This window comes from Magnolia sinica, chromosome 7 (assembly GCF_029962835.1).
Source record: "Magnolia sinica isolate HGM2019 chromosome 7, MsV1, whole genome shotgun sequence".
Classification (NCBI taxonomy): domain Eukaryota; kingdom Viridiplantae; phylum Streptophyta; class Magnoliopsida; order Magnoliales; family Magnoliaceae; genus Magnolia; species Magnolia sinica.
Window position 1 is genome coordinate 89,033,820 of NC_080579.1, and position 55,659 is coordinate 89,089,478.

General features: G+C 40.7%; 3 protein-coding genes and 1 non-coding gene across 11 annotated transcripts in view; 3 read left to right on the forward strand and 1 right to left on the reverse strand.

The window, feature by feature from the left end:
• The window catches only part of LOC131251649 (ribosome biogenesis protein BOP1 homolog), a 17,512-nt gene extending 10,018 nt beyond the window's left edge, over positions 1-7,494 (forward strand). For all 3 annotated transcript variants that reach the window (XM_058252502.1, XM_058252503.1, XM_058252504.1), the window contains 14 exons: positions 347-464; positions 602-703; positions 962-1,118; positions 1,448-1,556; positions 1,669-1,771; positions 2,171-2,321; positions 2,475-2,607; positions 2,701-2,807; positions 3,270-3,337; positions 3,472-3,537; positions 3,885-4,107; positions 4,224-4,308; positions 6,128-6,306; positions 6,981-7,494. In XM_058252502.1, coding sequence (XP_058108485.1) covers positions 347-464; positions 602-703; positions 962-1,118; positions 1,448-1,556; positions 1,669-1,771; positions 2,171-2,321; positions 2,475-2,607; positions 2,701-2,807; positions 3,270-3,337; positions 3,472-3,537; positions 3,885-4,107; positions 4,224-4,308; positions 6,128-6,306; positions 6,981-7,066 — 1,687 coding nt within the window. In that variant the 3' untranslated portion in view covers positions 7,067-7,494. The remainder of the gene's footprint in view (positions 1-346; positions 465-601; positions 704-961; positions 1,119-1,447; positions 1,557-1,668; positions 1,772-2,170; positions 2,322-2,474; positions 2,608-2,700; positions 2,808-3,269; positions 3,338-3,471; positions 3,538-3,884; positions 4,108-4,223; positions 4,309-6,127; positions 6,307-6,980) is intronic.
• Positions 7,495-9,294: 1,800 nt separating this feature from the next.
• On the forward strand, positions 9,295-22,307 carry LOC131251650 (uncharacterized). 3 transcript variants are annotated; one of them, XM_058252505.1, is made up of 6 exons: positions 9,295-9,480; positions 19,241-19,310; positions 19,424-19,559; positions 19,724-20,051; positions 21,164-21,304; positions 21,426-22,307. In XM_058252505.1, exons 1-6 carry the CDS (start codon positions 9,387-9,389, stop codon positions 22,070-22,072), a joined length of 1,416 nt encoding a protein of 471 aa, XP_058108488.1. In that variant the 5' UTR covers positions 9,295-9,386; the 3' UTR covers positions 22,073-22,307. The 3 variants fall into 3 exon arrangements, with proteins under 3 accessions (XP_058108488.1, XP_058108490.1, XP_058108489.1); XM_058252507.1 differs by lacking the exon at positions 19,241-19,310 and having other exon boundaries at positions 9,356-9,480; XM_058252506.1 differs by lacking the exon at positions 9,295-9,480 and having other exon boundaries at positions 19,235-19,318.
• An 11,140-nt stretch (positions 22,308-33,447) lies between these two features.
• On the reverse strand, positions 33,448-33,529 carry TRNAS-GCU (transfer RNA serine (anticodon GCU)). Its single transcript has one exon. It is a non-coding gene; the product is annotated as a tRNA-Ser (tRNA).
• A 1,879-nt stretch (positions 33,530-35,408) lies between these two features.
• Positions 35,409-46,087, forward strand: LOC131251651 (probable protein kinase At2g41970). Of its 4 annotated transcripts, none has more exons than XM_058252511.1 (8): positions 35,409-35,977; positions 38,196-38,517; positions 38,615-38,868; positions 40,099-40,225; positions 42,616-42,889; positions 43,808-43,940; positions 44,473-44,559; positions 45,511-46,087. In XM_058252511.1, the coding sequence occupies exons 2-8, from the start codon at positions 38,469-38,471 to the stop codon at positions 45,634-45,636; spliced, it is 1,050 nt and encodes a 349-aa protein (XP_058108494.1). In that variant the 5' UTR covers positions 35,409-35,977; positions 38,196-38,468; the 3' UTR covers positions 45,637-46,087. The 4 variants fall into 4 exon arrangements, with proteins under 4 accessions (XP_058108494.1, XP_058108493.1, XP_058108491.1 ...); XM_058252509.1 differs by lacking the exon at positions 38,196-38,517 and having other exon boundaries at positions 35,418-35,633; positions 35,797-35,977; XM_058252510.1 differs by lacking the exon at positions 38,196-38,517 and having other exon boundaries at positions 35,409-35,974.
• The last annotated feature ends 9,572 nt before the right edge of the window (positions 46,088-55,659 follow it).

The window sequence follows — 55,659 nt, forward strand, 5'->3', positions numbered from 1 at the left end:
CTGCAAATTTGCAATATTCAATCAGTAGCCTTTTCATTGGTGCTTGAGAAAAAAAATTCCTCGTCCAACGGCCAAAGAATGAGTTCAGTTTGTCCAATCTAGGAGTTTTTTCGGGACTCTGGTTTCTCACATCCAGAGTGGCATGCATCAGATCCATGCCATGGATTGCATCTTTGTTTTTAATTTTCTACTGCATATGAATTTGTTATATCTCTAACTTTTAATATTTTACATGGGTATGCTGTTCTTATTTATTTTATCTGTGTGTTCTGTTTTTAGTGCTGCTGTTAGCATTATGATTATTGTTTCTCTTGAAAGCATGTTTCTCCGTGTTTGTAATATTCAGGCGAAAGATTTATGATGAGTACAATGATGAGGAGGTGGAGCTTACAAAACAGGAGACTAAAATGATCCGTAGGTTGCTGAAAGGAAGGACACCTCATGCTGGTGTCGATCCATATCCGGTCTGCAACTGGCCACTCTCTCTTGTTATCTATGATAAATGATGCTATGTGGCTGTGATTCTTGATTATCACCATCATTATCATTTTCCTTCATTCTATGTGTGAAGAAATTTGAAAATTGTATATTTCCCATGCAGCCGTATGTTGATTGGTTTGCGTGGGATGAGAAGAATCACCCGCTGTCAAATGCGCCTGAGCCAAAGAGACGATTTATTCCCTCTAAATGGGAACATAAAAAAGTAAGTCTGCATGCCCCATTTGCAACCTAGAAGAAGCGATGAATATTCTGTATTATATAAGTATAGAAATGTTTTGTTGAGTCCCAATGTATTACCTTTTGAAAGATCTATCCTTGCAAGTATTTCCCATTTTATTGCCTTTTAAACTCTTTGGTGGCAGTCCTTTTTTCAGCTGAATATGGAGAGAGAGATGGCTTCATCTGCCTTTTGGGCTGGTTCTGTGTTTCATGTTGTGCTAACTGCTTCTCATGAATTTAGGTTGTTGAGTATGTCCGAGCAATTCGGAAGGGGTTAATAAAATTCGACAAACCAAAGGAGGAGCCAAGCTTTTATCTATTGTGGGGAGATGATTCCAGCTCAACTGATAAATCACATGGATTGAGCTATATTCCTGCTCCAAAACCAAAATTGGCAGGTATTTACTTCTTAATGCACTTTCCCTTTTTCAAAGCATGTAAAGCTTCTGAATACAATTGGTTTTGCTTTTAATTTTCAGAATTTCCTACCTGTCAACTCCTTTCTTGGTTTCCTTCAGGTTGCAGTCCACATTTGCATAAATGCATATGTATTGTAATCGCCATTCTATCCATAAAAAAATATATAGTCACCATTCTTGGGAGCCCTACTTTTGTTTTTCTGAGATTTTTCCCCCTAGGCTCTCTTATCTTAAATTATGTGCAAAGAGTCTGGAGATCTGAATTTAGAATCTGGAGACTTGAATTTTAATCTAGTTTATATTCACAGGCCATGAAGAGTCATACAACCCTTCCATAGAATATATTCCTACACAGGAGGAGATCAATTCTTATCAGTTGATGTATGAGGAAGATCGCCCAAAGTTTATTCCAAAAAGGTATTGGTATTGTGGGCTTCTGCTCAACTTATGCTTTCTTTGGCTTTTTTTGTTTTTGTTTTTCATTTTATGCATGGAATTTCTTAATCGTTTTCACCTGTGTACTCAACAGGTTTGAGTCTCTTCGAGGTGTTCCGGCATATGAGAATGCTCTAAAGGAAGGTTTTGATCGATGTTTGGATTTGTATTTATGCCCCAGAACTCGGAAGAAACGTGTAAGTATTTAAATCCACATGCGAAGAAGTGATATCTGTGCTCTATCAGTTGTTCTTTGGATTGTTCCTCCATAGTTCTACACACCTTGCCTCTGAACTAGCCTGAATGCTGCATTGAGATGCATGCCATATTGTGTGTTGGGTGTATGTTTGATGTTTCATCGAAATGGATAACCATTCATTCAGTGTATGATTTGAGTGGCTTGAAAGCTTGTGCGGGCTCTCGAGCTGATAGTGTTGACAACTTGATTTACACTCCAATCTCAGATTGCATGAAAAATGGCTACAACCCATTTTTATGCACTCGCATTCTCAGCGGAAGCTTCTGCGCAGATACCATGAAAACATCAAAGATGTCTTACTGAAATTTCCTCTTCTATTCACTATTCACTTTCTCAGATTAACATAGATCCTGAGTCCCTGAAGCCCAAGCTACCGAGTCGGAAAGATCTAAAGCCCTACCCATTGACTTGTTATCTTGAGTATAGAGGTCACAGTGGTGCTGTTCTGTCAATTTCAGTTGAATCCTCAGGTCAATGGATTGCTTCTGGTATGGGATACTATTCCTAGATTTAACTTTTTTTTTTTTTTTGTTAAACCTTCAATTTACCCTTTTGAATATTCATGAATGAATATTCTTTAACCTGCATGTATTATTCACATAAGATAACGTAACTCTCGAGTATGAATTTCTGTTCCAAAGGTTCGATGGATGGAACTGTTCGAATTTGGGAGGTTGAAACTGGCCGATGCCTTAGAGTCTGGGAGGTCAATGAAGCTGTCCAGCATGTAGCATGGAATCCTTTGCCCGAGCTTCCTATATTGGCTGTTTGTGTGTAAGCCCTATTGCATTGTTTCTTGTAGTGGTTAATGTTGTCTGGGAAACCCTTTATTCTCTCCAAATCTGACTGTCCTATACTTTGATGAAGTGGGCAAGATATGCTTCTTTTGAACACAGGACTTGGAAGTGCAGAAGAACAGCAAAAAATTAAAGAACTGCTGCATGTTGAGGCTTCTCCAGTACCAGATGACTCTGGTCAGTTAATATAACTACCTTCCAGTTTTTCAAGGAATTATGCTGCCATGATATCTTTTTCCATGAATGTGGGGCCCATGGTTTGGTGATTTTGACATGATTTGTTGGGCTCCACTGTGAATGGGGCATGCCCAAAAATTCCCATATTAGCAGGTTGTAAGCCTTAAATGATGCCTACAAATAGATGGTTAAGAAAAGAAAACACATCTGTTGTCCACATTTGATGGAAAACACATCTGTTGTCCGGGCTAAAAATTTAAGGGCTAGAATATTCTGACCTGAAAGATTTTTGAGCATCTCCCATCCATGGCGGGGTCCATCAGATCAATGATCTGGATCACTGACTTGTGGCCCCCACATGCATGGAGTTTGGAGTTTCAACAAACTATGCATCTTTTATTGCTCAGTGCCCTGTGATCCTCCCAGATGAATCTGTGTAACCTTAAGTGCCTGTATCTGCAGGTAGCACATTCACTGTGAGTTGGGTTCAACATGACAAGCATGATGGTATCAGGTTGAAGCATCTTAAGGTAATTCATAGTATCTACTCTTGAGCCTGTTACGCTCTTCCATTATCTGTCTTACCTTATTAAGAGCTTTGTATTAACATCAACTTAAATGCTTTATTCGGCTTTCTAATGAAAATCATCATGAGCTCTGGCAGAGTGTGTCCTCAGTTGAGTGGCATCGCAAAGGAGACTACTTCACTACAGTTGTGCCGGGTGATATCCTTGGAAGCTTTTATTCTATTTTATTGGGTTAGTGATATTTTCTGAATGGTGGGTTGGGGATTTTCCAGGCTCATATCTTTGTGCCATTCTTGGAGTATTTCCAATATGATAACTGATCACCTACAGGCGCCTGCACCACTCCTTGTGGTGCAGGGCCTTTTTTTACTGTTGGACGCATTATGTGATCATTATTATTTTTATCTCACCCGTTTAATGCATCCAAAGGCTAAAAATTCCCTGTACCATAAGGAGTGGTGTAGGTGCCTATAGATGATCAGTCCTCTTTTAATATCACATCTACATAGTCTCTACATTTGGCATTCCTTGATCTATTTGTGCACGTGACACAAGAGCAATACTGATACACCAACTCTCAAAGAAGCTCACACAGAATCCTTTCAAGAAATTGCACGGCCTTCCGGTTTCAGCAGTTTTCCATCCATCTCGTTCCGTTTTCTTCATTGCGACGAAGAAAACTGTCCGTGTTTATGATCTGTTGAAACAAAAGCTCATCAAGAAGCTTGAAACGGGAATGCGCGAGGTTTCTTCCATTGCAATTCATCCTGCAGGTAAGTTATTTTCAGATGTTGTTTTATATATTGATCTTTAAAAAAAATATGTAAGTAAAGAGGGGGGTTTCTGTCTTTTTTCAGTGGAAAATATTTTTGAGGTGTCTTCTGTGCAGGTGATAATGTAATAGTAGGGAGCAGAGAAGGGAAACTGTGTTGGTTTGACATGGATCTTTCGTCTCAGCCATATCGGATTTTAAAGTACGTCTCTAAAAGTTAGGCAAAATCTGAAGTCCTTATTTGTTTTAACTTTGTGAAAATGCTTTTGACATCTCAAGTGCCTATTTGGAAGCTCCTCTGATTTGCAATCAGTGTGTGTCTGGTGGAGAAAAGGTTTGTTGTCCTTCTCTTCTAGAAAAGGGTCTTGTTGCCTGAGATAGTGCAGAATACAGAACCTGCTTCATGTGGCTTCTGTTCCCCCACTTCGTCAATCCTAAATCACACATGTGACAAGACCTGTGATTTGGACTGAATGCATCACGTCTTTCCACCCAAAGCCGAAACAATTGGATACACCCTTGACAATTTTACAATACCCCAAGTTCGCCAATCAGTTGGTTCCTTCAATGTCTACTAATGAATGTTACTTTAATGAGGATTTGTTAAAAAATGAGCAAAATGAAGCATATGATAACTGGTATGCTGATCATTCTATATTTCCAATCTTAAATCTTACCTTGAAATTCTTTCAAGATCAACTGGCTTCTCTCTTTGCCATTTTTTTCCCTTTCTTTCATTCTCTGGAATGACTGGCTATCCCAACAGTGTTATCAGTAAAATCAGCAGTAAATTTGGACTTCTTCAGTGAATGGCGGTCGTTTACGCAGATTGGCATCAAGACGGAGTTTGAGCCGAGGCTAATCTGAGTAAAACTTGGTTTGGAGGGGACCTCAATCCTTGTGATTCAATGGGTTGAACCTAGGGTTGTCTTCGACCAGGTCTGGTCCCGTTCAAAAATTTGAGTTTTCAGCCCAAGGCCAATGAACTTGGCCCAAACCGAGTTGACTTGTGGGAAGAACGACACTCCCCAAAGAATAACAAAAAAGAAGCAAGAACGGTATTGGGTTGACCCTCCCATCATCCTGTGCTGCTTGAGATAACAACAAAAAATTAAGTCAGAAACATGCATATTATCAACCAAATCGGAATGAGCACTGCTGGTTCCAGTCCAGGGTGAGTCACACTCCGAAACTGAGTTTTGATTCAATATAAATGAATTTTATCATCTGTCATGGGGCAGATTTGCTTCTGTAGCATCCTGAGAAGATTGTTGCTTCTATACATTTTCCCTCAAGTGTAATCTGTTACAACGGCACTTAGGTTGCATTTTAGTTGCACAATCCTTCTAAGTGCCACTCCCTCTTTGAATCACGCTTCAGACTCGCTCCCACTTCCTCTTTCCTGCCTATTAATACTTGGTTCAATTCTGAAACAGATGCATCCCCGCTCACTCAGCTGAATCTGTTGCCTCTTCACTTCACGCTTCGTGCAACTATAGTTTGGATTTGGCTTGGGCCATGAGAAAAATAATTTGTGATCTATGGAATTTCGAATTCCAAAATTCATTAAATGGTGCTAGTGTGGATATGAAGGAGCTGCTTCTTTGCAATATGACACAGCCCTATTTTGCTATTTTTTGAAATTTCGTTAAGTAGAAATTCCAAAATCACAAATTATTTTCTCCACCTTCGAAATGGCCATGAGCTAAATGCAGGATAGGGTGATGTTTGGGTGTTTCCTTTTCTGATGGTATAGGGGCTGCTCTGCTCAACTTTCTATTTAGATAAGAACATGTACCATGGTGTCTTCTAAAGCAGGAGAGCGGTATCTGCTTAATGCCATTTCCTGTTCTAGTTAGTCCCAAATGAGTGGGCGGGCTCTGTTGAAGTAGCTGAACCATTACTAATCTAGTGGCACTTCTGGATGGGCTGAAATCTGCTCACATTTATTTTGTTTTCGATTGACTGTGATAGTTTTGCATGTTTCGTAAGATTTATGCTCTCTGGTCGAAAATCTACAGGAGTCACCCCAAGGACATTACGAATGTGGCATTCCATCGTTCATACCCCCTCTTCGCCTCATGCTCTGAGGATTGCACGGCATATGTCTTCCATGGCATGGTTTATTCAGATCTTAACCAGAATCCTCTTATCGTTCCATTGGAAATTCTCCGAGGGCACAATAGCACCAATGGCCGAGGTTAGTGTTGTATGGGATCTCTTTCTTGTCTCTCTCTCTCTCTCTCTCTCTCTCATGTTCTGTTGTCTTGCTTGAGTTGTGTCCTGAAGTCAGTTTGGTGCAGAGAAACTATATGTAGTGTTCTCAGGCCCTGGTCCCATGTAACTGCGGCCATGTTTTGGTGATCCAGAACATTGATCTTATGTGACCTGCGGCACCTGCCTTTGTTGAACCCTGCAAATAGATTGGATGGCTAGAAGTTTCCTTTCTAGCAGATTTTTGGGTGGTGGTTCGTCAACTGTGGGGCTCATAAGAGAAATGGTTCAAACCATCTGACCATAGGCCCTGTTGATACAAACACAAGGCCCCAGGACCCTGCAGATTGTCAGGCTGAGAACCATGTTATTCTTCTTTGGTTCAAATCCATTTGATCTATAGCAGTAACTGTGTGGGGTCTGGCTTTGGCACTCCACCAAAGTAGATGGATACTCTGTGGGACCCATCAGGACAGGCCCCTGCTCTGTTGGGGACCATTGCAACTGATGGGATTTTGCGAGGGGGCCCATCATTCCACAAGAAGATTATATCCACAAAGGGGAACCCCCACGGACTTTTAACCCTTTACCCTTAATTTCACGGTCATCAATCCAATAAGAACACCGTTCAGTTGATGGTGTGATTTGTTTTGTTTGCAGGGGTAATGGATTGCAAGTTCCATCCAAGGCAGCCATGGTTATTCACTGCAGGTGCAGATTCAGTGATCAAGCTCTTCTGTCATTAAAATGTCATCATCACCATCATCTAAGCCTTCTCCCAACTATTTGGGGTCGGCTACTTTCACCAGAATGCACCGAGGGATGTCTATTACGAGATCATAGGGTTCAGAAGAATTGGGGGATGGGAAGATCTCTCTCTCAACCCAGAAATTTGTGAACTGGTTATCGGAGATCATCGAATTAATGGCGGTTGATTTTCTTTGAATGGGTTCGAAATGGCAGGGGAGTGTTGTATTGCAAGACGAGCTATGCGGAGAAGGTGCTGGCCACAGGTTTTATGGTGTGCTTGATGCTTGTAGCTTGTATTGGTCTGCACTAGTATATCCATCTCTTAGCCCTGATGCGTTTGCATCGAATTTTTGGATTTTGATCAAATTTGTGCGGTAATTGAGATTTAAATTGAATTAATGAAAAAAAAGAGGTTTTCTTTCAATTTTTATTTTTATTTTATTATGGAAAACACTTGCCTACTTGCTTAGGTACCTAACAAGGTCACTTTCTTTACCATGGGGAAATTGACTTTATGTGTGTATGAAATCCACCTCGAACATCAGCTACATAAGTCCTTGTTTGGCGTTGATCCAAAAAAATACGAATGGTTGAACACATTGGTGGGTCACCTCATAAAACTATACCGAAAAACCTCAAAATTTGTGTGTTATGCTGCCCACTTGAGTTTTGGCATACTGTAATTTTTGGGTAATTCTATCAAGTGGGCATACACACGAATTTTGATGTTTGTGTGGGGTTTTATTTTCATCAAACCACAGTGGAGTGATATCACTAAAATTTGATATTTATGGTGATTTTGGGTGTGCTCCCGACGCACGTGAGTTCGATTCCCTTCTTCTTCGATGTTAACTAATGAAAATGGTTTTTGGGTGATTGCATGCATCTGCAAGAGCAGTTTCGTTTTAAAATAAGGCACGTTAAAAAAAACAAACAACTTATTTTTCATCGGAAAATAGGTATATGGTTTTTTAGCTCGTTAAAATTTATTTTTACTTTTGACTATAATATCTTTAAAATTATTTTAAAATTATAATTTAAGCCGACACTTAAATTAATTTTCAATTCATGCAACGGCACCCAAATATATAAAAATCAGACCAATCTGAAACTAAAGAAAGCCACACTATACATTAGGGACTCGGAGTTGGTATTGTTAGAGTTGTGGGCCCCACAATGATGTATTTGTTTTATCATGCTGTTCTTCTATTTTGGCAGCTCATTTTATGGCATAAGCCAAAAAAAAAAAAAAACACACAGAGGTATTCAAATCTCAGGCAGATCACTATCATAGGAGACAATGGTGATTGAATGCCATAAAAGTTTTGGATCAAGCTGATATTTATGTTTTACTTCATCTAAGTTTGTGTGACCTAATCAACAGGTTGGATGACAAATAAACATTATGGTGGGCCCTAGGAAGTTTTTAATGGTTGGCATTCAATCACCACTGTTTCCTGTGGTGTTGTCCACCCGAGATTTGAATCTGCTTAATTTTTGGGACCAGTTACTAAAACGGGCTGGAAAGACGGATGGAGGGCGTGGATGTACGACAAATCATCAAAGTGGGCCCGACGGTAAGGGCAATATCCGATGAGGTGTTACTCGAGTAACACTCGTATATTACTCGTATATCCCTGTGTCCGGGGTCACAGGCAATCCGCTTCCTGTCACGGAGGGCCTTCGCCTTTTGCAAGTAAAAGGGTGATCGGACGCCTGCCTCACAGGGTTCCCGTGGCAAATCCACTCCGTCCATCAATTCTGCAAGACCACGATAGGGCAGAAATCTAAAAATCAGGCAGATCCAAAACTCATATGGGCCACACCACACAAAACAGCTGTGATTAAACACCACCATTGGAAACTGTGGGGCCCACAATTTTCAAGATGATATTTATGCCTACAGTTTATCTGAGTGGTAATAACCCTATGAACAGTTCGGATATATAAAAATCATGATCATGGTCAACTCCAGGAAGGTTTCAACGGTGAACGTTTCCGTTCCCACTGTTTCACGTGATGTGGCATACATGAGTTTTGGATCTTCCTAATTTTTGGAGTTATATACTATTGTGGTCTTGGACAACTGATGAACGGATTGGATTTATCACGGGAATCTCTGTGGGTCCCGCACAGCTTCCGATTAGACACAGGCAATCCGCGTGTATTTGTCAATTGCAAAATAGAAAAATAAGGCCCCAAGCAGAGATTATTCTGCGAAGTTAACGCCGCAGGCTTCCGACACACACTCTCTCTCTCTCTCTCTCTCTCTCTCGGGTTAAAAAAAACCAAAACCGGCCGATCTAGGTTTTTGAGATGGCTGTTCAACACGATCGATCATCTCTTGAGAGCAGGCCTGGAATCTTCATCGTCGGATCTTCTAACGTCGGAAAGCGAACCCTTCTCTCTAGTAATCTCTCTCTCAGGATACCCGTTCTGTAAATCTGAATTTTGTGTTCTTCATGGAAATTTCGATTCGGAAGTTAAAGCTGCGGAAATTGAATTTGAAAATTTCATATTTTATTTCGTTCTCTTAGGGCACGTTTGGATCCCCGTAAGTTCTTTAAGTTGTAAGTAACTTACTTACAGGTTAAAGTAACTGTAAGTAACTTACTTAAAGATAATCTTGTTTGGATGTAAGCTGCAAGTCTTTTATATGTAAGTTGGTTTTTATGTTTGGGTAACTTGTAAGTTAGTTATAGGTAAGAAGCTGTATATTCATACCAAGCAGAGATTGGAGTAGGGAATCGTTCCAAAATTTGATTGACACGTAAAAAAAGCTTGGAAAAAAGTATGTCATTTTGCTAAGCCTACCTAGATAAATAGTTGAGCTGATTTTTAGGCCAAACCAATCATCTGGTGGGCCATAAAAGTGGGGCCAGGTATTCAAAATACTTGTAATGCGGAACAGTTACTTAAAGGTAAGCAGCAAGGAATTCCTCAAATAGGTGGGCCCTGCAAAATCAAAATTTTCTACATGTGCCATGTCTCTGACAAAGTCCAGCTCATGTAGTATGATTTTGAAGGAATATGAGAAATGAATGCTCACATATTTCCACAATCTCTACTGCTTCTTCTATTACAGATTTGTTATCTATGGAGGAATTATATGTTATTTATAGTATCCTCGCATTTTCAGTTTGTAGAAGTGGTCAGGACTTAGTGATCCGGGCTGTTGATCTGATGGGTCCCACTGTGGATGGACCGTGCCCCTGAACTCAGAGATTTGAGGATCCTAGCCATCCAATCTTTGATGATTGTTTTTTCAGTTGGGTGTTGACAATTGCTGTGTTTCTCTTTAATAACCATCTATTTTATGGCCACAGGTGAAGTAGCCAGATTGTTGCTGGATCTGAACCATCCACTCCGGCCCTCGTGTTTGGCCCCACATTTGTGGGCCCCATGTTTGGCGCCCTTCATTTCCTATTTTGTAGAGACACTATTGATTCAAGTTACCAACTTTAGAGATTCAATTAGGATATGTCATTAGATAATCACAAATTTGATTGGGTTAATTCAAAGTTTAGAGATTCCCCAGTGGCCTAGGAAGTGACCACTATAAGTATGTATTTTTTGTTTTTGTTTTTGTTTTTTTTTTTTAAATTTCTTGTCGTTTTCCAGAATGTATTGAACTAATTTATCAATTCTTGCTTATTCCTATGTGGAATCCTGTGCATTCGATGTCAACATGTAAACCCTGCTGATACTATTGCTAGTTTTCCTTTGCTGGAGTCTTGCCAATTTCCACTGATGTAATTGCCGAATTATGAAGCTTCACTATAGGAGATGCCCGGTGGTGGAGATTGATCCATCCCAACTCAGCATTGGTTCTACACATAAGATAATCACAAAACTAAATCTCCGGATGCCCAAACCTGATGAAATAGTTATGTAATTTAGGGTACTCGAGTACCGTGGAGACAACTCTCCCTTAGCCATGGTGGTTGTTGTGTCCACTTAATTCTTTCCCCATGTACCCACAAGAGAGCTTCCTTAAGGAATCCCTATAACCTGCTACCTATTTAATGCATAAGTTTCACACATAATTAATGATGAAAGACAAAAGTATATTCCATTCGATTAAGTGGTCATCAATAAATAGGATCCATCAACATGTGAACTATTGGCTTTCGAGCGCACACATATCTAGTAGAAGTTGATGATCTTAAGAGTTAATAGGAATGGAGAAAAGAAAAGTGGTGTTGTATTTTAGTCTCTTGACAAATACACACATACATATATTAACTTGAGAGAAACATACAATGCTCTATAGGAGTACAAAATATACATATGCACACAAACACAATTATATGTATTTCCACGCTCTGCCTTAAGCTGGAGCATGGATATTGATCATGCCCAGCTTGAAACACATACGAATATGATGATGACGATCATCATGAGCTGTGCTCCCCTCAAACACAACATGGCAGGATATAAGATCTTCAATTGTTGGTTATCCGTAGAATATCGCTTGAACTTTCTCCGTTCGTTGAATTTTCTTTTACAATCGGAGGCCATAACCAAACTTGACAACCATTGAGTTACCAAACCATCGTTCACATGCAAAATCCTCTCATAAACACGTACATTATTGCACAATAAATGAGTGAACTACACTCACAACTCACAACACTTGAGAGGATACATACACAGTGGCATGTAAGGACACATGGTTGCAACACTATGTGACTGAATTACACCCACAACTAACAATAAAGACCCAATAAAAGGGGGGGGGGGGGATGTACGGAAAAGGAAAGCTCCACTACTTGTAGAAATCCTCTATGTCAAGTTGGGTCAAGTATTATGTCAAACAGTTTGTGTAGTAACAGAACGAAAACACCAACTACGTAATCACCATCTTCAACATAATTCTACACCTCATTTCATAGCTTCATAACATCAGAACATAAGGCACATAAATTCCATAAAAAACCCCAAAAAAGGGCTGACAACACCAATTTCTTATAAAAAAACATCATAGCACACCCAAATCTCAACAAAATTTCATGATTCTTATTTTTGGGTGATTGCACATGATCAACTGCACCTACTCTTTGTGAAAATTTTGCCTAAAAAACCCTTTGAAAAACAACACAACAAGAAAAGCAAAATCTGAACTTTTTTCGACATTTCTCTATTTTCGCTGAAATACCGCAAAAAACTTATCCAAAAATTATAGAAAAATCACTAATATTCTTTTAAAATCATTCTCTTTTAGATCCTATAATTGTCATCTTCAAGGGGCTGCTTGGCCGTACCCTGCTGACATCATCCGCATGTATGAATGATGTCAATAGTGGGCCCGACTATCATAGACTATGATCACGTCCGCAAACCGCTCGGATACCAAGTAGAGGTTGTATGATCTTAGAGAGAGAGAGAGAGAGAGAGAGAGAGAGAGAGAGAGAGAGAGAGAGAGAGTTGTATGTTACTCTCTTGACAAACACACACACATGTATGTATTAACCTGAGAGAAACATAAAATGCTCCATAGGAATACAAAACACACACACAAACACAATTACATATATTTCTACACTTCTAACATATGTGTGGGCCTTCAATTTTGTGGCACTCAGTTGTTAAACCATGAGTTGTATATATGCGGAAGTGAGGAAAACCTCTGATGGGCAATGTGATCATGAAAGGTAAATACGCGATTATTGGGAGCAAGTTTTATGATACCTTTCTAAATGCGTGCCCTCTGCTCCGGCTCGACGTGTGGCCCTCGAAATTGCTGATGAGCGCATCTCAGCCCCCCACGTGGAAAATGATGTCGTTATGCCCAGGCTAACGTCTCTAAATGACTTCGGGGACCCGGGTCCGCTCTCAACCCGTATTACTTTCCCTAACAACAAACGGCTCCCTTTCTCTGTTACTGAACCCATTCCTCATCATCCCCGATATGTCCCTAATTCGGACCAAGCCTCTACTTCATCCCCTCGCCCGCCCCAAATCACCTCATCGCCTATCCATCACCCTTCGCAAAGCCGTCAGCTCTCATCGACGGACAACACTCAGCCTAGCGGGGAATTCTCTGAAAGTTTGATCTTTGAATCTCAAGGTGCCGACTCTTGCCCTTCTTCACCCTTCACTTCTGCATCAAGGGTCAAGATTGGGCTGATATGGGCCCCCTGACTCTCTTTCAGGAAGAGCGGCCTAGTGACATTATCAAAGCTAAACCACTTCAGGTGCGGGCACAACCCGCCCACAAGCAACAATCTCATTCCCTGCCATTACTCACGGAAGGAAAAAGCAGAGAGGAAATTTTTGACAAGATGCAAAACAAGAGGTGGATTAGGGACGCTGTAAATCACGTTGGAAGGTCCTTAGGCTTATCGTTCGGCACCCGCCCAGAAGATTATATAGGTCTTTTTCATTATATCGAAGACAGAGGCCGACCCCTACCTTTGCCGAAGACCCCGATCAAACATCCTCCTCGGGTTGCGTCCAAACGCGAGCTCTTAAGTCTTCAATCAATGCCTATGGCTTCTCTCGCGTTGTCTTCCAGATGTGGAAGGAAGGGTTCTCGAGGAAGAGCAGTGTCCCAATGAAAATCATCTCTTGGAATGTGCGTGGGGTGGGTTCCAGGCAGAAGCGGTGACTCATTAAGGAATCCATTAGGCGAAAGAATCCAGACGTATTATGCCTTCAGGAAACTAAAGTGTCATCCTTCTCAAACAGTCTCCTGGCCTCTTTATGGCACTCCAACGATGCCAATTTTGTGGCGAGAGACGCAGACTGGTCCTCAGGCGGCATCCTCATTGCCTGGAAATCTTCTCAGTGGGACCTGCAGCACTCGGTCAAGGGCGATTTCTCGACGGTATGTTTATTGCAAGATAAGTCCTCAACCTTCTGTTGTCTCATTATTGCTGTATATGGCCCTAATGTTGATTCTCTTAGACCGCTCTTCTGGGATGAGTTGCCTGTAATGAGACAATTATTTTCAGGTCCTTGCTGTATCGTTGGAGACTTCAACGTGATTCGATTCTCTGGGGAGCACTCTCGAAAAAGGCGATCCACTCCAACAATGGCGGCTTTCTCTGATTGGATCCAGCAGCAGCAATTGGTTGACCTCCCGCTCTCTGCTGCCAAATTTACTTGGTCCGATGGCCGCCGCAATCCGATCCAATCCAGGCTTGACAGGTTCCTCCTATCCACGGAATGGATTGACGCTTTCCCTTTCGTAGCGCAGATTGCCCTCCCTAGAACCACCTCGGACCACTGTTCGATTCTGATTTTGTTGGACGATATTGACTGGGGCCCCAAACCATTCAAATTCAATACAGCCTGGTTGGAGATCGGGGGGTTCGAACAGAAGCTTGAGGAGTGGTGGTCGGGATTTCAGGTCGACGGCTTCGTTGGTCACAGACTACTCTGCAAGCTCCGGTTACTTAAGGAGAAGATTAAAGGATGGAAGGCCGAAGTGCTTAGCAAAAGGAACCAAGAATCGGAAGCCCTTCTTTCGGAACTTCAATCAATCGACACTGGTGTCATCGATAATGAAATCCCTATTCACATTCTCTCCAGATGTATAGTAATAATTCAGGAATTATCTTCCAGGGCACTTCAAGATGAAATCACATGGAATTTGAAAGCGAGGGCAAAATGGATTGCAGAGGGCGATCGAAATACGAAGTATTTTCACAATCTAGTAAGTATGAAAGCTCGGGCCAAAGCTATTTACAACATTGCAGTCGACGGAAGGGAGATCAACGATAAGGATGAGATTGCCGAATGTGCAGTGGCTCATTTCAAATCCATTTATACAGCAGAGGGCTGGAACAGACCCCTTCTTAATGGTATCCCTTTCTTCTCTCTTCAAGCTGAAGAAGCGGCTTCTTTGGAAATACCCTTCTCTGAGGAAGAGGCTATTACGGCGATTAGAGCGATGGGTGGGGACAAATCCCCGGGTCCTAACGGGTTTCCTATCGGTTTCTATCAATTATTTTGGCACACGATTCGAAATGACATTATGCAATTCCTCCACGAATTCCATTCTAGGAACAAGCTATCTAAGGGCCTTGGCGCCTCCTTCATCGCCCTCATCCCGAAAGTTGTTGGCGCGTGTTCATTCGCTAAATATAGGCCGATCAGCCTCATTAGCAGTCCCTACAAAATCCTAGCCAAAATTCTGGTAACCAGATTGTCGACAGTCATGGGCAAGATCATATCTAAGTATCAGAACGCTTTTATCAAGAGGCGTCAAATCATCGACGGGGCGCTGATCGCTAACGAAGCCCTCCACACTTGTCATAATTCGAGAGACAAATTCATCTTCCTTAAGCTGGACATTGAGAAAGCATATGATCACACTGATTGGAGCTTCCTATCATACATGCTCAGTCGATTGGGTTTCGGTAGAAAATGGAAACGGTGGATGCATGCCTGTTTTGAATCAGCCCATTTCTCTGTCCTTCTCAATGGGACCCCCAAAGGTTTTTTCCCTTCTTCTAGAGGACTCTGCCAAGGAGACCCTTTATCTCCCCTCCCGTTTCTTATGATTGGAGAGGCCTTATCCCAGATGATCTCTAAGGGTGAAAGTGCAGGTCTATTCAAAAGAGTTGCGATTCCGGGTGTTCCATCGACAATCTCTCACATCCAATTTGCCGACGACATCCTAATTATGGTGGAAGCAGACCCTTTATCAGTGCAAAATCGGCAGACAACTTTAAAATGCTTCGAGGCAATGTCTGGTTTAAGAATCAATATGTCAAAGTCCAGAGTATTTGGTGTTAATTGCACTGACGCTGATCGCTCCTATTATGCTTCCATTCTCGGCTGCTCCCTGTCCTCCTTTCCGACCTTTTTCGTGGGCCTTCCTCTATCGATAGGCCCCCCTCCGACTACTATGTGGGATCGCGTGATTCAGAAATTCAACAACATGCTCGATTCTTGGAAGACTCGCTACTTATCGATCGGGGGAAGACTGATGCTCATCAAAGCTGCGCTGTCTAACTCTCCTGTCTATTTTATATCCCTCTTTACCTGCCCCCCTTCAGGTTCTCCAAAGAATAGAAAAGCTGAGAAGAAACTTTCTCTGGAGCGGTGAGGAGCTCCAGGAAAAATTCCATTTATTGGAATGGAAAGAAGTCTTCTCTCATTTTAATGAGGGTGGTGCCAGCATTAGAAACTTAAAGACGATGAATCGGGCTCTCCTCGGTAAATGGACTTGGCGGATGGGTACTGAGCCGGACGCGCTGTGGAATTCTGTGCTCAAAGGTAAACATGGATCGTCTCCTGGGGGTTGGTGGACCAACGATTCTTCGCGGTACAGAGCTTCCTTCCTCTGGAAAGGTATTTTGCGGGTCAAAAAGACAGTTATTCAAAATATTGGGTTCCAGCTTGGGAACGACGCTGCCATAAGGTTTTGGGACGACCATTGGATCGGTGACACGCCCCTCAAAAACAGTTTCCAGAACATTTACCGCATTGCAGTCCTCAAGGACCAGCCAATTAATTGTTTCTACTCTCATACAGCTGCCGGCACTGTGTGGGAAATTAATTGCTTTAGAAATCTTCACGATTGGGAGCTGGAGGAATACGCTGCCCTCCTCAATTGCCTCTACTCGTCAATGCCTACTAGGGACGAACCAGACAAGCTTATCTGGAAAGGGGAGAAATCCAATCAATTTTCAGTTAAATCGCTTTATTCCGTCTTTTCCCCTTCCTCCATCCCTGTATCCTCGGTGCATTCGTTTATTTGGAAATACCAGGCTCCCCCTAAGTATATCTGTTTTGGGTGGTTGGCGACTAGAAATCGGATTCTAACGGTTGATAATCTCAAGAAGAGAGGCATGCAACTTCCGAATATTTGTCTTTGCTGTATGAACGATGAGGAAACGGTGGATCATTTATTGCTCCACTGCCCTCTCATATCGCACATCCTGCTGGATTTTTTTCAGAGATTCGATGTTAGTGGTTGCCTTCCTAATACCGTCTACTCCTTACTTCCATATTGGCATGGGGTCAAACTGGGGAAATCAAAATCGAGTATATGGAGAATGGCGATTCTTGCGATTTGGTGGGCTGTTTGGATGGAAAGGAATGACCGATGTTTTAACAACGTTCACGCTTCAGCTCAACTTGTTGGGTCTCGGGCCAAAAACCTCCTTATTGAATGGGCTGTGTCTGTTTCGAATCTTAAGGACTGTAATTTTCTTTTCTTAGGCCTGTAATCTGGTTTCTGCCATCTCGGCAGCGCCTTTTCTTTTTCTAATGAATCGTTGCTTTTGAAAAAAAAAGAAAGTAGAAGATGTTGGTCCATGTGGCTATGGATCCTCAATCAGTTGCTAATTGTGGAGATTGATGGCTAAACATGTCAGAAGACTTAAAAGGAAATTAATTGGGGAGAGCCGTTTCGCCCACAACGGATAGGAAGTAGGAATCTGAACATTTTGTGGAGGATTCCAACTGTTATAAAATGGGATTCGGATCTCATGGAAGATTTTATGATCAAGAAAAACATGTGAAAGAAGGAAAGGAAAAATGTTTTGGAAGATCTACCTTTGTGGGAAGTCACTAGTCCACCACAATTCTCTCCAGGAGCCAGCTTCGTTTTTTAAACATCCAACTGAAGAAAATGTCCAATCCTTGGAATTTCTGATCCATGAGATCTTTTGAGGCATGGCCGATCCATGGTGGGGCCTGGATAGACAGACTGACTGTAGATGAGTGGACCATGGGCTCAAGTTGTTGTGAGACAGGGCCCTTGGATGCTATCTGTATTGTCGGGTTGAGAATCTATAATTCCTCACTGTAGTAAATACATAGGAAGTAGGCTCAGGAGTACAAGATGGATCCGTGTTTTAGTTTTGTTGATAATGGAAGGAGTCACCTATGATAATTGATAACAAACAAGAGAAATCTGTCCTCCCTGTGCTTGAAAAATTGTGGCATTTGGTTGTGCCCATCCTGAAAATTCTTGAGAAGTCCAAATTACTAGATTTAGTCATATTAAACATTGTGCCTTTCCCTACGAAATTGTGGTGAAAAGCACATCTAGATGAAAATTTTGTGTGACACCCATTTTGGTGGACCCATTATCCAAATCAAGTTGGATTTTTCTTAAGAAAGTCAAAGAAGTTCATACTGCGTGAGGTTCTTCTTGACACTATCAAACATGCAAGTGTTGAGAGAAAACGATGAAATTGTATCAGAGTGTTGGCATCTTCTTCTTCCTCTCGTTCTCATTCTGGTTTAGGGCCTTCCAACTACCTATTGTCTTGTTTGATGGCCACTAACCTGGTTATACTTTGATTCTGTCTGAATTGTTACTTGCATCTTGGGTCCACATGTGTTTCTTTTCAGTAATAATGTATGGTGCTTCAACTAAACTATTCTGTTTCTTATGAATATGTGGAAATAATGCTTCTTTGTTGCTGCTGTTGTCAGGAGAATGTCAAGTGATCTCATATAATTTTCTAAAATCACAGAATGTCTTCATGTTAACAGTCTTTATTTATTTATTCAGTTTCCAATCTCCTGTGGAACTATCTTCTTCTTCTTCTTCTTCTTCTTCTTCTTTTTGTTTTTTTGTTTTTTTGTTTTTTTTTAATTTTTAATTTTTAATTTTTTACGATGTATTCTGTAAGAGGATGTTCAACTGCAACACAGTGCATAGGAGCTTCACATGCATGGATGCACACTTGCCAGTGTATCATGTAAAGGCGGGCCAACTATGAAGAATATTTGTCGGCAAAATCAGGGCAGTTCACTACTCAGGTGGGCCGAAAGTGTATGCAAAATCAGACTGCAGGTAGTTTTGATTTAAACCACCCATTGTTTTCATTTAGGGTTGCCCACCCGATGAGTGGCCCTACCTAATTATTGGGGCCAGGTGATCTACATGGCGAATTATGGTTCGGGCATCAAACACTTGAGGTATTCGCACCTCTGCATGCATTCATTGCATGTGAAGTTCACCTGCAATAGATGTTAGGTGAACAGTTCTTGTTTGGTCATTTGTGGATTCTTTATTTTAAGTGCTGCTACATGGGGCTGTTTTCATACTTTAGCAATTACTTGTTACTGTTTCTGCTGCTCGCTTCTTCATTGTATTTCTTGCCTAAAGGCATTTGCAGTTAGCGAGTTGCCTGTGCATCTTTGTTTGTTTGTAAGCCATATATAATCTGACAATTCTCATTTTATCTTATTGATTGTAGGGTTGCTTTCAGTTGATTTATCAGAAGCGTCAGAAGCCTCTGATTTATCATCAGAAACTCTTTGCTATGGGTACCTAAGTATTGTTTCTCCAACAGCTGAATGTTATGCATTTTTAATTCGTGTATGTAATAATACATGTTAATTTTCTAATGAGCTTTTCTTACACGGATTCATTTAAATAGGTGGACTATTGATACAAAGTATTATTCTGCTGATCTCTCGATATGGATGGCACATCTTGGTGATGGATTTTCTGAAGGGACATTGACAATTCCGGAGCAGGTGGCTTCCCTGGTGATGGTTTTTGACATGAGTGATGTTAGTGCCACATCTCTCTTGTGCTTTTATATATATATATATATATATATATGCGTCTTCAGTTGCTAGTACATGAAAACTTCCAAATTTGCAACTAATAGCCAGAAGATGTGCTAGCAATGGGCTAGTGCAGATGATCTTACATATGTTGACATTCTCTGCAGCTATCATCTTTTGCTGTTATCCAAGATTGGGTAGCTGGGATTGATATTCAGAAGTTTGAAATATTATTATGCATTGGGAACAAAGCAGATCTTTTGCCTGGTCACATTGCTCACACAGAGTATAGAAGACGTCTGCATAAGTGTGGGGAGTCCTCTAGCGATCCTCATCCGGAATATTTGGATTATGGGATTCTTGAAACTGAGGGAAGTAGTTTGTTAGGGGATGAAGAATCATCATGGGAGATGAGGAGATCATGTTTGGAATGGTGCAGTCAACATAATATTGAATACATCGAAGCTTGTGCATCCAATGCTGACTTTGACAAATGTGAGGTGCTTCTGTTTATTATCTGAGCCTTGAATTTTTATCTGTTCTTCTGCATCCTTTTTTCTTTTATGATTTTTCTGCAATCCTTATTTCTCTGGCTGTTCAGCATGAAATCCTCAGTGGTCATTGTTAAAGCACATTATTTAGGGCAGTCTCACTGGATGTACAAAAATGTTCTTTTTCAATTTTAGTGTTGTCTTAGGTCACTCTTTATTGCATCAGTGTCTTATGTTTAATCCTTGAGCATGATTTAGGAGACATCTTGCAGCCGAAAATAAAATAAAAATCCAGTGCCCCTGTTTGGCCCCATATAGTGCCTCCCAACAAGATGAGACATGACATTTGGGTGGGGCACACTGTACTCTACCAATCATGGTGTGGTGGATTTTATTTTATTTTTTTCCTTTCTTTTTTCCCAACATTTTCCCAGTATTGTTTCTCAAGTTAGCACAAGTGGAAGAAAGGGCTTGTTTTTGCTGATGGTGATCTAATTTCAAATGTCACAAGGTACCTATGGTTGATCCTTACTCAGCTTATTTTTATTAGATCCTTACTCGCAATCCATCCATTAGAATGGCATCACTGTATCAATGTCGTAGCCAAAGTAACAGGCTGATCCATTGGTCATGTGGGCCACAGTTTGCAAAACAAATGTACAGCTCTGAAAATATTAGCCGAAGTTTTCTAACACATCCACCTGTTTCCAATACCGGGGCCCACATGTCGATTGGACCAGGTTTTATTTTGGGAGAACCTGTACAAGATCAGACCAACCTGATGGATGGATTAGATCTTGCATGCTGTGGGCCAGGTTTTATTTTCTGACAAACCTGATGGATGGATTAGATCTTGCATGTATGTGCCATGTTGGTGCATGTGTGCAGTGTACACGAGCTTTATTGCACATGTATGTGCACTTAGCGAAGCTCTGTTCTTGATGTATACTTTTTTGTTCAAATTGGAAGGAGGTTTGGTTTCTAAGAAGTTCTTTCTGTTATTTCTTTTCTTTTTCTTTTTTCTCTGTTCTTGATGTATACTTGTTTTTTTTCGCCCAAATTGGAAAGGAGGTTTCTAAGTTATTTTGTTTCTTTCTTTTCCTTTTCTTTTGACAGGCTTGTCGGTTGATGGCGATTCGCAAGGAGTAGAACGGCTATATGGAGCTCTTTCTGCTCATATGTGGCCAGGGATGATTCTGAAATCTGGAAATGGGATATCTCGACCATTCCCAGTTGCAAAAGATGCGTCTGCCTCCAGTAATTCCCATTCCCTTCTAAAAATCATCAAAATCTTTTATTTTTACTATTGATGATGATTGTTAAGTTGTTTATGATTACTCGTTTTCCAAGTCATTTTATTCTTGCTCTCTTCCACCAGATTTGTCAGATGATGAAGAATCTGATTACGAAATCGAGTATGAACTTCTATCCAGGGGTTCTGCTGAACCTTGGGATGGCATTGATGAATGGGTTGCCTTTAATGACCTTCCTCAACCTATAAATACAGAAGCAGGGCCATCGATTAATGGAAATGTTCCAATCCAAGGTCAAGATCAAAATCATGAGGCTGGCGATGTGGCGGAAGCTCAAACCCCAAACTCCAAAGTTCTGGCACAGGAAGAGACCCAAACCAAAGCCACCAAAGCACTGGTGCAGGAAGATTACGAAAGGAAAGCTTCTGAAGCTCCATTACAGGAAGAGGCTGAAACTAAAGCCACCAAGGTTCTGGTGCAGGAAGGTTCTAAAGGGAAATCAGCGGAAGTTTCATTACAAGAAGAGTCTGAAACTAAAGCGCTCGAAGCTTCTTTGCAGGTAGAGTCCAAAATGGAAATTACTAAAGACTGTGAATTGGGGGAGGACATGCATTTGGGTTTGGAGGATTTGGAACAGTTGATGTGTGAGATTAGTAGTATGCGTGAGAACTTGAGACTGATGCCCGATTTCCAGAGGAGGGAAATGGCTGCGAAGCTGGCCATGAAAATGGCCACCATGTTTGCGGACAGTGACAATGAAGGCTTCAACTGATGGTTGAAGTTGGAGTTACATTGAAGTTATTCAAAGGCAATGGGGACAGCTTTCAGGATGGGGTTTCTATTCTGAGAGCTGATTTGGTAGAGGTAACAAATTACTCATCTTTAAAATTCACTGGTGTGGATTGTTGCTTGTTACTTTCCTGTATGAGGTAGCACATTAACAATATTTATGTATCTATCATTAGTTGATTTCATATCAAATGAAGCTTGAATCATTGCCAATGGAAGGAGATATGTATGATGAAGAGACCTGATTTTGTGGTTAATGGTATCAACCCTATTAATGGTAAAATCAGGTAATGTGTCCGAGTGAAACTGTAGGCCACTACAAGGGTGGGCCATGGATAAGAAAAATATACTGATTTTCTGTTTATAAGCATTTGTTCCATACGCCTTCTTTCCTGGACCATTGCTCTGAACTGAACGTTTGGTTGACTGTCCAAAAATAGGCCATAGATTGATTGGATATGAACTTACAATATTAGTTTGGGGCACATGTTGGGCATGTTTTAGCCAATTCATGCTCATGGTGTGGACGTCATGTGGGCAGGTGCCAGCTGCAAGTCTGAACAAACACATTCCAGCATGCCATGAGCCCAATTAGCGTTGGCTCACCATATGAAGGGAACAACATAGCATGACCGCCCCAATTCGTCCCAAAACAGAGAACAGCAGAAATATGCAACAGCTGCATGTGTGCATATAGACTAAATTATCTTATATAAATAGATGATTGCATACACAACTAGCTAGTTTTTCTTTTCGTTATCTTATTATTATTATTATTTGAAAGATAACTGCAATTTTACTGAAGCGGCATAGATGAGATAACTGGACCGAAAAATCACAAAACGCAAGATCAAAGAAGCTAAAGAAGAAGAAGATATGGCCTCAATTGGAGAAGCCTATGTCCAATTTCACCCTTCTAAAAACTCCTCTGCATGACCAAGAAGATTGCCTCTAGTTGTACTGCTAAACAATCAGAAAATAGAGCAACTAGGCAAGATAAAATTATACTAAATAAGTTAATGAAGGTCATTAGAAGGAATGGAAGATGATTTTATTTATTTATTATTTGCTTCCGAAAATAATATCGATTGTTTGCATTGTTACAATTGTTTCAAGGATCGCAAACAAAATTACCATGTTGTGAATGTCTTGAAGGCTACCACAGCTGATTCATGTGTTGACCCATGTTAGAAGTTTCTACCCAGAGATTAATCATGGTCTTCCAACTCAAATGTGAGGACTAACACTGGAGTATCAGAAGGCAGGGGGCCCAAAACCCAAATGCCTGATGAAGTCACCACAAACAGATGTTAGGAAAAAGAGGATCCCCATCTTCAATTTCTACAAGGAACAGAGACAGCAACCTTGCACAAGACAACTTCATGCCTGGTATGTTCGTTTTGAGAATTCTCCAGCTACTTTTGAAGGTCATTCCAAGATCTACGATGACTATTTTTTCACATTTTCTGAAATTTCATTGTTTAGGCAGCAAAATTAATGCTTAAAAGAAAAATCTCGGCAGGAAATTTATGAAGAAAACCTTGATGAATTTTGACTATTTACTATGTTTCAAGGAACTTTTGATATTTTTAAATAGGTTCGTGGTTCGATTTTGAAAGTTGGTTTTACTTTATTAATTATTGATATAGAAGCTATCTTGGGTTTCATTTTGATTTGCTTATAAAAAAGATACAAGGGGAGAAAGAATGACTCACATGTTTTTGAGTCGCTCTGCTGTGAGTTTGGGGCTCATCTAACTGTAGTAGCAAAAGGGTGGTTGGCTGGGATCGATCTGACTGTATCAGGGCCAACATCTGGTGGTACTGGATCCTCTTCCATGAGGAAAACAGTTGGTCTCTTCCACTGGAATGCATGTGACCTTGTTTTCTGATGGATAGATTGTTGCTCTTCAGTAAAGGTCACTGGCACCGCTATAAACCTTCCCACACATTCCTACAGTTGAATTGCTCTTACCAACCTTCACCATTGGGTTATTAAAAGGATCATCATACTTGGGGGTCTTGAACTATGAACAAGGAAGTGTTCAATGCAAAATAATATTATTATTCATATAGTAAATTTCATTGCTAACTGAAATTTAGAAATTTAGAATTCAAATTTTGGCATGCCAGATATTATTCATGGCATTGGTCAGCTGCTACTTATGGCCATCTATGGCCACTGATCAAATGATTAAATCATCTGATTTGGGAGGTCATCACTTGTCAGATCAATGGTTGGATTTCTCCATGCTCATGGCTTTGAGACCAGTATGGGTCCTTTGTGGCTCGTTAATGTAGGGGCATTTTCACACCTGGTTCGAGTGGACTGGCTTATGTGAAGTGGGGGCACACTCCGGGTGGGCGGCCTGTGTGAGGTGGATGGTTTATGTGAGGCAAGACTCATGTGAAGTGGGACCCATGAGGAGGGCTAGACCCATGTCAAGTAGAGTAGGGCTTGGGCTATGAGATAAATGAATTGATTCGCCACACTCTATCACCTGCCTGTTCAGTTGGACGAGGCAGGTGACTCAGCCTTGTTTTTCCAGGTTAACTCGACCTGGTTGACTCGGGACTCGCTGGATTGACTTGACCCAGTGAGTGACTGAGTCACATGCTGAGTCCGGATTTGCAAACTATGTTCCTAAGATACGATCCCTCCAAAACTCGATCACAGGTGAAACCATCGCACTCCCCGAATTGTTACCAACCGTTGGGTTTCTTAGGGCCTTATGATCAACGGCTCCAACCGATCCAGGCCATCTTCTCTTCAATTGTAACGGCTGGTGGCCTTGGATGGCAGCAGCCTTGTGATGAAGCTCCTGGAGTTTGGATCTGTGTCATTTCCTGTGATATAGTCCACTTTAGTTTTGGATCAGCTGGCCAAAACTGATGGACAGAGTGGATTTCACACTGACATCGCAGTGGGCCCTAAGGTTTAGATCTACCTCATTTTTGGGCTCATTCTCTGAAAGCCTTTATGGGATGCTAGGTAGGGGCACATGACCTTTTTGAAAAATTCACCCCATCCATTCTTTCAGATCATCTTAAGACATAAGACCAAAAATCAGGTGGATCCAAACCTCAAGCTGGATGGGCTCCACCTTGATGTTTATATGCCATTCAAACCGTTTTTAAGTTCATTCCCATTGAACGAAGTGAAAACACAAAATATTTAGCCTGATATGAAACTTTTGTATCGATACTAATTTTTAATAGGTGGTTACTGAATATCCACTGTTTACTCTCGTGCAACACACTTGAGTTTTGGATCCACCTAATTTTTTTATTTTTATTTTTTTAATCTCATGTCCTAAAAAAAATGATATGGGAAAATGGAAAGACGTGGTGGATTTGATGGCCCCACCTAATATTCCAGTGCAGCACAGAAACTTACTGCCAAAGGCTTTAACAGGAAATCCACACACGTGGTGTGCCACACACCACCTACCTATGTGGTGTGTTGACATCACCAGGTTATGTGGACCCACCATGACGTATGGTTATATCCACACCGTCCATACATTTTATGATATCATTTCAGGGAATGACCTAAGGATGAGGCAGATCCAAAGCTCAAGATGACCACATCACATAAAGCAGCGGGACAATGACTCCCACTGTTGAAATCTTCCTAGTATCCACCGTTATGTTTATTTGTCATCCAACCTGTTTACGAGATCATACAGATCTAGATGAAGAGGAAAAACACAAATATCAACTTGACCCAAAATTTCTAGCTCCACAAGTTTTCAATGTTAGGTGTTCAATCCCCACTGCTTTCAGTGATGTAGTCCATTTGAGCTTTGGATCTGCCTCATTTTTTGAGGATATGCCCTAAAATGATCTGTTATATTGATGGACAGTGTGGATATAAGACATACATCATGGTGGGCCTGCAAAACATTATAACGATCAACACACCAATGAGGTCGCTGGTGTGTGGCACACCACGCAATCCGCTTCCGTTAATGGGGGTATTTGCGGCTTATAAAGACAGGAATGGTCTACAACACTAGTTTCAGCCCCCAAGTTTTGTTGTGGTGCATTATGTTGTATATGTAAAATCCACTCCGTCTGTTCAGTTCTATCATCAAATATAGGCATGGGGCCAAAAAAAACAAAAGAAAAAAGAGCTAGATCTACAACTCAGGTGGGCCACACCACAGGAAACAACGGAAATGGTGTATGTGTGGGGCTACAATGGTGTTCATCTTTCAACCACAATATCTTGAAAAAGCAGTCCATAAAACCATTCAATATGGGATTTATTTGTTTATTTTTTGTTCTTTTTTAAAATCTTTTTGTGGCAATTGATGATTAAAGCCTTTCAGTAATAAATTTTTGGGTGGTATTCCATGGTTTTCTGTTGTATGCCCCATTCCATTAGTTGGATCAACTTGATTTTTGAAGCATCCCATTTTCATGGTGGCATAGCTGTGCTTTATTGGCAAGATCTCATAAAAACACCACTGTGGCCCAGCACACCAAATACTTGGACATCAGGGAGTTTTGTATGGGGATTATAATTAATCCTTCCATGATTTACTGTCCATTGGTATTTGTTTCATTCATATCATTTAAGCTATTTCTATTTTTTTGTGATTTTTCAAAATGTTATTCCATAATTATATAGACAAAAAATAGTTGTTGTTGTTTTTTTTTAAAAAATAAATCAAATTCCTTCAAAGTTTTTCAAAATGTTATTCCATAATTATATAGACAACAAGGAAATTCTACAAACAACTACCAAATTAATATCAAAATTATATTCCAATACCTTCTTCAAAAAGATTTTCGAAAGCCTACTTTCTTATCAAATTGTTATCAGTCCACTGCCTTCCATTACCCAGTGGTTGGGATGAATTTCACACAGGCACCATGGTGTACCCCATCCAAGTTGCCGGCCATTTGCTCCCATGGCGGACCAATCTGCTGTTACAAAGCAGCTGATCCATAGCTCAAGTGGTAGACTGAGTGAAAGAAAACCCGTTTCAACACTGAAGTCTTGGTATCGGTCCCTAGTGGGGGGTGGCTAATACTGAAGTGTGAGCTGACAGTGGGGTGTACTAACAAGCTAACAAAAAAAAAAAAGAAAAAGTGGTGGAATGAAAATACTTGCAAGAGGTATTAAATTTTTTAAAAAAAAAAACCTTTTTGAAAAAGATACCAGGATGTAAATATTAAATTAATGAGGTAGTTAATTATAAAATTTTCTTTAATAAAATATAAATTCCACTTGTAAAAGTAAAAGTACCTATAAATATATCTAACGCTTAACTGAGTCGGATATTGAAACACACCGTCTGCCACTGAGTCACCAAAACCTCATCATCGGGGTTTTAACTTAATGCATTTGTCATGGATCATCAACGGACAACAATCATTCTCCAGAAAGCTTGAATGATAGTGGTCAACCAGCAGCTACAGAAATCTATAGGATGAGTAGGGAGTACAACTATCGAGCTATTTGGGCCCACCATGTTTCCTATGTAAATTCCCTCCGTTCATCACGTGTGCTTATAGATTCTAGGTATTAAGGAAAAAAATCACCTAGATACACAACTCAGGTGGGCCACACCTCAGAAAAATATAGGATGTCAACCGTTGGTTTTTGCATAGGGTCACCATAGTGTTTATCTTTCATTAAACCTGTCCATCAGATGTGACTCACCAAGATGAATATATATATATATATATATATATATATATATATATATATATATATATATATATATATATATATATATATACATACAAAAATCAGCCTAATCCAAAACTGAGGTGGGCCACACCACATTAACTTAAAGGTTTAGGTGCAATTGTACATTGCTCCCAATGTTGCGAAGCTAAATGGCCACCGAAGGGTGGCTAACATGGAGTGCATGTAGTGACATGGGTGTGTACTAACAAGCTAACCCAAAAAGAAAAGGCCACCGAAAACATGAATATCGAACGTCCAATCTGATCTCTTGATATGAAGGGACATGGAGACATTATTTACACCTATTTTCAACCCCCTGATGTGCACTAATAGGAGGATGTCATGTGGAGACTCCACGTGTTTCACACAATTAGAATCGTACTCCCACCTGAAAAGGATTTGCGTTTGATTTTCCTTCGACATTACGCATTTTATCATTATTGCAACAATATAGACTCTTAGTAGGTCCATTAAGGGGATGAACCGTTGCGTGCCATGTGACCACGATTAATATACCTATTACATGAGAGACGTGCTTGGTACGGATATAAAAGACCCGTTGGACGAGCATATCCTATCTTACAACTGGATATGATCCCATCCGCGAGGCTGTCTCTTACAGTCCTTCCAAAATGAGAGATTTTTCCAAAGATGACTGAAGAGCCAGTAGTGATCAAGAAGATTCGCATCTTAGACCAATCTCCAAACGAACCCAACTTTGGATTGGGCCACGATCGAGAGGAATAGAAACATCATCTAGGTTGGGTCCACAACCATGACCCGTTTTGGATCAAGAGAATAGGTGTAACGCCCTGGAAATTAGGGGACATGCATACGCTCGGCTCCCAAGTTCCCAGGTATCACTTATAATCAAATTCTACTAATTGCGTTTAGTTAGACTTAAATACACATCATGAAATTAATTGAAACATAAAGCACAATCACAACTAGTCTACTGAAATGAAAGGGATCAATATATATATATATATATATATATATATATATATATATATATATATATATATATATATATATATGTGTGTGTGTGTGTGTGTGTGTGTGTGTGTGTGTGTCTAAAAGATTATAAATGGGTTGCACAAGGCATTGCCCAACAAAATCATAGAAGGAATCATATGTCCGAAAGAATGGTGCTCTGAGTCCACTACTCAGCGATCTAGAATCCAGTCTCCTAAGCCCATGGAGAACCGCCCATCAACTGGAAGTAGGACAACTCGTCCTCTTTGTTGAGACTCACGCTGCCCGGCTCCTCATACTCTATATCACTTGCATCTATGGAAGAGTTTGGTTGGTGTTTTAAAACACCATCCCAGAGTGGGAGTGAGTGATCAACTCAGTGGGTGCTATTAGTTTTAAGTTGTAATAAGCATCAATTATATTATGAACTTAATGAAAAACAATCATTCATAAATACCTAGCTAATCTTATTAATACGTATGCATGACAGATGATATGATGCATGCCCTCGCCACAATACTCCCTCGAGTGACTCCATCTAACGATCACGTATGACCAACACTCCCTTAGAGCGACCTCGATTGCCGAGTCGCCAACCTAACTAGTGCGATGCGATGATTATGTTAGCCGAGTTCTTAGTTAATGTTATTCATCCAGCAGGTTGGGGAAACTGATATACCCCACGTATCAATGCCCTATTCTGATTGCGAGGCCAAGGCCCCCTAACGTGTGAGGCAAAGACTCCGCGATCCTTGATCCCGTCGGGTTCCCCATCCCCGACTTCAAGCACATGGAGAATGTTGAGAAATGGGATCGCTCGTGGTCACTATGGGGAGGCTTGTCACCCTAGCGTAGACCTACAGCTCGGACACAGTGTCCCATTCCACCATGCCCGGCTCACGAGTCGGTGGATCGGCTTCAATTGGTTGTTAATGGGCTACCACGGTTGTAGGATGTTCCAGGTTTCATACATAGGTGAGCATACAAGGTTAACAAATAAGGTTGGTCAGTAGGTAGACTAGACCGCACGAGTTCAGGTAAGTACGTGACAAACGACATCGGGTACGAGCGACCCATGTAGTTTAACTACTGTCGCCCACACACACCCGCCCAAATTTATGGGTTTAGCCTCAGGATAGTCCTACCAACGGGACCACCTTCACTCTCCTCATATTCCTGACCAACCCAAGGGTTTGATGGTAATGCGTAGCATGCCAACTAACAGGGTTATCAACTAGCATAAGTAATGGCATGCGATCATATTTTCCAACATAGAATCTCAGATTTCTCTACCAAGCAAAGCTAACCATGTTGTGATCTAAAGGTGCATGTGAATCGTGTGGGCTAGTGAGGAAGCTAAGCATTTCATACATCGTAGGAACACATTGCACAAGGGTTAATGAATCATACATGCCATAAGGAACATCATACACGGATCATCAAGACATGAACATGCAAACATTAGATTTCTACCCAATCATATGAGAGGCAACAAACATGCTATAAGGAACATCACACACGAATTAACAAGATATGAACATGCAAACATTAAATTCCTACCCAAACATGTAAGCAACAACAACATCCCATAACTCCATGTTGATTGGAAGGATCAACGGTAAGGTTCTTCCTAGGTTTTCTCTAGATCCTTTACATACATCATCCAAGCAATCAAAATCATTAGACTCATAGTATAATTGGTGCTAGGCCACCTAAGGATAATAGTTCGCACCTATAAATCATTGAGATCTTGAAAAACGACCTAAAAATGCCGAAGTCAGTGTCGATCTGCCGGAATCCTAAGATAATGTACTTACATGTTAGAATCCCATGTGAATCCACCCTCAACATGAGGTATTTCTAAGAGATGAGAGTTTTACCCACTCAATCGGGGGAGAGGGGCTCTTCCTGTTGTGGGTGAAGGATTTGTTGAGGAAGAGGTGTGGAGTTGTAAGAATCAGTCTCCTTTGGGCCCCACTTGAGCTATGGCCCACCTTCCCTCTTCTTCACTCTCCCTTCCTCTCTTCTTCCTTTCTTCTTTCTCCTTCTTTCTCCTCTTTCTCTTCTCCCCTTTTCCCCTTTCCTCCTAGGGCAAATTCGTATGGGGAGAGGGGTGCCCCAAAGAAGCCCATTTTATAATGCCAGATTTGGTGCAAATGACCCCAAGTGTTGGGTTTTTACTATAATAACCCTATGGGAGGGTTTTTTATATCTTTAGGGCCCATTATGGGGTGTACAGGTTGATATACACCGTAGGATAGTTAGCCCTAATGATGATCTATGTATGAATATGATCAGTCTGCCATTTGAATGTGTCAATCAACGAATATGATCAGAAGTTTGTTTAACGGTCACCGATGGTCGATCGGGGCCGCTGCTATACGGATATGAGTAGGAAAATATCCTTACTCCACGTATGAATTTTGATCACAAACCGACGGTCCGAAATCTTCAACTTTACATAAGAGTGGATGACCCAATTCACTTAAATTTCAATTTCTTCCTTTAGGGTATTTGCACTTTTCATGCACTCGTCCTTTGACTTAAGTTGAGCGGTTCTGGATAGTACCCAGGTCCGATTCCCTCGATGGACGTCAAGCCCAGTAAGACGGACATTATTTTATAGTTTTGGAACTAGTGGCCCAACAACGAGTGGTCTAGAGCTTATTCACAAAATCGGGGCATTTCTGCAATGAATTAAGTATTGAGATTTCTCGGGGGCAATGATTAGGGTTTGGATTAACTATGTTCATAATGTGGCCTATTTATAACTAGTGAAAGTGGAGGTTTGGTCATGATTACTCTAAACCGTCGGTTTTATGCTAAAAGAGTAACGAAGTTGATTTGGTCTATTAGTCAAGATTCAGGCCTTATCTGACTCGGCTTTGGTTAGATCTTTAATTTAATTATGAATGTCTTGATCAGTTAGCGATGGGTCGGTTAGATTTTGGACCCTATATGAGTAAATCATGGGGCTAAAGTTGATGTTCGAGTGATCGGGCGGATTCGTTGGCTTCCTATGGTTGATTAATCGGACTTGTACAGTTCTTTACTGGTTCCACCCATGTATAAACTATCATTGAGTGCCAATGGTCAGTAAGTGATAATATAAGTTAATTACATTTAAATTTTTTTTAAGGATATTTGGAAATCCAAAGCAGTGAAAATTCAGGATGTTACAATTGGGAAACAAAATCTAACCTAGTCCAATAACAAATTGATATCAGGTGTCAAATTTCATCTCACTCCAGACCATCACCTTAGGGATGATCAAGAGTAAGAAGCGGTTTGATCCAACCGTTCAACACCTCAAAGTTGACAAGGTGGGTCATCAACAGAGATGTTGATTGACCGTGACCAATCCAGACTAGCCCTGGGTGAACCATGCCAGATCTTTAGTAGGCCATAAACAACTCGACAAATGATTAACTACAGAAGGAAGACTTAAAAAGCCAGCGAGTCAGAAATCCTCTTTCTAAGGTGAGTCGTGATTTTCTAAAGAAGAGATTACAGTTCTGAAAAGCCCGCACGAAAGATCTAAAAGTCCAAAGAAGGGCTTTCACTACCTCGAGAAAGTTATAAAAGGAGCATATGAATAAAAACTCAATGTCTTAACGCTAAACACATTTATCTATATGTTTACTTTACATTCATGCCTATTGTACTTTTCCCAACTTAGTTCACTATTACCTAGCAGCTCCCATTATAGTACGTTATCTTAGGAGTAGATTAAATATCTGCAATCTTAAGTTGTCAGATCCTCATGTCCATCTGAGTTTCGATTCAGTTGTTCATAACCCAATCATATCTTGTTGACTATTTGTCTTGATCGTTTGTTCTGATAGGCACATTAGGTATTTAATTATCTTATTTCTCGCTTTGATTAAATTGTACAGTATGACGGTTGTAACAAAGACAATACATTAATAAAGATCAATCGTGTTCATGCTATCCTTTATTATTCTGTTATATGTAAATCTCCTACTTTGATGGAGGAACGCCACGTTAAAGCATTGGTGAAATAGAAAGTCCTTAAACTGGCCGGTTCCGTAATCGTTGGTACATGGCAAAAGGAACTCATTTGTGAGGGCTAAACCCTTTCCCTGCTCAAATCGCCAGGTTATGGAGCACATTAAATCAATCAATCAGTGGCTGAGAGGAGTCCGAGTCCATATCTAATCTCCAATCTACCCATCTTGGCGCAAGGGTAATGGCCAATTCAACTAATATTCTTAAGTTAAGCCCGCAAAATTATACCCTCACACTTACTACCGAATCCAAGCCCATGATTACAAAGCCGCCTTGACTTGATGAATTGAGAAAAACATATGGGACCCACCAACTCAATGAGTCCAATCCTATGGATATTTTGGAGAAAAAGCAACAACAAAGTGAAGTGATAGGAGGGCCCACTAGATCAAGCGTCCTAGTCACCATTGCCAAACTAATGAGAATGAAAATGTAGGTTGTCCCATCAAGAGTCCTAATCTCCATTGCGGAACTGAGGAGAATGAAATGGTAAGATGGCCCACGAGATCAAGAGTCCCGATCCCATGCATATTTTGGATCAAGAGTCCAAACCTCATTTCTAAACATTTGAGCATGAAAATGTAGGATGGCCCACCAGATCAAGAGTCCCAATCCCAACGGGAAAAAAAAAAAAAAAAAAAAAAAAAGATACGTCGCCTGAGAGATTCGAACTCTCGCGGGGAAACCCCATGTACTTAGCAGGCACACGCCTTAACCACTCGGCCAAAGCGACGGTTGTTGGTTATTTAATCATTGTATAGATACTTAGAATGAATGTTTCTTCTACAAGTATTCGTTCTCAGCACCTGCGGTGTGTGGGGCCCACCAGGGTTTTTTTTTAATTCTCCCTCGACCTATCATGAAGTCTGGACTGCCTGTATATCAAACTCATCCAACCATCATGTGGACCGCCACGTTAATTTGGAAGTTCTTGGACGGTTATCCATTATTTTCTATCGTGCGGCCCACCTACGGATTTTACAGAACTGATTCTTGGGAATACCATCATCGTTAGTAGTTTTATATATTGCACGGCTTGGATTGCATATACAGAAAAAGGTGGGCTCGAAAACTCAACCGGTGGACTAAAAAACTCGACCGAGTTATGAAAAAATGTCTATAGCAGGTAAAATACACGCACCCGCAATGCAGAGCGTACATCCGCACTTGTTGCAAAATCCATGCCTGTCCATTCATCAAACAGGCCACACGTACTTCCATGTGGGCCCTTGTACATGCCACCCATGTGCCAAAAGTGGCACACGAGTGCAAGATCCAATCCATCCATCGGATGGGTCCCACTATGCAGATGACCTTGACCAGAAATCAGGCCTGTCCACTCATCAGTTGAGCTACAATTTTCGACGGCCAGCCTTTTGCAAGCATCTGTTATCTAGGCCGTTCATCTGATAGTCCACTGGATACACCATGCTCCAAACAAACCCTTTAAATAATGTCCAATGACAGCCATTTTCAACTAAAAAATAACGAAAAGTTGGACGGCTAGGATCTTCCAATTCGGGAGAGTTTTCGGCATGGTCCATCACAGTGGGACCATGCAGTCCGTACAATGTTTGCACCACGGCGCCGTGCTGACGGTTGAGCCATTCGCGGCTGTAATTTGAGATTATCTACCCAGCACACGTGCCAATGTGTCACGTTATGTAAGTAATCCGATCCATGCATAAGGTGGGCCCCAATATGAAGATCATTTGGAGCTAAATTAGGGACCGTCCGCTTATCAGCCTACCCCCCTGTATTAGAACAAAGGACGGTTTAAAGGACACAGCACGCCAGTACAATTCAACACACGTGTGGCCCACCGAAAATGGACGGTCCGGACCTTTTATCCAAATGATCTTCATGGTGGGGCCCACCTTATTCACCTGCTCGGATGCCATACTCACGTTGGCATGCACTGCGACTAAATTACTCTCGTGCAAACTATAGTTCTAATTGCCTTCTCTGTAGAAACTGTTACAGACATGCAGCTACTCATGTAAATATAGTTTTTTCAGCAATTTTCAAGTATCGGAAAAGATAGTTGGAATGCAAATCTCAGATTAAATAAATACAACCGCCCCAAATCAAATCACCATCAGCTGCACTTGTAGTACCACTGTAATGTAGGATAAAGTCAAGGAGAATCTCATGAACGGCTAGGATGGAAAGAAAAGTGGTCAAGATTCTCAATCCATCCAACCTGTTGATAAGGTCAAAACTACCTGGATGAAGGGACCACACAAATATCAGCTTGATCCAAAACTTCTGCGGCCCACAATAAAGTTTTTAAATGGTCAATAAATTTTTTTTCCTGTAGTGTGGTCCACCTGAGAATTTTATCTCCTTCAATTTTTGAATATTTGTATGAAATGATCTTTCAAAACGGATAGACGGCGTGGATGTAAGTAACATACATCAAGGTGGTCCCCAAAGTCAGAGATCCACCGAAGCCGTGTCCTGTGCTGATGGACAGAGAGGATGCCACATGGACATCGCGGTGGCCTCGGGGAGATATGCGGAGATTACAGGAAAGTCGCGTTCGAACCGTCGGATACCGAATGCCAGGTAGGCCCACTAGATAGACGGTTTTAAACCACTGTCCCGCAGCCACGTGTACAACCTTAGACACCCGGCAACGTGCGACGTGCGAGGATGTTGGAGTAGGTAACATGGGAGCTGACGTGGCAGGTCGTTGGGACGGTTGACAAAACCCCCTCCAAATAGCGGGAAACGCATTCCCTAACGAGCCTTCTGCCAAAAACATCTCTGCACCTTCATCCCTCCCTCTCTTTCTGACCGATTCCTCGACTTCTCATCTCATGGCAATCTAATTGGCATTCAGAAAATCTTACTTTCCCGTTTCTAATTGCATGCGTTTGGTTGCTTATTTCCGAGAATCGAAATTGATTTGAATTCGTTCTTCTTTTTGCTACGATTTATGTAGCTTTTGTGTAAAAGAACGCGTTTGGGGCTCATATTACAATTTAGGGAATTCAGATTCTTTGCAGTTTTCAGGAGGATTTGTTGGAGATGGGAAATTGAGGGTAATTTGTATTGATTTGCGGCGCGGGATCATTGATACTGTACAGAGACATGTTGTGCTGTGGAGGCGGCGAAGAGGAGTTTTACGGTCAGCCCGTCAATCAGTACACGGCCCCACCGCATGGAAATTCACGTGGTAATATCCATACACGATTTTATTTATTTATTTTTAAAATATTGTTCTAGATAAGTGGTAGGGCGATTTGGTGAGGAGAGATTCGAGGTATGGTTCGCGGCACATGTGGGAGAGTTGTCAGCCATCCAGAAGGTGGGGGCACTATAAACATGCCCTGGCCTGAAATTCAGGATGGCTCATTTGTCAGGTGGGCCACACGCGTAGGAGAAAAATGGATGATTGGGAAGTAAAAGCGACTGGTAGTCTTTGTTACAGATGTGGCCCACCAAAGGGCCTGGGCATGTTCAGGATGGTATTTACCCGATGAGCGGCCCGGATCCTTGAGAAAATGAAAATGCCCTCGGCATTTCTGTATCTTCTCTGTGTTCTGTTCAATTTCTTTCTTGAATGAGTATTTGGGTTTGGCTAATTGGCTTAAGAAAATGTAAATTGATTGATGCTACTATGGTGGGTGATTCGTGGATTTCTACGAAGTGTGCATTGAAGCATCTCCATATGCATTGCACTTGTGTGCAGTGATAAGGGCTGTTGATTTGGTGGACCCTCATGTGGAGGGCTATGATGTGAAAAATCAAGGTTATGGACTAATCGGAGTAGCCTACAAGATGCATTGTTAACTTAGAAGCAAACCAAAATGAGAACAGCCGGCATTCACTGGAAAAATGGCAACAAATGGATGGTCCAGATTATCCATTCACTGGAACTTTTTGTTCTTTGGCCTGTCCACGTCGAGACCCACCACAACCACCCTCCTGAATCAATCAGCATATGCATTTGTCCACTGCAACTTTTTCTTGCATGATTGGTGTTATAAACATTGTTTCCACCCTAGCCGCTCTTAAGAAACCAAGGCCAGGCCTGGTCCACTAGCTAACAAACTCAACCCTGCAATCACATGTACCCAGACCAACAGTCTTAAATGAATAAGAAAGGTGTGGGGCTTGCTGTCCAGCCTTCAGAGAGAATTAGGCCCAGACTTGAAATTTTGATCCCAAGTCCACCGACAACCTTCTAGCCCAAAGCCTAAAAACCGGTCCAAAGCTGCCTGGAACAGGTCCAGGATCGAGAAAGCCCATCTCATTTGCATCTGTGTGCCAGCCCCAACCCATGCAGTAAAGCCGCACAAGCAATTCATGTTTATCAGACAGCTCGACCAGTAAGAGTAAATATTGCAGGATAATATGAGTTGTATGTGCAACTTGAATTGGTGACTTGACTCAGTCTTTAAAGTTCGAACCATGAAAGATACTGAAACCAATGTTTTAAAACCCAGACCAGACCTTGACTTTTTCTTATGGGCAGTTAGGTCCAACCTGTCAGACCCGCTTGGTCCGTTTTGGCATGGAAATATGCTTCTTATAAATGATAGAAACAGAGAAGTTAACAGCTAATGTGTGGTTAGAAAAATGCAAAAAGGTGCTGAATTTTCATCACTGAGAATGCTACAAGAGATTAAAAGTCCGTTTTGGCATGGAAATATGCTTCTTATAAATGATAGAAACAGAGAAGTTAACGGCTAATGTGTGGTTATAAAAACGCAAAAAGGCGCTGAATTTTCATCATTGAGAACGCTACAAGAGATAAAAAAGAGTCTCTTAAGTAATGGCAAAACAAGCCCCTACTTTTCCTCTTTTATGAAAAGAGCAGGGAGACCTTTGACCTGTAGCGGAGGAGGAGGAGATTCAATCGTCTAGCTTTTCCCCTGGTCGCCCTCGTTCCGTATATGAGTTCTTTCGTATTTCTCGTCTCATTTTTCGTGGATTAGCATCTCGAGGTCCGGTCCTTTTTTCTCTTCGGCAATGAATACTTCTGAATCCTTCCTTCTTTTTCCGGTATGCCGCTCCGCAAGCAAGGAGTGCCACGCACGAGCGGAGTGAAATAGACTAGTGGTTAGAGCATTTGATTTTAAGTATTTATCAGTTAGAGCTTTGATGGATTTAGTTTCATTTAACAAAAAAAAGAAAAAGAAAAAAGAAAACTGACAAAATAGGTATCCCCATAACTGGCCTGGTTTTAGGGTGACCCAGATGGTTTTGGTGGTTGGTTCTGGTCCAACAACTGTCCTGTCTGATCCAGGTTTTGAAGTATTGATGTATGAATGTCATCAGAGACAATACATATTCCTATATGAATAGCTGATGCAGTGCTAAAGATGGTCGAAAGTTCAAATATACACATGTGCGTGTGTGTTTTGTCTAATACATGTCAATACATATAGGTTCCAGAGCCAGCCAATATGCGCCATGCTCCAGTACTGATATTTTGAACCTTGCACTGAGCAAATGTACACCCTCGATCAAAATTTTGGGAGCATTTGGATGTACCAGAATGACTGGGATGCTTTTACACCAAATCATAATCTGGAACATTTCAGGTAAGGCCTGAAAAGTCACAGATATTGATTTCGGTTTTAAAAAGGCAGAAAAATGGTACTCCAAACACAGTTAAATTGATAACTATCCATTTTGTTGGCAATTCCGGGAGCATCTAAATGCACCCTTTTGAATTCAGCAACAAGGATATTTCGCCTCAACCGTGTGGTAACCTTTGATTGATCAATACCATGGATTTCATTGTCTGTTGAATAATTGTCTTGATTTCCTTCATGCTTATATTCACTGCTTTTATATGATTTAGGCAATGATAGAGAGTCGAGGGGTCCGAATGCAGTTCGGAGTGGAGCTCCAGCAAAGGTCTTACCCATCGAAACACCATCAATACCATTGGATGAGCTGAACAGATTGACAGGAAATTTTGGCACAAAGGCCTTGGTTGGAGAAGGGTCTTTCGGTCGAGTTTTTCATGCAACTCTGCAGACTGGTGAGGCTGCTGCAATAAAGAAGCTGGATGCCAGTTCTTCGCAAGAACCAGATTCCGAATTCGTAGCTCAGGTGACATTTTGTTAGAGGAATGTCTACTTCATAATATGCAGTTGTAGCTATTTAACGTTTGGTTGCAACTTACTGGAGGAACAAAATGATTCCCAGACTGAGGATATGGATCATGTCCTCAAAGTCCTCTTTATGTGCAAGTGGGTCCCATGGTTCAGTGATTTAGACCGTTGATCTGATGGACCTCAACATGGATGGACCATGCCTCAAAATTCCCCAATTGGAAAATTCTAGGCACAAAATTCTTTGCCCTGTTTCGGTTGAATGAATGTGCATGGTTGCTGTATTTCTTTTCTTATCCATCTAATTGCAAGATACGGATTGAAGAGTTAAGATTGTCTCATCAGGGAGATTTTTGGGTGCATGGTCAATCCACTGTGGGGACCATCAGATTCAGTCTGGAAAACCAAAACATTGGCCCTACCTGTACAAACAGAGTCGTCGATGACAATGAATCTCCTTTGGTCTCAGATCATACAATCCCTCTTTCTAACCTGTGTGCAAGTCATGGATTTTTGTGTCCAGTGTCCTGCAAAAATAGACCCATTGCACAACAACCCAGTGATGGGGATTGTTCATCAGATGGGCCCCACCATGGATAGGCCGCTATTCGAGCATAGCCGATATTGGACAATCCTATTCATACCCATTGGGGGATCCCCACCCCCTCGATGTTTCGAGTGAGGTATTCTATGACCAATCATGACTCACTATGGGCCTACCAGATGAATGGTTCAGATCATAAACTATTGTGCAACATGACCATTTCATACATTAGTTAAATCTGTGCAATGAGCATGGATTAGACAAACTATAATCGAGAACAAAAAATATATATATTCATGCCTTACCACAGTCCAAACTTGTGAGGCCCAAATGCACCCAGCTATGGATAGTCCATGGCCCCAATTTTCCCTGATTGAATGATCAGAACCATTCAAATAAGGGCCCGTAAAATGTACAGTTGGACCATTCTACCCTTACCATCCATTTTGCATGCCATTAATTGTATGGCTGTGATTATCCAATCATTAGGTCATTTGCAATCTACAATGGATGCTTCCTATTCAATGTTCTTTTTTTTTATAGTATGGGATCCACTTGGGCCCACATAGGAATTCACACCATAATCAGGTATGAAGAGTTCATTTATATTTTCTGTTCAAGGTTGCAAGATTAACAACCTAATCATGATTTGAATGGTCTCTCTCCTTGTCATGGATGATGCAGTTATCAACGGTTTCAAGACTTAAGCATGAGAACTTTCTTGAACTGTTGGGTTACTGTTTGGAGGCGGACAACCGAATTTTAGTATATCAGTATGCGACGAGGGGTTCTTTACACGACGTTTTACATGGTACGTTTAACAAGATCAATATCACTGAATTCATTGAGGGCTACTAATTGCACACGAGTTCACATGTGGACATGTGTTAGATCCACACAAGATTCAGATCACTCATCCAATGGGACCCATCATATACGGGTTATGGCCCAAAAATCAGGCTGATTAATGATCCTGAGAGCTCAAACTGAAGAAAGACAACAACCAATCCCCATTTGTTGGTCAATTGCAATCAAGTGATTAGATCCATCCAACAAATGTCATTTTTGGGCTATGGACTGCATATGGCAGGTCCTACCAAATGATCAATCCTGGTCTTGGACACGTCTCCCACTTTTTCTTGTTCCTTTTCTTTTGAACATTAATAATTTTATTGATACGAGGCCGAAGCCAAAAGGATACATACAACCCAAAACAGCAAACTTAAAGCTCAAGACAACTATTTGGAAATTGAGCTAAAACTTTTGCTGACAGAGCCCACTCCATTACACATGCTTTAGCCCGGAAATACCTCTAATACTTGATTCTGACAATTCCTTAAACACCTTTCGTTTCTTTCCTTCCAAATGGACCAAATCCCTGCTAATAGACTTAACCGCCAAACCTTTATCCCAATTTCCCCTTTACCCCCTCCATGCCGCATCAAATTTAGACTATCAATAGAACTAGGCATCGTCCATTCTACACCAAATAAGGTGAGAAAACTATCCCATAACCTTTTTGCAAATTGACAATGAATGAATAGATGATCCACCGATTCCTCACTTGGACAACATAGCAAGCAAACATTCGGAAGAATCATCTTACTCTTTTGGAGATTGCCCATGGTTAGTACCTTCTTCCTCCCCACTAGCCAAGCAAGCACCACAACCTTTGGGGGAGCCCCATAACTCCATGCAAATGTTGAAGGGCTGATCTCGCCGCCGACTCTCACCCCACATAACATCTTGTAGCAAGATTTAACTGAAAATTTACCGAATATCTCGCAAAGCCATCTCATCAAATCTGATTCGGAAGTCATTGGATTCACATTGGACAGCAACTCAAGAAGACCAATAACCTGTTCGAACTCCAACTCTTTTAAAGCCCTCCTACATGGTGGGGCCCAACAAACTACTTCACCTTGGATAGAGCAGTATCTATCCACACTCGCTACTCCTGCTAAATGTGGAATTATATCGATTAGTTTTCAATCTCCCATCCATCTATCCTCCCAAAATCTAATCTTTTCCCCATCTCCCAAAGAGAATCCTATCCCTTCCCATATTTTGCATTTTACTGAAGCAACGGCCTTCCATAGATATGAAGCCCTATATAATGAACATGATTTTGTCCACCTACTCTCATCATCCACCCCATATTTACCCCCGACCACTATCCTCCAAAAAGCACCTTCTTCTACTCCAAACCCATTTACCTAGCAAAGCTGTGTTTATAGCCCCTAACTCCCTCAAACCAGCTCCCCCACTTTCTTTTCTCTTATATGCTTCCTCCCATTTGATTAGATGAAACTTATGCCTATTTGCCGCTCCCCTCCATAGGAAATCCCTCAATTTTTCCAGCTTATCCAAAACTGATTTTGGACATTTGAATAACGACATGAAATAAACTGGAAGAATAGACATTGCCGCCTTGATTACAGTTAACCTACCACCCAGAGATAAATACCGACAGCTCCATTGTGCCAACTTACTTTGAAATCTTTCTATCACTTTATCCCAAAGTTGTTTTGCTAGTTTTCCAATGCATAGTGGGACACCAAGATATGTCATAGGAAAAGATCCCTCGCTACATCCGAAAATTCTAGCAAAGATCCCCACTTCTTCCTTACAAATGCCTATCCCCAGTAGTTCACTTTTGTTAATATTCACCTTTAACCCCAAAACCGCCTCAAAGCTAAAAATACACGTCTGCCACGTGTCCCACTATGGCCAAAAAATCAGGCTGATCAATGATCCTGAGAGCTCAAATTGAAGAAAGAAATGACTAATGCCCATTTCTTGGCCAATTACGATCAAGTGAATAGATCAGGCCAACCAATGTCATTTTTGGGCAATGGAACCACTTATCCCACTATGGCGCAAAAATCAGGATGATCAATGATCCTAAGAGCTCAAATTGAAGGGAAAAAAATTACTAATGACCATTTCTTGGCCAATTACAATCAAGTGATTAGAATCCTCAAATCAATGTGATTTTTGAGCTATGGACAGCATGTGGTGGGTCCCACCAGATGAGAAATTCTGATCTTGGACACTTCTGCCACTTATCCCCGCTAGGAACTCATGTGCAGTAAGTGAGGGCAGTTAACATTTCTCAGTTCTTCTACTCTTACTCGAGTTCCATCATCCACCATGCAATCTCTTGCAGCTGAATCTTTGGTTAGTTAACTTTTGGTGCAGGGAGAAAAGGAGTACAAGGGGCAGAGCCTGGCCCAGTTCTCAACTGGAGCCAACGTGTGAAAATCGCTCATGGTGCAGCAAAAGGCCTTGAGTATCTCCACGAAAAAGTTCAACCTTCAATAGTCCATCGTGACATTAGATCAAGCAATGTTCTTCTATTTGATGACTTCGCAGCTAAAATTGCTGATTTCAATTTAACTAACCAATCGCCCGACACAGCAGCCCGCCTACACTCAACTAGAGTCTTGGGAACTTTCGGCTATCATGCTCCAGAGTAAGATTTTTATCATGATGAATTACTACCATTTCCTCCATTAATCATACCTGATTATTGTCTAGAACAATCAGTGAATGTGGGTTCTTAAACCAGAGCTCAACCTTTTTATTTCTTTTCCTCTGCACTGTCCATCTTTCGAATTTTTGACAGTTCAGAGGTTTGCTCTATAATGAGCACTTGTCTCACCAAACAAGTGGCAAACATAAGATTTGTCACTGTCGTATTAAGCTTTCATACGGATTCTCTGCCTCAAATTATGATGAAAAAACAACAACAAAAAAAAACAATCTAAATGAAAATCTATCAGACATTTTCAAAAAGACGCTGCGTGTTGATAGTATTGAAGTCTAGTAATCTCTTTATTATATACTTTACAATATCATGATGCTCTTATATAATCTGAAATCTGATCTGACATGGACATTGTCATTGCTTATATACAAATGAAAGGATTCTCCAACTGAGGTTTTGTACATTATACTTGGGTTTTAAGTTCTGATAAGTGGGGCCTATGGCTCTGTGATCCAGACCACATTGGTTTGTTGCTGTCACAGTGGATGACCATGCCCCAGAAATCTCCTAGATAGGAGCATCCTTACCATTCAATCCATGGCTTACAAATAGATCGAAGATAAATATAATAATAGTCCACATTCAACTGGAAAAAAAAAAAACCCTCAAGATTGGAATTAGGATCTTCTGATATGGGGGATTTTTTAAGTCATAGCTCCATGATAGGGCACAAAAAATCGATGGTCTCGATTGGCTGACTGTCAACCTTGCTTCTCAGAACTCAAAACTCCAGTACAACGTGCAGAGCCTCATGTAGAGGATCCTATAGTTCCTCATGAAAGGAATTGGCACGTTGGATTCTGAATGTTTGTTTCTGGATGTCTACATTTCATGGTTTTCAAGGTATGCCATGACCGGGCAAATAACTCAAAAAAGTGATGTTTATAGCTTCGGGGTGGTTCTTCTAGAGCTCCTCACAGGAAGAAAGCCGGTCGACCACACCATGCCTAAAGGACAACAGAGTCTCGTTACTTGGGTGTGTGCACTTGCTACTTATACCCAGCTATCATTTTCTTCTACTTTTTGGTTTGTTGGTCTTTTTAGTTGTAATAATGCTATTGTAAATCACACGAGGAGTGATCAAGAGGTGAATCGTGGAACACATGCCAAATTATACGTGTATGAGGGATCCTGCCATATATAAGGTGGGGCTCAACATGTGCATGCTTTGTGAAAAAGAAGAAGAAGAAGAAGAAGAAGAAGAAGAAGAAGAGCCAGGGTGGTCAATTCATCATGTGGGTCATGTGTATCTTCAACATACACTGTTGGTGATTTCCTTCCCAACTGTCCATTTTTCTCATATGAAAGTGGCCCACCTGATGATTGGATTGGCCTGATTCATGTTCCAGGTTAAGTTCAGGATTGTCGACACCTAATGTTTGGAACAGATGTCGTACACATGTGCTTTGTGAGCTCTACTATGGTTAACCTCTTCAATCTATTCTCACACGATTGTTGTAGCTTTACTATTCTTGCTGTCACTAACTACACTAAAAACAACAATACAGGCAACTCCAAGATTGAGCGAGGACAAAGTCAAGCAGTGTGTGGATCCCAAGCTAGACAATGAATACCCCCCAAAGGCTGTTGCGAAGGTGCTCTTTCTTCCTTTCCATATTCTCTTTCCTTATAAGATGGTTCTCTTCTCCTGAATGTTTCTTGTTTGGGAAGGTGAAACCATACATGTGGCATCTACATTTGACAACTGGAAACATTCATTCATCACTATGGACTTAAAAATCACAATGATCAGACAATCCTAACCGTGTAAAAGAATGATGTTCAAACATCACTAGTTGTGTTTTAGCATTTGTCAACATCATTTTTTTTTAAATGGTTAGGATTGTCCGATCATCATGAATTTTTGCATATAGCAAATTCATGGTGTCCTTAATGAATGAATGGGTTATAGACACAAAAATCACTGACCGAATTGTAGTATTTTCTTACATCATCTTCAAATGGCTAGGATTGTCGGATTAGTGTGATTTTTCACCTATAACTCACTCTTGGTTGGCCCTGATGAACGATAAATACAACATGAATGGTATAAAAAGTGGGGGGGCAATGTGGACAGGATCTCCACCCTTAGCTACTAATGGATGCTGCTTGAGAATCTTGGATGAGCTCATGCCTCAAGTGCAACAGTTGCCCAATACCTTGCTATGACAGGTGGGGCAGTGGATCTTGATTCCCCATCCAGTAGGACCTACCTGTGGATGGCCCATGTTTGAAAATAACAGCAATCGAATGATCCTAGCCATCAATTTCCCCCACTGAATTTTGATTGTTAACCATTTTCATTTTTTAACCGCCCATTAGAAGGTCACCGATAGCAATAGGACATAAAAGATTGTTAAACCACCGTCTCCCTCGACTTTTGGCTGCCCAGATGTAGATCCCACCAGATGGATGGTCAAGACCCAGTGCCCCACCTTGAATGGGTCAAAAAATCAGGGGACACCCTTTGAGAAGAAAAGCTCATCTTGGTATTCATTGAATTTGAGGATCTAACATGCATTTATATTTATGAACGCCTGTCTCAGATGGCAGCAGTTGCAGCATTATGTGTTCAGTATGAAGCTGATTTCAGGCCAAATATGACAATCGTCGTTAAGGCTCTCCAACCTCTTCTTAACTCAAGACCGGCGGGGCCCGACACCCACACATGACATTGTACTCTTGTTTCATCCTCTCCAATCATTAGTATTCTTCAATCACTTCAGATGTTCGCTAAGCCTGCAAGCATATGTTCCAATATTGCACACGTATCTGAGATTCGAGCTTTCTATCAGATGGGGCACCGTGCGTTAGATCCAATGGCCTTAAAAATCAGGCTGTTTCACTCCGCAGATGGGCTACATTGCGCATAAGAAATGCATGACTTGGAAAACTTTGTTTCAGCCGTCTGTTTGTTTTGTTGGCCCACCTGAAGGGTGAAATAGCCTATTTTGAGCGAAATTATCTAATCATTGTGGCCCACACAATGGAAATCTCATATCTCTCACATGTGTCTCATGTTGGCATGTGTGGTTGGGGAGGTCAGTCATTCTCTGTAACATTGTAGTGTACTTATAAGATAGTTATGCAAATAAACTTGCACTTGGAAGGCGCAGTTCTTGATGACAACTACAATATTAGCATTCGGCGGCAATGGATCCTTTCTAGGATGAAGGAGAGATGAAAGTTGAGTGTAGTTGATGCACAAGTAGCTTAGCTTGATCGTTTGGCCGACAGAAGTCTTGTCTAATTTTTGCCACATCATCCACATAGTGGGCCCTGCCTGATGCATGGTTAGAATGTCTGGTGTGTGAGTGACTTCTAATAGATTCATAGGGGCCAATGTGGCTGATATTAGCATTCGGCCGCAATGGATCCTTTCGGGTCTAATGTGGGGGTGGTAATGGGTCCGGGTTGGCCTGGAAACCTGAGCTCAATCCAGAACCCCTCCTGGATCCAAGAAGAAGAAGAAGAAAGAGTCTGGAACATGTTTTTCTAACTCCATGGCTCGTGCCGACTCGTCCGGTCCTGAGTAGAGTTGGGATCAGGTGAGTCAGGGCATCTAATCCATGTGGGTCTGGCCAACTAGCCCATGAGCCAACTGACCCACTTCTAGCTGGTTTTAGAGCCTGTTTGGTAGATGCCTGTTTCGACAAGAAATGAAAGGTTTTCGTTTGGGGATTATCTCATTCAATAATAACAGATTATCAAGAGTTTCAGAGAGAGGAGTAGGCATTGGGAATAGTGTTGCAAGATGACTAGTGTTGAGCGGACCCACGCAACAATGCCTAAAAATGAGTTTATTTCATTTCATTTAATTATAATTACGTATTAAAGATCAAGATTTTTTTAAAAAAATACTTAACTAAAAAAGATTGAAATAGGCCCGTATGGGTCTGGTCAGTTGGCCCATGGGCCAAACGACCCATTCCAGCTTTAGAGCCTGTTTGGTAGGCGCTACTCATTGCCTTGAATTTTTTTGGAAGTAGTATTGAGTTGTATTAGCTGAGTGAGAAAATAATTGGAATGACTTTTTATCTATTATTTTTTGTTCAAATGTTTAAAGTCGAGGCATTGTAGGCCCATGTTGTGTGTATATTAGATCCAACCCGTCCAATTGTTGCATCCCGGCATTCTGATTATATGAACCAAAAATCAGGCCAACCCAACTATCAGGTGGGTCACACCGTAAAGTTTTTTTTTTTTTTTTTTTAAAGTACACCACCTAAAACCGTCGTTTTATTTGTGATCCACATGATGATTTGATCGGCCTGATTATTGGTACATATGTACAGTATGGTGAGATGCACGTGTTCAACGGGTTGGATGTCAAAAGAACCTAACGTGGACCCCACAACGGTCGACTCTACCACTCGTTTTAGAAAAATAATAGAAGATGCCATTTCTCAATCTCCTTCCAAATGCGAACCGGACAAGTGTTGGGATTATCCCAGGCGTGCAAAAGGTGGGGCCCACCGTGCAGATGATCTAGACTTGAAAATAGGCTGGCCCACTCGTAAGGTGGGCCATATGGGTCTGTGAGTGGACGGCCCTGATCTTTTATTCTATTTGAATCCTGTGTGTTTATTGATGGTTGACTAAAATAGAAGGCATGGATCATGCCACTGATTTCAGGCCTCAGGGTCCTACTCATCAGCAAACGTACTGTTTGTGATGCGGGGGATTCCATACATCTGGAGACACGTTCCAATGATCCGAACTGTCCATATGATGGGCCTCACCTTGGATAGGGGTCAACCGAAAAATCTTCAAGATTGGAATATTTCAAACCTTTGATCATCGAACGACTTCCCTTTGAATACTAACCATCATCTTAACCATTTCCTTATCTTCATCCATAGAAGGTTTGGGATCTTTCAATCTTGAAGATTTTCAAAGCAGCCCTCATCAATTATCCATCTCATCAGGCCAACGGTTTGGATCACCGAACCATGGCCCACTTGTACGGATTCATGCACATCAGCAATTGTATTTTTTGCTGTTAAGCAGGACCTGTAATCCGTCCATTAAAGAGTATTTAGAAATGATAGTTAATTATCTGATTTTCTTGATACTCTGGCTCTGGATTAGGTTCTGTGGCCATTATATTTGAATAAATAGTGGGGCAGGGCCAGATCCGGGTCGTCCATAAAGTGGGGCCCACCATGAACATTCCTTAACCGGAAAATCATGCTGGCCCATTAAACAAATGGCTAAAACACTGCATTCCGAGGAAACAGAGAAAATGGTCGAAGTTCTACATCCATGCACATGTGTGGTCCACAAGATGGATGGACCAGCCTGATTTTTGGAATAGCGTACATTCACATTGGGCCCCACATTATGAATGGTCTGGATCTCACGAATGTGAGTCAAGTCATCGTGCATACCCCTCCATTCACCTCTTCAATATCTCGCGTGAATTGCCTTAACTTCTATCAAATATGAAACATCACCCACCCTTTTCTGATAGACACACCCTCTCTTTCTACTTTTTACTGATCTTATTTTACTACATTACAAAAATAGAAAGAAAACGGTTTATATATCAACGGGGTGGGTGTAGAATAGATACACCTTGTTTGTTCATTTTCCCTAAAACATAGGGCTGTCAACGGGCCGGATTGGGGTAGGTCTCGGCCCAAATTTTGAACTATTTCAAGCCGTGCCGTTATTCTGACCCTATTCAAAATATTAATTTTTCAAGCCCAAGGCAGGCCCATGAACACTCCTAGATTTGAAGCTCGAACTCCTGTATGCAGCTAATCCTTTCAATGCATACTCGCTAGTAGCTACATAATACAAGTCAACCACAACGTCAATCTCCACGACATGCTCTTGCTCACGACAATCAATAGCAAATGTGTAATATTTAAACATTTTAACATAGAGTATATAATTAGTAGTACCATCTCAACGTACTACAATAAACGCCAAAATAAAAAATAAAAAAATCCACTACACTCATTGCCCCACTATTAAAATCCAGCAAAACTTACCATCAAAAGCCATAGAAAATTATAAAATAGAAACATTGGATAAAAAAATATTTAAAAAAAAAATAGAGACCTAGAAGTAATTTTAAAGAGTTGTTTGGCACTACGGATTTGGAGGTTTGAAGGGATCCGAGGAGATTTCAAATCCCTTAGTATGTTTGGCACCATAAAGTAACTGAAGGGTTTAATATCCATTATAAAAACTTGGATTACATCTAAAATCTTTTCTAGAGTTGTATGTGTGACATGTGTGTCATTGGACTATTAATTTATTGGGCACCAGGCTGACTGATGATATCTCAAAATAATTAGATTATCAATTGCATCACTATAATTATTTTAATATGATAATTTGTGTCCTCCAAACATTGTCCATGTAAATCAATAGTTAAAAATTGTTAATTAATCACTCGGATGTGATTTTGTGCTTGTGGCCCATCTGAGACTTGGAATTTCATTATTTTCAGACAAATATAGATTTCAACAGCTTATTACAATAATTTTGTTCAACATACATACATATACTTATTGGAGGTATTAAAGTCGATTTAATAATTAAATTCAAACCCCGTGAATATATCATGCATAGCTACTTTTGGATTACAATGGATTCTGAATCCAAGGTGGGATTTCAAATATAGGGGGTTCCAAATCTAGGCTCCCAAATAGACACTAAGAAGTGTGAATGCAATTATTGAAAAGCACTAAAACCAAGAATAATGAAATAACACATACTCATTGTTTTCTCTCTCTTTACATAGGTGTATCGGGCCTCCGCTTATTATGAAATAGAACATATGATTAGTTAATTTCAAATCAGTAGTCAATGGTGTTTATCCCTCTTTTTTCCATGGTCAATGGATAATTAATAATAATAATAATAATAATAATAACAATGGTTGTCATAACAACTGATGGCATAATTGAGGTGAGTTATATTTCCATTGGAGTTAGAGAGTGTCTCGTGTATCTACCTTAGTAGGTGTTATCTTGATTGTGTGAGGTTCACCTTGATGAATGTGTTATATATCCACACTACACATCCGCATTTCCAGATTATTTAAGGATATGAACCCAAAACTTAAACAGATCCAAATCTTGGGTGGACCACACCACTAGAAATAATAGTGAATGACTATTAAAAACTTTTTATGGGTCACAAAAGTCTTTGATCAAGCTTATCTTTGTATTTTTCAATCATCTATGTATTCTTTACCTTATTGAAAGGTTGGATGGAAAATAAACATTACCAAAACATTAGGGTGAGCCCCAGGAAGATTTTAACGGTAGAGTGTCCAATCACCTTTGTTTCCTATGTAATCCATCTGATATTTGGATTTGCTTAATTTTTAGCACCATAACCTAAAATGGGATGCAAAAACAGATGGACGGCGTGGATATACAGCACGTCATGAAGGTGGGCCCACGGTTAGGGTAACACCCCATCCGCTCCTAAACCGTTACGTTTGTTGGTCTAAAACCTCAGCTTGGAGATTGTGATATGGTAGAATCAGGTGGAGCCGTCTCTTCACAGTACATGTGGCAGGATGCCGAACCATGATTTTTTTTTGTAACATGAACCATCCATGATAAGGCCCAGTGGATGGATGGACCCGATTGATTGTACCCCATCATCTCCCGCCTTTTTCTAATCCGCATATATTTTTTTACTTTTCGAGAATTTGACAAAATGGTACTTCATTAATATGGTATTTACATGTCAATACTTTTTAATTAATTTTTCATTAAGGTACCTCACTTATCAAGCTAATGCAAACGAGGTACCTTCCATCAGTTTTATCTAACATCCGCGCATTTAAAGTATGATTATTATTTTTTTCTAAAATGACCAAAATGTTGTATTTGATGTATTAAATCTAATCAGATTCTGTGCAGATATTTTCGTAAAACTGCGAAAATGGGGGATTTGTTTTCGATTTCGTTTATGATTCTTTCCGATTTTATTTGGAATTCTTTCTAAAACTATATATACGGGTGTAAACGAAATTAAGAGGAATTCTAAGGAATTCTAACCCTTTCTAAAAGGGTTTTAAGGTTTCTAAAAGGGTAGAGTAAGGGAGAGATTTGGGGATTGCTCAAGTCTGGTAAGTCCTTCCTCTTTGCGATTTATGTTTTCATAGTGAAGATATGTTGCTTTGTGCTGTAGTTTTTTCTCGAAACGGTTTGTCACATTAAATCTTTGTGTTCTCTTATATTTGCTTAGTGCTTTTGGATTGATATCCTAGATCCATCTCTGTGTGATTCCGCAATCCAAAACCTAACAAGTGGTATCAGAGCAATCGTTGGGGCATAGATCTGGTTTTACAGGATTGACATCAATGGGAAACGCCAAATTAGATATTGAGAAGTACTCAAATAAAAATAATTTTGAGTTATGGAAAATCAAAATGATTAGTCTATTAACCAAGTAAGGCGAAGTTAAAGCTCTTGAGGAGCAAAAATCGACTACAAATGATGAAGATTGGAATACTCTTGACATGAATGTTTTAGCTTCCATCCGTTTATATCTCACGGATGAGGTTCTCTACAATGTTTTAAAGGAGAAAATTGCAGATAGTTTATGGGCGAAGTTAGAGGATATCTATGCGAAAAAATTCTTTGAAAATTGCCTACACTTGAAGCTACAGTTGTACACCTTTAAGATAGCAAAGGGTGGAGATCTGGAGGCCCACATAAGCAACTTTAATAAATTGGTTTGCAAATTGCTGGATATGAAGGAAGTGATCAAAGATAAGGAATAAGCATGTATGTTGTTGAATTCTCTTCTGGCATCGTATGAGTCATTCAAGGACACAATATGCACCGCAAATAAAACTCTAAGTGTCGACACCGTTATCTCAGCCCTTCAAGGAAAGGCCATGAGAAAGCTAATCGGCGACATGGGGCATCTTCCGATGCACTGATTACGAGGGGCAAGAATACTGATCGAGGTACAGGATCCTCAAGACCTATATACAAATCTAAAGGCAAGGGCAAAGGAAAATTAAAATGCTGGAACTGTGGGATGACCGGACACACGAAAAAAGATTGTACCAATCATAAAGCAAAGAAAGAAAACTCGAAGGCTTCTTCCAAAGAGGCCAATGTTGTCATATCTGATGAAGAGACAAGTGGTGGTGATGTTCTATTTGTGTCCATGATTGGTCACTTGCATGACAATCATAAAGATAAATAGATCCTTGACACAAGAGCATCGTATAACATAACTCATCCTCAGAGTTGGTTGGCTAGTTACAAGGAATGCGATAGTAGACAGATCTTTATAGGCAATGACAATACGTGTAATGTCGTGACTATTGGTTCGGTGAGCATCAAGATGTTTGATGAGATGGAGCATACCTTGACTGATGTCGGGCACGTTCCTAATATGAAGAAAAGTCTGATTTCTCTCGATGTACTCGAGGCTATACGGTACAAGTTCACTGGTATTGATGGTGTCCTTAAAGTTTCAAAATGGGCACTCATAGTTATGAGAGCACAAAGGCACAAAAATCTTTACAGGTTGATCGGGAATATTTCAGTAGGTGGAGCGGCAACAGCTGTTGCAGATTTTACGTCTGTACGTATGTGGCATGCTCGTTTGGGCCACATGAGCGAGCAGGGCATGAAGGTACTTTCTGATCGTTATTTGATTCTAGTTTTTAAGAATTATGATCTAGATATATGCGAGCATTGTATATATGGTAAACAAACTAGATTGTCTTTTAAATTTGAAAAACATGTATGTAAAAGAGTGCTTGATTAGATATCCTCTGACGTATGGGGGCCATCGCTAGAAGTTTTCATTGGGGAGTCGTCATGGTTTGTTTCATTCATTGATAACTACTCTCGAAAAGTTTGGGTTTACTTCATGAAACGTAAATCCGAAATTTTTAATATATTCAAACAATAGAAGGCAATGGTGAAAAAACAGTCAGGGTGAAAAATAAAGATTTTAAGGACTGATAATGGTGAAGAATTTATTTCCACTAATTTTAATAAATATTGCAAAGATGAGGGAATCATTAGGTACAACACAATGCACCCCACGCCCGAACAAAATAGTGTGGCCGAGCGGATGAATCGGACTCTTTTGGAGAGGGCCTAATGCATGTTAAATAATGCTACGTTGGGTAAGAACTTATGGATTGAGGCTATTAACATGGCTTGCTATTTGGTGAACCGGTCTTCTTCTACGACAATTGAATGTAAAATCTTAGAGGAAGTATGAAGTGGTCATAAGATGAACTACTCAGATTTGCGTATATTTGGTCGTGAGGCTTACTCTCATGTAACATCAATTGAGAGAGATAAACTAGACCATATAGTCAAAAAGTACATCTTTGTTGACTATGGCGTTGGTGTAAAAGGTTACAGGTTATTCAACAAGGTCACACGCAAGGTTATCATTAGCCATGTCGTTAGATTTGATGAAAGCTCTCTATTCCACAAGAATTATTAAAAGGAACAAGAAGCACAGAAAGGTTGATCGTAGACATCTATATTGACACATATGATATTCATGCAGAGACAGATGCACAGATAAATGTACAGGAGAAGGTGGAGCAACTACCTATGAGAAAAAACTCACCGCATGATCGCGAGTTACCGGCAAGATACCGGGACAACTCTAATATTGCAAGTGCCCTCATTAAAAATGAGGGCGACCCATCTACTATTCAGGAGGCTCTCAATGAGCCTGATGCAAAAAAGTGGAATACAACTATGGACGATGAGATGGACTCGTTGCATAAAAATAACACGTGAGAGATGGTGGAGTTCTAGTGGGCCAAAAAGAGATTGGATGTAAGAAGTTATTCAAAAGGAAATAGGACAGATACAAAGCGAGGCTGGTAGCGAAGGGGTATGTTCAGAGAGAAGGAATCGACTTCACAGAGATATTCACGTCGATGGTTAAGCAAGTATCTATCAGATTCGTGTTGGCGCTGGTTGCCCAATACGATCTCGAACTGAAATAAATGGATGTCAAGATTGCATTCCTGCACGGGGAGTTGGAGAGCAGATCTACATGAAGTAACCAGAGAGCTACAAAGTTAAAGGGGAAGAGAAAAATGTTTGCAGGTTAATTAGGTCATTGTACGGCCTGAAACAGTCGTCTACGCAGTGGTATAAAAAATTTGATTCTTTTATGTTGAGTCAGAAATTTACTCGGAGTGAATACGATCACTGTGTCTATTACAAGACACTGAGTGATGAAAAATTCATCATCCTAGTATTATATGTTGATGATATGTTGATCGTCAGTCATGATATGTCTAAAATCGACGTACTGAAGACTCAATTATTAGGAAAATTCGAGATAAAAGATCCGAGGGCTGCAAAGAGGGTTCTCGGCATAGATATTTATAAAGACATGAAGAGGAGCAGGCTTTAATTATCACAAGCAGAATACCTTGAAAATGTTTTGATCAAGTATGGGATGGACCAGGCAAAGCTAATGAGCGTTCCCCACGCAGCTCTCTTCAAGCTTTTCTCAGAACAATGTCATAAATCAAATTAGGAAAAATAGGTTATGTCTCGTGTGCCTTATTCGAATGTAGTTGGCAATTTAATGTATGTCATGGTCTATACGATACCAGATATTTTATAGGCAGTCGGTGTTGTGAGTAGATATATGTCAAACCCCAGCAAGCAACATTGGGAGGCAATGAAATGACTACTTCGATACATTCAAGGTATAAAAGACTACGTCTTAACTTTTGAGAAGACAAGAGCAAAGTTGGTAGGGTATGTGGATTTATATTACGTAGATAGTGTGGATTCCAGAAATTCGACTTCAGGTTACTCGTTTATACTAGTGAGTGGAGCAATTAGTTAGATGTCAAAGCTTCAGTTCGTGGTGGCTCTTTCCACGATGGAAGCAGAATATATGGCAGTGACGGAAGCATTTAAGGAATGTGTCTGGTTAAAAGGCATGATAAATCAGTTGGGGCTTCAGCAGGAGGCCGTGTCGGTTAATTGTGATAGCGAGAGCGCTATTAATTTGGCTAAAATTTTTATTTATCACTCTCGTACTATACACATTGATGTTCGTCACTACTTTATCCAACATGTGCTTGAAGAAAGAGGCGTGATTTTGGAGAAGATTCACACCAACGTAGATCCAGCGGACAAGCTCACCAAGGTTATTCCTACATAGAAGTTCAAGTTTTGTGCAACTTCTTTGGGCTTGGCGATGGGGTAAAAGGAAGACGGAGTGTACACGAGAAGCATTGATGAAGCTATGATGCAAAGCAGAAATAAGAAAAGAGGACGAGGAGATACACGTTTAAAGATTGAAAATATGGTGAAGATTGTCGTGTCTGATGTCTTAAATCTAATTAGATTCTGCACAAATTTTTTCTCAAAACTGCGAATGTGTGAGATTTGTTTTCGATTTCATTTATGATTCTTTCCAATTTTGTTTATGATTCTTTCTAAAACTATATGTGTGTGTGTGTGTGTAAACAGGATTGGGAGGGATTCTAAGGCTTTCTAAAAGGGTTCTAAGGTTTCTAAAATGGTTAAGCAAGGAAGAGATTTGATGATTGCTCAAGTCTGATAAGTCCTTCCTCTTTATAATTTCTGTTTTTATAGTGAAGATATGTCACTTTGTGCCGTAGTTTTTTCTCGAAAGAGTTTTTCACATTAAATCTTTGTATTTTCTTGTGTTTGCTTGGTGCTCTTCGATTGTTATCC

Coding starts and splice junctions, on each gene's coding strand:
- LOC131251650 (XM_058252505.1), top strand. CDS start 9,387: ATGGCTGTTCAACACGATCGATCATCTCTTGAGAGCAGGCCTGGAATC. Junction 19,311..19,423: donor TCAGAAACTCTTTGCTATGG/GTACCTAAGTAT, acceptor TCATTTAAATAG/GTGGACTATTGATACAAAGT. Junction 21,305..21,425: donor AAAAGATGCGTCTGCCTCCA/GTAATTCCCATT, acceptor CTCTTCCACCAG/ATTTGTCAGATGATGAAGAA.
- LOC131251651 (XM_058252508.1), top strand. CDS start 35,893: ATGTTGTGCTGTGGAGGCGGCGAAGAGGAGTTTTACGGTCAGCCCGTC. Junction 35,978..38,614: donor ACCGCATGGAAATTCACGTG/GTAATATCCATA, acceptor TATATGATTTAG/GCAATGATAGAGAGTCGAGG. Junction 43,941..44,472: donor AACAGAGTCTCGTTACTTGG/GTGTGTGCACTT, acceptor ACAACAATACAG/GCAACTCCAAGATTGAGCGA.